Source organism: Schistocerca nitens, chromosome 3 (assembly GCF_023898315.1).
Source record: "Schistocerca nitens isolate TAMUIC-IGC-003100 chromosome 3, iqSchNite1.1, whole genome shotgun sequence".
In the NCBI taxonomy this organism is placed as follows: Eukaryota; Metazoa; Arthropoda; class Insecta; order Orthoptera; family Acrididae; genus Schistocerca; species Schistocerca nitens.
Genome location: NC_064616.1, coordinates 665,099,677 through 665,171,765, shown reverse-complemented (window position 1 = coordinate 665,171,765; position 72,089 = coordinate 665,099,677). Strand labels below are relative to the sequence as shown.

Genomic DNA, 72,089 nt, shown 5'->3' with positions numbered 1-72,089 from the left:
GGGGTTCGCCACACACTAGTTCCGCTGGAGATGCCTGTAGGTCTTCTTTTAGTGCACTGTTCAGTCCCAATAGCACTACCGGGAAGGCGTCAATCCACGAATCTGTCATGTGGCATATTATGGCAGCCTTCAAGAAACGGTGCAGATGCTCCACAATGCCATTTGAGGCTAAGGGCAGTGAAGTCCTTGTCAGGTGTATCCCATACAACTGGGCCATTACACAGAGATGTCCGCTTCCCACTGCCGACCCTGGTCAGATGTTACTTGTTGGGGACAGCCGAAACATGAAATCCAACCATCGGTTAAGGCGCGTGCCACGTTCTCAGCTGTCTGTGTTTCCAGTGGGAATATTTCTGGCCACCTGCTATACGTGTCGATTGCTATGAGGCAGTACCGGTAGTTACGGGCGACTGGGAGTGGTCCTACCAAGTCCAGGTGGACGTGTGAGAACCGAGCCTCTGGGATGTCAAATCTTCCTAGCGGAGCTCGTACGTGCCACGTTACTTTGCACTTTTGGCAGGGAACACAGGTCTGAGACCATGTACGGCAGTCCCTCTGTATACCAGGCCACACAAAACGCTGCGTTACTAGTGCCCTCGTTGCGGGTATTCCTGGGTGGCCGAGTCCATGTGGATAATCGAACACCCTTTGTCGTAGAGGGGCAGGTACGTATGGCTGCTGTCGGCCTGCTGACTCGTCACAATATAGCAGCTCCTCAGTAGCTGGCAGTGGTATGCGATGCAAGTGCAACAAAGCTGTCTTGCCTTTGAGCAAGTCCTTTAACTCTTCGTTGGCATTTTGTGCTGCAGCTAGTTCGGCGAAATTCACGGGTGCGGAAATGCTTTTCACTCTAGACAAGGCGTCAGCAGTAATGTTTTTTGAACCACTTATACGCTGGATATCTGTTGTGAACTGTGAAATAAAATTTAGATGGTTGATTTGCACTGGGGGATAGTTATTTCTTGGCTGTGAAAATGCGAAAGTCAATGGCCGGTGATCTGTGTATATAGTGAAAGCATGCCCTTCCACCATGAATCTGAAGTACCTGACTGCCTCACAGGCTGCTAACAGTTCAGTGTAAAATGGTGGCCAAGAGCGCTGTTTCTCTGTGATGATCTTGGAGAAGAAACCCAATGGTTGCCAGCACGCATGTATGTTCTGTTGTAAGACAGCGCCAACAGCACGGGATGAGGCATCTGAGAAAATGGCTAACGGGGCATCAGCGATTGGGTGCACAAAGAGAGTGGCCACTGGAGGGCACAGTCTTCTGGCATTGGCCGTTCGCAACGTTGCCGACTGTTTAGTGTGGAGCGACCAGCGAGCTGGGGTCGCTACAAATGTTTATTAACTTCCCAACTGTCCATAGGAAAGGGTTATTAATGACTTGTATTTTGTAAAATTATTACGTCACTAATGGTATCAGTCTCCTATAGAACTGATTCAACATGTTGAGCACCCGCATTCTGTGAACTCCCTATTCTTTATGGGTTATGGATTGTTTCCGCTGCCCACTGGCTTTGTTCACCATTTTGAAGTGTTATTTGTAGGGGAAATTCTGTGAAGTTGCTGTGACTGTCCATAATACTTTACAGCTACAGTTTGTTCCCACATGGCAATGTAACACCATTGGTTACCTATACAATTTAAAAGTGCTCTATTATATTTCTCAATCGAGTTGTCTTTATCGTAGATTTATTGCCAAATGCACCCATAAAGATTAATAAGTATCTACATTGCAAGTGGACATCTATTGTTTTCGTTATGTTGTTATATTAATAACTGTTGACAACTGTGCAGGGTATATAATTGACCAAATGGTGAGCAACAGTTTTTTACTAGACGTTTATTGCATAGTCACATTCCATCTGTAAGGATACCAAAGTAACTCTCACTCACTCACTCACTCACTCACTCTGGCTGTTCTGCAACTCTTACTGGGATCTCACTGTGGTAATTAGCCTTGTTTTATTATTAATTTCCCTCCATACCATTAACAGAGAGGTCATCGGTCTCATCTGATTAGGGAAGGACGGGGAAGGAAGTCTGCCGTGCTCTTTCAGATGAACCATCCTGGCATTTGCCTGGAGCAATTTAGGGAAATCGCGGAAAACCTAAATCAGGATGGCCGGACGCGGGATTGAACTGTCGTCCTCCCAAATGCCTAAGGGATTAAAGTTTTGCATAGTTGTAGTCAGGTTACAGCATGTCACACTTACGTGGCTGTTTAGTTAACTTCCCCAACAGTGGATGTGACCACATTTTTGTTTGATATGAAAGGGAGATTAATTACTACTGGTAGCAGGTATGACAAAAATTGATGAACCGATCAGTGGCAGTAATTTGTGCCATTATAGAAAACTGCTGCAGTGCAAATAACTTTTTTATTAGTATGAGAAAATTATTGTTTGTACAATTATACTCGTTTCCACCAGTGTAAAATACTTTGTGGTGCACTCAAATCATTCGCTTAGTGCTTATTCAAAACCACTGGCCACTATGAAAGTCTGTAAATGTCATTCAACAGGCAAACACACAAAATGGGGCCAATACATGAACGTCCAAACTTGAGTACACCTGGAGAGGGGATGTTTGCATCTCATTGGCAGCAGCATAATTGTTCATGGCAGTGCCCTCGTCCAACACCATCCTACCTCTTGCCTTGGTGGTGGCTGTATGAAGTGCAGCATTGTAACTGGCTGTGTGCGTATCTGAAAGTGCAGCCGACCAGATAGTGGCAGATACCTCAAGATCGATTATGCCCAGTGTATCCATTAGGGTTAATTTTATGCACTCAATGCAAAAACTACACAAATATTTGTGAAAATTGCAACACTAAAAAGGATGGATGTGACAAACTTTCTTGAAGTCAGTACAGCTGCACGAAGTGGATGAGCGACTCGTGCAAAAGGATGTTGTCTCAGATTGGCTGAGAAAGAAGTGTTTTCAAATATTTGATTTTTAACCCCTACCTGTAAGGTTTTTCTCAAGGGCCAAGCTTCTTTTATGTAGTGTTGTTTCTGTCTCTACTGTCCCATTCACAGAGAAAGCAAGGGAAATTTATATAGCCACTTTGTTGACCAAACAGCATTTAAATCACCACATACTGTCCACTTGTGGTCTGAATAGCAGAGTTTGCTGAAAACCAGTTCAAGGTTTTTGTAACATTCTTTTAAGTGAACTGAGTGTCCAGCTGGTATAGAAGCATACTTATTCTGATTGTGTAGAAGTACTGTTTTAAGGCTTCTTTTTGAAGTATCAATAAAAAGTCTCCAGTCATCAGGAGCATATTCTATTTTGAAATGTGCCGTAAGTCCGGGAACATCACTGCAAAACACCAGGTCACCTTAAGAGAAGAATGATACAAATTCCTTTTCCCCTCGATCGATACCAAGAAAAGGATGTACCCGGAGCCAACGTATGTTTATCTTTCAATCTAGATCCTAAAACCTCGGCCGATTCTTTAGAAGGGCCTAGGTATCTAACTAAATCATTCAGTTCAGATTGTGAGAATGGTATGGGATCGGTTGTGCCAGGATCGTAGCAATCTGTCTTCACTATCACCTTGCTGAGCCAATGGCTCATGATCATCTATATCATCCAAAGAATCTGGAGGAGAGGGTATTGATACTTCAGGTCCCTGAGGAAGAGGGCGAATGGCTGATTGAATGTTAGGGTAAGAAGTATCTTTTTGTTTTTCAAATTGAAACCTCGTACTTTGCAAGAACAAAAATAGCAGTCATCACTGACATTTGGGCTCCCTCCAAACCATTGGTATTCCAAAATGTAAGGACTGCTTTTTACGTTGAAACCATTTCCTCAGTTCTTCAACAAACACTGAACAAACTTTGTGTGGGGCTCAGGGCTTATGTTGATCACCTAACTTTATACCAAAATAGGCGAAGTATACTTTTACAACAAAAGCGGAAATGTTTCTTTGTTGCTTTTTAACAGTATAGTTACAACAAATATAGCAGAAGCAATCTGGTGAGTTTATACATCCTCTGGTAGCCATTGTCCATAAAACAACTTCACAACACAAGAAAACAGTCACTATTTTAAAGCACTAGTAACAACAGCACATGAACAGCACAGAGTGAAGAGGTACTGTGAACTGAAGGACAATAGCAGCAGCTCACTACTTTGTGATGGTGGGAGAAGGGGCAGCGTGACAGACAGGCACTGATATGAAAATATTGCTGGTTTCTCATAATTACTCTTTATTTACATATATCTAGTATGAAAACTGCTAAATAACAGTTTATGGAGAACCTAAAAACCAATATTCAAACACACTAGAGTGCTGAACTATCGAAAAAAAGCTGAAACTAGACAAGCAGTTTGTGAAATAACTGTACGTGATGGAATTTCTCTATTTTTCCTAAAATCAGCATTGAAAACAATAAGAATCACTTAATAAATTTGAAACAATTTTTATGTCACAGACCTGTGTAATTGAAGTGATGACCTTAGAGGTAAGAAAAGTTTCAGTTTCTTGAAGAATCAGACTTCACAATGCAGGCTGATGAATCAACAGCTATAGATAATGAAGCGTGCTGTTAGCTTACCTCTGGTTGGTTAATTGGAATGACGAGGCAATAGAGAACTGTTGCTTAGCAGAAATTTGGCCACTCACATGAAAAGTTCTTTTATAAAGAAATCAGAAGATTTTGTGTTAAAAAAAAAAAAAAAAACATTCCCTTAGCAAACATATTTGCGTATTTAACTGACGGATCTGCAGCCATGGTTGGTATCACAGATTTAGAGCCCATTTAAAATTTATACATAATAATATGGCACTCCACTTTATTATCCATAGGCAGCATCTCAGTGCTAAAAATTAAGTGAGAGATTGCATTAATCTCTTCACTATGTCAATGTTACTGACATGGTAACAGTTCATTCTTTGAACAACAATCTTTTCCATAAGTTTTGTTATCTTCCCCTAGAAACCAAGCTGAAGTGGCTAGCAGGAGAAAGTATTTGTAGTGTTTTTATGTACTTTTTGCAACAGTATTATAAATTTTTTTCAGCAGATTGATCCAAGCCCATGAGATACAACCTAGTTCATTTTGACATTGCCTGGCTTTCAAATATATGCAACAAATTCAGTGGTATCAGTACAAAGCTGCAGGGAGATAATTTCACTATCAAGCTGGATCTTCAGAACAATAAATTTAGTTGTCAGAGAGAAACTTTCAAGCACCTAATTAGAAGCTTTTTGCTCAAACCTCAAACAAGAAAAAGATGATATGCAAACTAAGTTTTGTGATCTATATACACTTGAAATACCAACATGGATACTCTATCCTTGTCTAGTAGATGCAGGAGAATTTCAGCATAGGTTGCAAGAACTGTTGATTGACTAAGGGTGACTGTGAAGACCACACTAACAGTTTAGCTATGAACATTTATGATTGATAGAGAAAAATGCCTGTCCTCTTCTGGAAGAAGTAAGTACCTCGTAACTTTTCCACCTTTCTAAGTGGAGAGGAGCTTCGGCATGGTGCAGCAGCTCCTGACAAAAGCAAGAATTTATCTGTGGCATAAGTAAGCACTAGTCTTTTGGGTGTGTTGTAAATACTGTAATTAATTTGGTGATAAAAAGGGAAGCAGTTCAATGGAAGGCTCTGTTGGCTATTATTTCTCTGTGTCAGTTCATGACAGGTGCCATTTGAGTGGATGATTGTTGATCGCAGACAAACTGCTCAACTCCCTTGAAAATATAACTGCCCAATGTTATTTAATGTGGCATAGTCTCTTTGTGTGCTTTCTCTTGGTGGGTATTACATCCCATTTTGCTACTGACCTTATCAAGCGTGATGAATGTCTTCTCAAAAATTGTCATCCGTGCTCTTGCAACTAAATGTTGCCACCGAGTATCTGCACTGATTTATAAGATATTATTTTCCAGCTTAGCAGGTTTGTATCCCTCATGACCTCCAAGGCAACATTACAAAAGGAGACGTGGCAGTGCACCTCCTTGCCGTACACACCATCCTATATTTCAAGTGGCTCAGAAACTATCCATCCCATTCGTAACTAATTTGCCTCTCATGTCAGTCTCCGAAACCTTAACAATTTTCCAGCAGTTCCCACTTCAGTCAAACCATTGTACAGTTGCTCTGTCTATGCTATCATATGCGAGTTTGTAGGTGCAGAAGTGATATGCACCAAATCCAAATTCAATTGTCCTTTCTAAAATTTGACTTAGGGGGAAGAGCTTATCTATTGTTGATTTCTCTGGGAGAAATCCATGTTGGTGTAAGCCAGTTTCTCTCTTTCTGAACAACTGAAAGAAGGTCAAATATAATGTTGGAAAATACTTTATTTCCAAAGTTTAGCAGTGCAATTCCTCATTAGTTGCCATGCTCCAATATTTATTATTTCTTGTATAGAGAGCAATAATTCCTTCCCTCAACAACATACTGAAATGACCAGCTTTAGAAGAATCTGTTCTGACTGTCACTTTGTTTCTGCTGAAATATATGTTCCTGGTGACCTATTGTTTTGTCCAGTGTCTTCAAAGCAGATGTCCTCTCTTCCATTTTTGATGGGCCAGGATTGTTGTCTAAGTTGTTTCATTCATGCACATCCATGGGATCTGTTAGTATTGTTTCAGAGTTGAGGAATTTATCATGCTGCCTTTTGCACTGAAGGATTCCTAGGCAGCATTTACCTTCTCATAAAATTTTCTCACTTCATTCCAGTTCCTCAGAAGCTCCAGTTCTCCAACATTTGCTTTCATGTTTCTTTGTTGATAGATCCTCTTTTCCAGTCCTTTTTCATTATAGACTTCCATCACTGCTCTTGTACAATTACACTGTAACATTCTTCTGCATTACTTTCCTCTGTTTGCTATGTCACACTCAATATCAAACCATGGACATCTTGTACAACTTGCTTCAGTTCCCATTGTTCCATTTGCAGACATTCATTGCATTCTTTATCAGTTCCCCTTTATCTTCAGTGTTTTTGCACAGTTAAGCCCTTTCAGGGATCTGCAGTATCTTTCCTGGTATTTTAGAACTCTTACATTTTCTTATGTTTGTAGGTTCATATTCCTTTTGATGCATTGAAGAGTCTATCCATCAATTGACACCATACCAAAGAGTTGTCTGGATCTACACTCCTGGAAATGGAAAAAAGAACACATTGACACCGGTGTGTCAGACCCACCATACTTGCTCCGGACACTGCGAGAGGGCTGTACAAGCAATGATCACACGCACGGCACAGCGGACACACCAGGAACCGCGGTGTTGGCCGTCGAATGGCGCTAGCTGTGCAGCATTTGTGCACCACCGCCGTCAGTGTCAGCCAGTTTGCCGTGGCATACGGAGCTCCATCGCAGTCTTTAACACTGGTAGCATGCCGCGACAGCGTGGACGTGAACCGTATGTGCAGTTGACGGACTTTGAGCGAGGGCGTATAGTGGGCATGCGGGAGGCCGGGTGGACGTACCGCCGAATTGCTCAACACGTGGGGCGTGAGGTCTCCACAGTACATCGATGTTGTCGCCAGTGGTCGGCGGAAGGTGCACGTGCCCGTCGACCTGGGACCGGACCGCAGCGACGCACGGATGCACGCCAAGACCGTAGGATCCTACGCAGTGCTGTAGGGGACCGCACCGCCACTTCCCAGCAAATTAGGGACACTGTTGCTCCTGGGGTATCGGCGAGGACCATTCGCAACCGTCTCCATGAAGCTGGGCTATGGTCCCGCACACCGTTAGGCCGTCTTCCGCTCACGCCCCAACATCGTGCAGCCCGCCTCCAGTGGTGTCGCGACAGGCGTGAATGGAGGGACGAATGGAGACGTGTCGTCTTCAGCGATGAGAGTCGCTTCTGCCTTGGTATGCGTGATGGTCGTATGCGTGTTTGGCGCCGTGCAGGTGAGCGCCACAATCAGGACTGCATACGACCAAAGCACACAGGGCCAATACCCGGCATCATGGTGTGGGGAGCGATCTCCTACACTGGCCGTACACCACTGGTGATCGTCGAGGGGACACTGAATAGCGCACGGTACATCCAAACCGTCATCGAACCCATCGTTCTACCATTCCTAGACCGGCAAGGGAACTTGCTGTTCCAACAGGACAATGCACGTCCGCATGTATCCCGTGCCACCCAACGTGCTCTAGAAAGTGTAAGTCAACTACCCTGGCCAGCAAGATCTCCGGATCTGTCCCCCATTGAGCATGTTTGGGACTGGATGAAGCGTCGTCTCACGCGGTCTGCACGTCCAGCACGAACGCTGGTCCAACTGAGGCGCCAGGTGGAAATGGCATGGCAAGCCATTCCACAGGACTACATCCAGCATCTCTACGATCGTCTCCATGGGAGAATAGCAGCCTGCATTGCTGCGAAAGGTGGATATACACTGTACTAGTGCCGACATTGTGCATGCTCTGTTGCCTGTGTCTATGTGCCTGTGGTTCTGTCAGTGTGATCATGTGATGTATCTGACCCCAGGAATGTGTCAATAAAGTTTCCCCTTCCTGGGACAATGAATTCACGGTGTTCTTATTTCAATTTCCAGGAGTGTATATTTGGGTCTCTCTGGCTCCTCACATGCAAGAGGTTTGACTTGTGTCTTGAATCAGTCAACACATCAGTCTGGTTAAAAAGTTTCCCATTTTGTGACTAACTGTACTTACAACATAAAGGAGGAAGGAAGGAAGGAAGGAAGGTTAGGGTTCAACATGCTGTCGACACTGGTCATTAGATATGTAGCACAAGTTCGGATTGTTTCAAGGATGGGGAAGGAAACTGGTTGTACTCTTTCAATGGGACCATTCTGGCATGCCTCAAGCAATTTAGGGAAATCATAGAAAACCTAAATTTGGATGGCGAGAAGTAGCTTTGAACTGTTATCCTCCGGAATGTGAATTCAGAGGGCTAACCACTGCACCTCCTCACTCAGTCTGTGTGGGTACAGCGAGGAACCCACAACCATGTTTTGTGATGCTACAAATAAGATGAGCCTTGTTCATTATCATTGCTTGTCGTGTCTTTGCTCTGGGGTCCAGTTATTGGTTTAAATGTGTGTTACCTTCCCATCTGAGCATTTAGATCACCAGCAATTATTTATTTTTGCATTGTGGCATGTACAGTCAGCAGTTTATAAAAGAGGTTTTTTTCCTTCCTCAAATTCCTCAGTTGGCATATAGCAATATTTACCATTTATCCAGAGCATAGATAATCTTTGACTAACAATCGAGAACAATCGCAGGGTGCTTAAGGTTGTGGTGGTGTACCATAAATCCTGTACTGAGCTCAAATTTCTCCTCACTATAACTATAGAACATGTCAGTTTCTTGCTTTTCTAGTGTTCTGCTCCAGGCCCCACCTAGCTTCTCGTAGAGAAGTTTTATTGTTTAATCCAGTAGCAACCTCATGCCGCCTTGGTGACACAGTGGCTTCACATTCCAAGTTTCAATATGTAAATCTGACTTGCACTTTATATTTCTCTTTCTTCCACAATTTATATGTCCATTATCATTATCCTTTCTCTACCATTTTCATTACCACTGATTGGTCAAGCTTCCTTTTAATGAAGTTTCACATCTTGGGTTCATTTTACTGAGTGGATTGTCAGCCCCACATCCTACCTCTTCTGCAGGATGAATAATTTTTGATCAGGGTTTTCTACCTATAGCCTTTGTGGGAGCCAACCTCATGTACACAGAGAGAGGGGGGGGGGAGGGGGGGATGGCAGTCTTAACACCAAGTAGGAGTTGTGTGACAAACAGAAGTTGGTAGTCGTGTTTCTACATCTGAAACATGTCTATTCAAATTTTTTCACCAGTTGCATAAGAGTTACCCTAGTAGAGCCAATACAAGGATTCAAATCAAGTTTGCTTTAAATACCTACTGTAATGGACATGAGCATTAGTCTACCTTTGAGACTGGACATAGTGAATTGATGTTAGTCAAGAATTTCTTGACTCAAATGTCAAGTGTGATGTTAAATGTACCAATGAAATAACTAAACCCCTTATCCATCTTGTCAACTGTAGTATTATTGAAAACATATATCCAAATGTCTTAAAAATAAGTGTAATTCAGCCAATCCATAAGAAGAAAAGTAAAGAAGTAGTTTCAAATTATAGACATATCACTAATCCCTACCTTCAGTAAAATATTTGAAACAGTTATCCTATTACAACAACATTTTTCTGATGACACAAAATGCTTACTGAATGGCAGCATGGGTTTAGGAAAGACCTAAGCACAACCACTGCTGTTACCAGTTTCTTCCACAAAGTATATAGCCATATAGAATAGGGTGCGCACACAGCCAGAATATATCTTGACCTGAGCAAAGCTTTTGATTGGTATACCGTGAGTTCCTATTAAAAAAAAACTGTGGGTGTACAATATCAGTGATGCATCATCAATGAAATTTCTGTCTACCTATCTGGTGAATCGGAAACAGTGCACCAAACTTACACATCAAATTGACAATAAGATCTTAACTTTTAAATCCACAAGTGAAACAATGACACAGGGAGACCCTCAAGGCTCAATTCTTTGCCCTTTCTTCTTTTCAGCACATATTAATTATGTCTTACACCTCCATTAACTCTCACATTGTAATTTATGCTGACGACACCTTTGTTTTATTTCATGGTAAAGACTGAGGAACTGAAATTTTCGGCAGGTAATGGGATACTAGAATCAAGTTCATACTTTCATGCACAAGTATTAACAGTCAATGTAAATAAATCCCAGTTGCTAGTATTTACAACTGGCAGCTCACACCACTTGTGTAAATTAAGTATGTGGCATAGTGGCAGAGGAAGCAAATTTGTGTCTATTCTAGGGGCCATCTGGACTCAAACGTCCAGTGGATTAGCCACATTAAAGCTGTATGTAAAAAAGTCAAATGAACTGTACCTTCTCAGCCAACTCTCGAAAATGTTTAAAACTGTATTATGTGACAATTTATTCTCATCTTTGCTACTGTATAGAAATATATCTAAATGTAGTGATATAAATGACCACCACGCCAGGTACAATGAAAATTACTACCGACAAAGAACAAGATTAAAAACAACGGCCCAGAGCCCATGTACTAATGGACCGATGGGGTATAATAAACTGCCAGAGTCCATGAAAAACAGTAATAAAAAGCAGTTAAAATCAAAACTAAAAGAATTCTTAATTGAAAAGTGTCTATTCATTCAATGAATTTTAAGTGGTTAAGTTTAAGAGCTGTAAAACGATTTATAAAAATAATTGTCTGTATTAATATGTGTAAGATGAAATGTATTTTGATAAGCATCAATTTACTGTTTAATTACTACCTGTAAGGCTATGATCTTAATGTATTTTATGTTTGTAACCATACTTGACATTTGCAAAAGCCATTATATTGACTCCACACAAAAATCTATATAAATAAGCTAGGAAGGAAAAAAGCTGAAACGTTCTACAATGCATCAAACTACGGGCTGGATGTGGTTGATTAAATGACCCGTAAATATACTACGAAGGTTGCATGTACAAGATGGCCAATGCAAGTCTTCAACATACTTAAAATTGCAGCAATAAATTCATGGGTCATCTATAACACAGTTACGGACAAGAAAATGGAAAGGATGAAGTTCATACTTCAACTGGCAAATGAACTCAAGGAACGAAAGAGCAAGAACATCAGAAAGAGGATATGGGACTGAATTCACGTAGAAAGTGGAGGAAGTGCCAAATCAGGCTCTGCAAAGGCAACAAGACCAGCGAAAACTGTGTAAAGTGCCACAAAGCCGTGTGTGGAAAATGTGCACGTAAAACAGAAATAACTTGTGGTAAGTGCATCTAGTAGCTTCAAATGACTTCAGTGAAAAGTAATACAGAGCTGTTTGTAAAAAAAACACGTGAGAGTAAAATGGACCAAATATACTAAATGTGTCCAGAAGGTTGTATGAATAGTTAATAAATTAAAATATATAACTAAGGAACTTGCTAGTAGTAGCAACAATAAATTTGTATGATACATTGTTCAAATAAATTATTAATTATTATTTGTAATTTTAAATAATTTTTGTGATTACTAGAAATAAAGTATGGATTAACACTAAAAAGGAAATTGTTTAAGTCAAATATGTAAATATTTTATGTGGGGTCAAAATGGCCCCCTTTCGCCGTTTTAGGAATGTCAAACTCCGCCATTCTAGTGTTAAAGCTGCATTCAAGACACAGCCGCGCGTCGTCTATATGTGGCCACTGATCCGGGCGCAGCTGACAAGGGAACCTCCCCATCGCACCCCCCTCAGATTGAGTTATAAGTTGGCACAGTGGATAGGCCGTGAAAAACTGAACACAGATGAATCGAGAAAACAGGAATAAGTTGTGTGGAACTATGAAAAAAATAAGCAAAATATACAAACTGAGTAGTTCATGAGCAACATAGGCAACATCAAGGACAGCGTGACCTCCGTAGCGCCGTGGTCCCGTGGTTAGCGTGAGAAACTGCGGAATGATAGGTCCTTGGTTCAAGTCTTTCCTCGAGTGAAAAGTTTACTTTATTTTCGCAAAGTTATGATCTGTCCGTTCGTTAATTGACATCTCTGTTCACTGTAATAAGTTTAATGTCTGTGTTTTGCGACCGCACCGCGACGGTCTACACACGGAAAAATTTGAAAACGTTAGAAACATGTTTTGACAGAGCAGAGGGAAAACTGTACGACTGTGAAACTGTTGCATTCATTTGTAGCAGTTTATGTGACAAACTCTTACGTTTTCATCACTTTTTGGGAGTGATTATCACATCCACAAGAAAACCTAAATCGGGCAAGGTAGAAGAATCTTTTTACCCATTCGCCAAGTCTACAAGTTAGGTTGGTCGACAACATGCCGTCACCAGTGTCGTATAGAATATATCAGACGTGTTTTCCTGTGGAGGAATCGGTTGACCTATGACCTTGCGATCAAATGTTTTCGGTTCCCATTGGAGAGGCACTTCCTTTCGTCTACTAATCGCACGGTTTTGCGGTGCGGTCGCAAAACACAGACACTAAACTTATTACAGTGAACACAGACGTCAATGAACGAACGGACAGATAATAACTTTGCGAAAATAAACTTTTCACTTGAGGGAAGACTTGAACCAAGGACCTCATGGTCCGCAGGTGCTCACGCTAACCACGGGACCACGGCACTCCTGAAATCATGCAATCCTTGATGTTGCCTATCTTTCGCATGGACTACTCAGTTCGTATATTTTGCTTATTTTTTTTTTCATAGTTCCAAACAACTTCTTCCTGTTTTTTCGATTGATCTGTGTTCAGTTTTTCAAGGCCTATCCACTGTGCCAACTTATAACTAAATATGAAGGGGGTGCGATTGGGAGGTTCCCTTGTGAGTCTGCACAGCACTCCCGCTTCAACCACCACTTCATTATTCTATGCAGGTGTGTGAGACCGCTATATGCGGAAGGCTGCACACGTTGTAAACTTAGACAACACAGTGCAACTACCGCTAAGAGGCGAATATTGCAACGTGCTTTTATAAGCAGAGTTTATCATGCGTATTTTCACCTTTTTATTTTCTGCCAAGGCATTAAGTTATTACCTGGTTAAGTATATTAGACAATGCTATTACAGTGAGCAGAACTACGAAAAGCTTTATGTGCAGTCATTTAACAGTAAGTTTTTATGTTTATAAATTTATACATGTCTTGATTTTAGAACATGTAATATCTGGAACTATGGTTCGTAGCACAGTCAAATATTTGGAGTTACCCATATTACAATCTGGTAGATCCCAACGCTGACTATGAGTTATCAACTGAAAAAAAAAAAGTTGAATTCATAAAGTGAACTAAACATTGAAATAACTAGAGGATATTGCTCTTGGGGTAACATTTCATACCCGTCTTGGAAATTCTATGAGTGGACAAACATGTTGAGCTGGACTCTATTCTACGTTTATCAAATGATGTTGGAAGTAATGAGGTACATTAGCAGCCGAAAGTAAGAACGGCCTGACAAGTCTAAATACGTCTTCAGTCGTGCAACTTCTTAGTATCTGAGAACTCATGATTAACTATTTCAATAACAAATTTAGTCATGAGTGGTCCACAAACTACCGTCTTGAGTAATGGGAAATGGGACACGTCTTGAACTTCAAACTGATTTTTCCCGTAAGGTTACAGGTACTTTGTTCGATAGCATCAGTTTTATCTGCGGTATCTGTTACCAAATGATTCTCGCCTTGCCTTAAGGCAATGAATTCAAATAATTGGTGATGTCGGCCACAAAAGATTTTGTCACCACTCTACTTACCTTTAATTCATCTTTTTCCCTAATGACGGTCTTCTGTTCAATCAGCATTCACTGTTCTTCAGGAAACAAGTGCATCGTATTGTCTTTGTGGCTGGTTGTGTAACGCCTTTCCAATAAGTGTTTTCCCGGTCCATATAGCGCACCGAGCGAGGTGGCGCAGTGGTTAGCACACTGGACTCGCATTCGGAAGAACGCCGGTTCAATCCCGCGTACGGCCAGCCTGATTTAGGTTTTCCTTGATTTCCCTTGAATGGGTACGGCCAACTTCGTTCCTCGCCCTTCCGCAATCCGATGAGACCGATGGCCTTGCTGTTCGGTCTCCCCTCCCCCCCCCCCCCCCCCCCCAAACAACCCCAACCTCATAATAGCGCAATGACAAACACTGTGTGGCCATTAAAAGATACGAGCATTAAGGCAGTTCCGATATGAGGTGGTTTCTCCACTTTTTTTTTTTTTTGGAGAAATGCGTAGACGCATTAAGAACATGAATCTAACTTAATGCAAACTGTATCGTCAGCAAACTGCTTGACGTCTGACAAGGTGGCTGGTTTACTCTCGAGGCGTCCGGCTTAGAGGTGGGTCAACTCTAATGATCAAACCGGGTTAACCCGAGTTGAGGGGATTTCGAGTCAACCCGAGTTAGGATGTTATGTGGCATTGTATTCAGGTGGTGCGCGACGGTTGCCGCTATCTATGAAAGTTTCGCCCGAGGTTGGAGTTTACCGCCGGCGCGCCGACCGAACCCCAGTTGAACGGAGTGCAGTGCGCCTGCAGAACGGACTGTCACTCACCTGGTTTATTTTGTTTGAACGGAATTCGTGAAGCGCCTTATACATGTTTTTACAAATTGATTTATACACAACATCAGCATCATGGAACCTCGGAAAGGTTTATTATGTTTAAATTTAGAGGACGAAGTTACTGAGGGAAACTGACGAAGTAGCTACTTTACATCATTCATATTCTGTATTTGGCTACCTTAAGATCGTCCGATCGTCGTCAAAATTCTTACAGCCAATTCTGGTTGTCTCTTTAGTGTATTTTCCAATTCCGGCCTGTAGCACGGCAACCATTCATTCACGGACATGACGAGGCATTAGGCTACCTTAAGATGGTCCAATCACCGTCTAAGGCTTACAGCAAATTCAAAGCGTCTCTTTAGTATTTTCAAATTTCAGCCCATAATGTGGCATCCATTAACGCCCGTGATGAGGTATTTGGTTACTTTACGACCGACCAATGGCTGTCAAAATCTATATACTGTGAGTTTGAAAGTCCACATTCAAAGAATTAAACGAAAAGTCCCAAAATTGCAGCCTGCGTGTAGTGTGCTGTAATAATCTTGACCACCCATCTGGCTACGTTTCGCTCGCCGCATACCTGACACTGAGTGGCCGAGCGGTTCTAGGCGCTACAGTCGAACCGCGCGACCGCTACGGTCGCAGGTTCGAATCCTGCCTCGGGCATGGATGTGTGTGATGTTAGGTTAGTTAGGTTTAAGTAGTTCTAAGTTCTAGGGGACTGATGACCGCAGCTGTTAAGTCCCACAGTGCTCCGAGCCATTTGAACGATACCTGACAAAATCTATACCGCATGTCTGGTTTTCCACAAGTCTACCGTCAAAATTTCAAGCCGGAAGACCAAAACTTGCGCCCTGTGTAGTATCCATCACGCTCGTCACTATACAGGGTGAGTCACCTAACGTTACCGCTGGATATATTTCGTAAATCACATCAAATACTGACGAACCGATTCCACAGACCGAACGTGAGGAGAGGGGCTAGTGTAATTGTTTAATACAAACCATACAAAAATGCACGGAAGTATGTTTTTTAACACAAACCTACGTTTTTTTAATGGAACCACGTTAGTTTTGTTAGAACATCTGAACATATAAATAAATACGTAATCAGTGCCGTGTGTTGCATTGTAAAATGTTAATTACATCCGGAGATATTGTAACCTAAAGTTGACGCTTGAAACCTCCGACGTTCAGTTGCGTGTTTTAACAAACACGGGCCATGGTCGGCGAGCAGCATCTGCAGGGACATGTTTACGATGACGACCGTGTTTACGAGTGTGGCTGTAGTGCACTGTTGTGGTTTTGTCTAGCTGTCGCAGTGTCCGCATGTAGCGCTTGCTGCTATTGTTATTCTGCATTCGTCTCCGCACGCAGACCAACTGTAGTACACCGTGTTACGAGACGTCTGTGATAGTGTAGTGTTGTAGGAACTGTGACCATGGTGTATTCGAACTCTGAAAAGGCGGAGATGGTACTCATCTATGGCGAGTGTCGACGAAATGCAGCTGTAGCCTGCAGGGTGTATGCAGAACGGTACCCGGACAGAGAGCATCCAACGTGCCGCACATTGCAAAACATCTACCGCCAACTGTATGCAACAGGTATGCTCGTAGCACGCGAACGGGTCCGTAACAGGCCCGTCACAGGAGAAGCTGGTGCAGTTGATGTGTTAGCTGCTGTTGCCATGAACCCACACATGAGTACACGGGACATTGCGAGAACCGGTGGACTGAGTCAAAGTAGTGTCATGCGCGTACTGCATCGTCACCTCTTTCACCCGTTTCATGTGTCGCTACATCAGCAATTACATGGCGATGACTTTAATCATCGAGTGCAATTCTGTCAATGGGCATTAACAGAGAATGCGTTGCAGTTCTACCTGTTTACCGATGAAGCGGGTTTCACAAACCACGGGGCAGTGAATCTACGGAACATGCATTACTGGTCCGTGGACAATCTTCGCTGGCTCAGACAGGTAGAGCGACAGCGACCGTGGACTGTAAATGTATGGTGCGGAATCATTGGCGACCACCTCATTGGTACTCACTTCATTGCAGGGGCCCAAACAGCTGCAACATACATCGCGTTTCTACAGAATGATCTGCCAACGTTGCTCGAAAATGTCCCACTGGAAACGCGTCGACGTATGTGGTATCAGCATGATGGTGCACCTGCACCTGCACATTCCGCAATTAACACTAGGATGTTCGACGGGCGTTTCATAGGACGTGGAGGACGCATAAATTGGCCAGCCCGTTCTCCTGATCTTACACCTCTGGACTTTCTGTGGGGTACGTTAAAGGAGAATGTGTACCGTGATGTGCCTACAACCCCAGAGGATATGAAACAACGTATTGTGGCAACCTGCAGCGACATTACACCAGATGTACTGCGGCGTGTACGACATTCATTACGCCAGAGATTGCAATTGTGTGCAGCAAATGATGGCCACCACATTCAACATCTATTGGCCTGACATGTCGGGACACACACTATTCCACTCCGTAATTGAAAACGGAAACCACGTGTGTAGGTGTACCTCACCCCTCATGGTAATGTACAGGGTGTTTCAAAAATGACCGGTATATTTGAAACGGCAATAAAAACTAAACGAGCAGCGATAGAAATACACCGTTTGTTGCAATATGCTTGGGACAACAGTACATTTTCAGGCAGACAAACTTTCGAAATTACAGTAGTTACAATTTTCAACAACAGATGGCACTGCGGTCTGGGAAACTCTATAGTACGATATTTTCCACATATCCACCATGCGTAGCAATAATATGGCGTAGTCTCTGAATGAAATTACCCGAAACCTTTGACAACGTGTCTGGCGGAATGGCTTCACATGCAGATGAGATGTACTGCTTCAGCTGTTCATTGTTTCTGGATTCTGGCGGTACACCTGGTCTTTCAAGTGTCCCCACAGAAAGAAGTCACAGTGGTTCATGTCTGGCGAATAGGGAGGCCAATCCACGCCGCCTCCTGTATGTTTCGGATAGCCCAAAGCAATCACACGATCATCGAAATATTCATTCAGGAAATTAAAGACGTCGGCCGTGCGATGTGGCCGGGCACCATCTTGCATAAACCACGAGGTGTTCGCAGTGTCGTCTAAGGCAGTTTGTACCGCCACAAATTCACGAAGAATGTCCAGATAGCGTGATGCAGTAATCGTTTCGGATCTGAAAAATGGGCCAATGATTCCTTTGGAAGAAATGGCGGCCCAGACCAGTACTTTTTGAGGATGCAGGGACGATGGGACTGCAACATGGGGCTTTTCGGTTCCCCATATGCGCCAGTTCTGTTTATTGACGAAGCCGTCCAGGTAAAAATAAGCTTCGTCAGTAAAACCAAATGCTGCCCACATGCATATCGCCGTCATCAATCCTGTGCACTATATCGTTAGCGAATGTCTCTCGTGCAGCAATGGTAGCGGCGCTGAGGGGTTGCCGCGTTTGAATTTTGTATGGATAGAGGTGTAAACTCTGGCGCATGAGACGATACGTGGACGTTGGCGTCATTTGGACCACAGCTGCAACACGGCGAACGGAAACCCGAGGCCGCTGTTGGATCACCTGCTGCACTAGCTGCGCGTTGCCCTCTGTGGTTGCCGTACGCGGTCGCCCTACCTTTCCAGCACGTTCATCCGTCACGTTCCCAGTCCGTTGAAATTTTTCAAACAGATCCTTTATTGTATCGCTTTTCGGTCCTTTAGTTACATTAAACCTCAGTTGAAAACTTAGTCTTGTTGCAACAACACTGTTCTAGGCGGTGGAATTCCAACACCAGAAAAATCCTCTGTTCTAAGGAATAAACCATGTTGTCTACAGCACACTTGCACGTTGTGAACAGCACACGCTTACAGCAGAAAGACGTACAGAATGGCGCACCCACAGACTGCGTTGTCTTCTATATCTTTCACATCACTTGCAGCGCCATCTGTTGTTGAAAATTGTAACTACTGTAATTTCGAAAGTTTGTCCGCCTGAAAATTTACTGTTGTCCCAAGCATATTGCAACAAACGATGTATTTCTATCGCTGCTCGTTTAGTTTTTATTGCCGTTTCAAATATACCGGTCATTTTTGAAACACCCTGTACATGTGCGTCAGTCAAAAAGACCAATAAAAAGGTGTTAGCATGTGGACGTAATGTGCTGTTCCAGTCTCTTGTGTACCTAAGGTCCATCACCGTTACCTTTGGATCCCTACGTAATTCGGTGCTCTCCGATACACACGATCGAACAGCGGAGGAGTGGCACTCAGTCGTCAACTTTAGGTTACAATATCTCCGGATGTAATTAACATTTTACAATGCAACAAACGGCACTGATTACGTATTTGTTATATGTTCAGATGGGCTAACAAAACTAACGGGGTTCCATTTAAAAAAAACGTAGGTTTGTGTTAAAAAACAAACATACTTCCGTGCATTTTTGTATGGTTTGTATTAACCAATTACACTAGCCCCTCTCCTAACGTTCGGTCTGTGGAATCGATTCGTCAGTATTTGATGTGGTTTACGAAATATATCCAGCGGTAATGTTAGGTGACTCACCCTGTGTGTGCAACCACTGATTGGGAAACAGCGACGCTAGGTTTGGGTAATTGAAGGTAATCTTTATCTGCGTGGAATGTTCTTATTTTTGTCCCAATTCTGAACACTGTTCACGCAAACTTTCAACTCTTAACTCTGGCGTAAGCTCGAGTTGGTCCATCGCTAGACCGGCTGCAGCCTTTTCTTCTTGATCCCTCAGCCGACTCGACGCTGTAGTCGGGGCGCTGTTTGGCCAGGTTTGCTCGTTGACATGCATACCTGATCGAGAAAATGTTACTTCTTGGGGGTGCTTTATGGGCTCATCAATTTTGCTATTTTTCTGGAGCCAATCGAGAGATTCCCATCCGTATATGGTAAGGTGTAACTCTTGACACATTCAGTTGTAACATGCCGAACGGACCGCTCAGGATTGGCATCACGTTTTCTTCACTGATTAGGGTCTCGTATGCCTTCAACCAGACAATAGTCAGAGACGTGTTTGGTGGCAACCCGGTCAGGCTGACCGCCTTATACACGCTGTCCAGCCTTCTACACGCTGTCCAGCAAGTGCAGCAAGGTGGAGGTTCCCTGTTGTTTTGGATTTGCATTATGTGGGGGCCAACGTACGTCACTGGTGGTCATGGAAGGCGCCGTAACGGCTGTACTACACGTGAATGCCATCCTCAGACCGATAGTGCAACCATATCGGCAGCATACTGGCGAGGTATTCTTCGCGCCCTCACCGTGCACATCTTGTGAATGACTTCCTTCAGGATTACAACATCACTCGACTAGAGTGGCCAGCATGTTGTCCAGACATGAACCCTATCGAACATGCCTGGCATAGATTGAAAAGGGTTGTTTAGTGACTGTGACCCACTAACCACTCTGAGGGATCTACGCCGAATTGCCGTTGAGGAGTGGGACAATCTGGATCAACAATGCCTTGATGAACTTGTGGATAGTATGCTACGACGAATACAGGCATGCATCAATGCAAGAGGACGTGCTACTCAGTATTAGAGGTCTGTGTGTACAGCAACCTAGACCACCACCAACACTGAAGGTCTCGCTGTATAGTGGTACAACATGCAGTGTGTTGTTTTCATGAGCAATAAAATGGGAGGAAATGATGCTCATGTTTATCTCTATTCCAGTTTTCTGTCAACGTTCCGGAACCGAGGTGATGCAAAACTTTTGATGTGTATTTCTTCCGTTTTTACTTATGCTGTGTCATATGCACGCTGGTAAAAAATCAAAGTAATACATTAAATATGAAACCAAAGGTTGTGAACACAGAAGCAAATACAGTATACGCCGTTATATTCTGTTGGTGAATTAGACTGAATAATTTTTTCAGCTCCCTTGCTCTCAATTTATATAATATTTGCTTTCCAGGCAGATGAAAGAAGATGGAAAGGAAAGTAATTTTAATTAGGGAGCGGTTAATCAGAAAGAAACGAATAAAATATGCTTCATTGGTTTATTTCGACTTTTTACATTTATGCTCTTAATGATAGCAGAAAAAATCTTGAGAAAGAAACGAGAAGTTACACAAAGCAAGCATCTGAAGGAATTGGACAGACACTAAGTCCATCTAAAACAATTTTATCTTTACGAACCCCAACTCCTCAACGTAACTACTAAATCGCACCACTGGACCATTAAGGAGACACGAATAGGAAGATTTTGATACGATAAGGGTAAGAAACCAGTGCATAGTAGCAGGCACGAAAAGGTTGCGCAACTGAAGCAGACAGCTCGAGTACAATGGTGTTAATAATCACGGTATAAAGACTTAAATCTAGTTTCTTCAGACAGTAAGATATATTAATGAACTTATCACCTAGCAAGGGAATGTGCGTCGAGAAATCTGATCACTAAAATGACGAACTGGAAACTACGTTGAGGATAAAAATACAGTAGCCACTTAGTGTACCGACAGAGAGTGGCTAGGAAGAAGTCGAGGGAAGCTGCCCCTTAGGCAATGGGCAGAGGCCGCAGGACGGCGCGGCGAAATCGGGCGGCAGGCGTGGTGGCGGGCACGGGCACCTGCTGGTGCTTGATGGCCTCCAGCACCTCCTTGTTGACGTACCAGAAGGGCTGGCGGTCCGGAGGCAGCTGCGACACGCGCGTCTCCAGGTCGTACTGCGACACCACCTCGCCCTGGCGGTTGTCGAGGCTGCTGCCGGACAGGTACTGCGGAAGCACGCCAGGGAAGCGGTGCCAGCCCACCGCGTACGGCGACACGTACTGCGCCGTCGCTGCAGCCGCCACAGCCAACACCAGAACCGCGCGCAGCTGCACAGTGCCGAAACCAAATTCGTAATGTACGCACACGCATCCAAATCTAGCAGTATGGACGAAGGTCGCTTAGAAAAATATGCATTTGTTTAAAGCTTTACTGGCACATGTAATAGCTGTATCTTCAAGAGTTATACTAGAAAAGAAGCTTCAACACTTTTCTCATATTTAGTTCTTTGTTGGATTACGGATCTTAAAATAATGAGAAATTGTTATGGTCATCAGTCCTGAGACTGGTTTGATGCAGCTCTCCATGATACTCTATCCTGTGCAAGCTGCTTCATCCCTCAGTACCTACTGCAGCCTACATCCTTCTGAATCTACTTACAAGGGAACCTACCCATCGCACCCCCTCAGATTTAGTTATAAGTTGGCACAGTGGATGGATAGGCCTTGAAAAACTGAACACAGATCAATTGAGAAAACAGGAAGAAGTTGTGTGGAACTGTGAAAAAATAAGCAAAATATACAAACTGAGTAGTTCATGGGAAGATAGGCAACATCAAGGACACTGGAAACGCAGGAGCGCCGTGGTCTCGTGGTAACGTGAGCAGCTGCGCAACGTAAGGTCCTTGGTTCAAATCTTCCATCGAGGAAAAGTTTAATTTTTTATTTTCAGTGACAAACTTATGTTTTCATCACTTTTTTGGGAGTGATTATCACGTTCACAAGAAAACCTAAATCGGGCAAGGGAGAAGAATCTTTTTACCCATTCGCCAAGTGTACAAGTTAGGTGGGTCGACAACATATTCCTGTCATGTGACGCACATGCCGTCACTAGTGTCGTATAGAATATATCAGATGTGTTTTCCTGTGGAGGAATCTGTTGACCTATGACCTTGCGATCAAATGTTTTCGGTTCCCATTAGAGAGAAACGTCCTTTCGTCTACTAATCGCACGGTTTTGTGATGCGGTCGCAAAACACAGACACTAAACTTATTACAGTGAACAGAGACGTCAATGAACGAACGGACAGATAATAACTATGCAAAAATAAAGTAAAATTTTCACTCGAGGGAAGACTTGAACCAAGGACCTCTCCTCCTGCAGCTGCTCACGCTACCACAGGACCACGGCGCTCCTGATCTCTGGGTCTCCATGACGTTGCCTATGTGGCCCATGGATACTCAGTTTGTATATTTTGCTTATTTTTCACAGTTCCATACAACTTCTTCCTGTTTTCTCAATTGATCTGTGTTCAGTTTATCAAGGCCCATCCACTGTGCCAACTTACAACTAAATCTAAGGGGGGTGCGATGGGGAGATTCCCTTGTTAGTGTATTCATCTCTTTGTCTCCCTCTACGATTTTTACCCTCCAATACTAGATTGGTGATCGCTTGATGCCTCAGAACGTGTCCTACCAACCGGTCCCTTCTTCTAGTCAAGTTGTGCCACAAACTCTTCTCCCTAATTGTATTCAATACCTCCTCATTGGTTATGTGATCTACCCATCTAATCTTCAGCATTCTTCTGTAGCACCACATTTCGAAAGCTTCTATTCTCTTCTTGTCTGAACTATTTATCGTCCACGTTTCACTTCCATACATGGCTACACTCCATACAAATATTTGTAGAAACGACTTCCTGACAAATCTATACTCTATGTTAAATTTTTCTTACTCAGAAACGCTTTCCTTGCCATTGCCAGTCTACATTTTATATCCTCTCTACTTCGACCATCATCAGTTATTTTGCTCCCCCAAATAGCAAAACTCCTTTGGTACTTTAAGCATCTCATTTCCTAATCTAATTTCGGCAGCATCACCCGATTTAATTCGACTACATTCCGTTATCCTCGTTTTGCTTTTGTTTATGTTCATCTTATATCCTCCTTTCAAGACACTGTCCATTCCGTTCAGCTGCTCTTCCAGGTCCCTTGGTGTCTGACAGAATTACAATGTCATTGCCAAACCTCAAAGTTTTTATTTCTTCTCCATGGATTTTAATACCTACTCCAAATTTTTCTTTTGTTTCCTTCACTGCTTGCTGAGTATAAAGATTGAATAGCATCGGCGTGAGGCTACAACCCTGTCTCACTCCCTTGCCAACCACTGCTTCCCTTTCATGACCCTCGACCCTTACAACTGCCATCTGGTTTCTGTACAAATTGTAAATAGCCTTTCGCTCCCTGCATTTGACCCCTGCCACCTTTAGAATTTGAAAGAGTATTCCAGTCAACATTGTCAAAAGCTTTCTCTAAGTCTACAAATGCTAGAAATGTAGGTTTGCCTTTCCTTAATCTATTTTCTAAGACAAGTCGTAGGGTCAGTATTGGCTCACGTGTTCCAGTATTTCTACGGAATCCAAACTGATCTTCCCCGAGGTCTGCTTCTACCAGTTTTTCCATTCGTCTGTAAAGAATTCGCGTTAGTGTTTTGCAGCTGTGACTTATTAAGCTGATAGTTCGGTAATTTTTACATCTGTCAACACCTGCTTTCTTTGGGATTGGAATTATTATGTTCTTCTTTAATATCCTTCCAAAAAAGGACGAGATGAGTTATTGAGCAATTTCTTCCTCTTGAGCTTCCAAAATTTTTGCTCATCCAGACAGACATTTAATATTTGTAGCAGAATTACAGCAAATTGCTAAACTTAACTAGTACACCCACGAAATTATGCCAGTGCTATCCTATTGACTCAGCCATTTGTGACAGCGGCTGTTACGTTCGCTAATGTTTCTTTCGAATTAATTCGAGAAATTAACAGAATACAACACCAGTCGAGGGATAGGTAGTGATACTTCCGTATATTGTTTTTTATACGCCACGAGTCTAGTTTGAGATATCGCAGGCGCGTCTAGAAAATTGCTGCCCGATCCGTACTTTAGCGCGGTCTTTGGAACACAAAGTTGTGGGCCGAGCCATGTTCGGGCTTTATCTACAAACCACGGGATTAAGTTCTAAATGGTACTCAATGCGTTTATATAATTTCTAGTTCTGAAGTATTTTAGTTCTTTTAGGTGCTAAATCAGTGTAACCGGCTACCTTTTTTTCAACGCGGATTACTGTAGTTTCATAATATCCAAATTCAGCGATTGTTGGAACCAGAGAATATCTTTAAACTTCCTGAAAGATTAAAAGTGTGTGCCGTATTTTGACGCGAACCCAGAACTTTGCCTTAAGAGGGCAATGCTCCAACAACTGAGCTCCCCACTTGCGACTCAGAGGGGAGGTGCTGGCAGAAGTGATGCTGCCAGTAGTCGGTAAGCTGTTTTTGTTCAGGTTAACAGTGATCAGGAGTTTGTCATTTCTGTTATACAGGGTGGTCAGAAAGATATACAACTGCATAGACTACGCTGTCACGCCTCCGCCCTTAGTTCAAATTCCCATTCACCCCTCGACTCACTTTGTATTTCCCATAAAGTAACAGAATTGCAGAGGCTCTCCAACTGTGTTGGGAAAGCACCTCAGTATTGAACGAAATTGCGGATCCTGTCTGAAACCCAGGCGTAGAGGCTTTACTCAAACTGAGCTGTATGAAATGAAGTGACAGACGTGAACGGGAATTTAGATTGAGGGAGGACTGAGGGGAAATCTATGCAGTTCTACAAAGTCACTGTGCCAGGGTTGCGTATAGGTTAGCGCATCTGCCTAGTGAGCAAGAGACACCAAGTTTGAATACTTGTCTTAGTACAAATTTTCATTCGTCGCTTCAATTTGCATATACATATCATAGATGTTTGACCAGGAAATGAAACTATATTGTTTCAGAAACCTTTCAAAATCTCAAAGTCTGTACAGCTTGTAAGGGTGTCGCTGGTTCGGTTGAACTAAGACATAACTGTTAAGAGAAAAATGTTAGATACGTTGTGCTGTTTCATAGTCAATTAGCATTGAAGTCAGCCAATCAGACTGTTGCGGGCGCAAATTCAAGCGGTCTGCCAGAAATGTTAGTGTCAGTTTTCATAGCGTAGATGATAGTGCACGAGACTGTAGAGACTTAGGTTCGGGTTCCATCCTTACTGCCGTACCATATACAACTTTATCTCTCTCTTGTTCGGTTGTAGGAAACCGAACGAAGAACACGTTTGGCGACATCGTCTCAGGCGGGCCACTTGCATTTGCGCACCCAACGGTCCAAATGGCGAACTTCAATCCTAATTCGGATACGGCGCAACTTATTTAATTTCGTTTAACAATTATTTCTCTGCACGAACTACCCTGCAACATCCTTACAAGCTTTTCAGAATATTTTCAGGATCCCGTACTCTATTACTAGCTAAGTTTTGGTTAGGACATGTCTCAAAATTTGACACAATGCATTTCCTTTTCAAAACTGCACGATGAAGTCTCAGATATAATGCAAGGAACAGGATAACTTTGTTACCCTTTGTGCTACTTTAGTTTTTCTTATTGCGTTCCTTGTAAGTTTAATATGTTTGAGTGTTGACAATATTGTTAAATACTTTCCTAATTATTAGTTATGTTACTATCTATATCTGTAATATCATTCTACGTATATGAACTTAATTCTCTAAAGTCAGTTTGAGTAATTTTTGGAAACATTTGCTTCTGGCCTCTTTTTCAAATGTCTTTCTTGATCCGTATTATACGAAAGCTTCAGGAGCTTCGCTGTTTGTATTCTTATAGATTCGTATGTAGCTTACCTTGTTCGCTTGCTTTTCCTGGAGACACGATTACTTAAAATCATTTCACGGGCTTTACTAGCTGCATTTTCTTCCAGTGCTACCTTGGGTTTTCCTGTTCATCCGAAACATTACAGCTTCAAGTTTCAGTATTGGAAGAATAGAATATTGTACACTCTCACTCATTGGTGTTCTCCATATATAAAACACGCCCTGTGTTACAAAACTAGAACCCTTTGTCACATGTTTCCATGAAGTACTCCATGTTGGGTGTGACGAGTATCGCCCAGGAGTTTGCTACTCCTCACAGCGTTGTTTTACGTGCATGGGAAGCATACCGAAACACAGGTGCTGTTGCGTGACAGAGGTAGTCGACCACGTCCAACTGCAGCAGCAGATGAGCAATACTTTGTGCAGCAGGCAAGAAGGACTCACTTCAAGCAGCAGGTGCAACTGGAACCACATTTAACAGCCGGCCGGTGTGGCCGTGCGGTTCTAGGCGCTTCAGTCTGGAACCGCGTGACCGCTACGGTCGCAGGTTCGAATCCTGCCTCGGGCATGGATGTGTGTGATGTCCTTAGGTTAGTTAGGTTTAATTAGTTCTAAGTTCTAGGCGACTGATGACCTCAGAAGTTAAGTCGCATAGTGCTCAGAACCATTTGAACCACATTTAACAGGACTGCAAGGCACACAATCTTACGCTCCACTGACACCCACACACATGCGGCACCATCTGCAGTGGCTTCAAGAGCATAAGAACTGCACCAACGAGGAGATTCAATCAGCAGTTCTCGGATGAGAGCAGATTCAGTCTGAGTAATAATTCTGGACGCACCCTTCATGGGGAGAGGTCTGAACACGTAGTGCACCCAGGAACAATAGTGAGTGATCGATTTGGTGGTCCATGTGTTACGGTGCGGTGAAGTATGTTGCATGTGCGTATTGACATCCAGATCTCTCAAGATCAATGTTATTGTGATAACTTCCACTGCTGCCTCTTTTCAGGTATGGATTCGGTTCGGACTTCGTTTTATGGACGACAATGCGCGACCGCATCGAACAGCCCAGGTGAAAGAGCTCTCGGAACGAGTGGATATTCGACGAATGGACTAGCTTGCCCGTTCCCCCGACCTAATCCCATGAAGTGCGTGTTGATTTGGAAAATTGCAGTCCGTCTATATGGACCGACTGTTTAGCAGATGTCAACCACGCTGGTGTAGGAATCAGACACCCTGCTCAAGACCTCTTTACCAGTCTTCTGGCCAACATGGGAGCACATTGCAGAGCATGAATTGTCGTCCGTTGTGATCGCACCCGCCCCCCGCCCCCCCTCCAATTAAGAGCCGTGTCCCGCCTTTTGTAATGATCAGGGGACCATCACAAATCGCGGTGACTTCAGTGTAATTTGTCTTATTCGAAGTGTCATGTCTTCGTCTCATTGCGTATTTCTTTGAGTTACCTTCTGTAGCATATTAGAGCAGTTCTTTTTTTATATGGTCCAAGTTTCATCGAGCTACGTTACTTGGCAGTGACACACCACGCGTAAGTTACTTTGCTCCTTAAGTTTTGCACTCCAGTGTAGTATCAACACCACGAATATTTTATAGATGTAGTTTCCAACTTAACTGTCCATTTTATGACCACGGTCATATGATTACAAGCGATGTTGCTTTTTCTACTGCACTTAGCAGGCCAAGTTGCCTACTGAACTCTATGCTATTAGCTCTTATATATTGTTATTTCAGATGTCACCGATAGCCTTTCTGAAAGGGCGCCACCTGTTTGCCTTTGACGTTATTCTATCATCACACCGATCTCACTATGACGATCAATAATGTACTTCCGCCTCAGAAAAAAAATTGAGGTCTTTAGTTTATACGAAAAATAACATGTCGCTGCATTACAGCTCCTCTGAGTGAATCGTGACAGCAGCTTTTCCTTTGCTCAACACCGGATTGCTTTGTCGTCGCACTGAGGTAGGGAAGATTTTGAAACGTGAAACTGCAAGTTTCACCTACCAGCAGTTTGTCCTAAATGAATGGAGTGCTTCGTCACCTTTCATTGGTTATGGTATTGAAACTGTTCACTGGACGGTAAATTTTGAATAGGAGCGATGGATATACTTATGACCTAACATCGTTGCACCTGATGTGGCTTTAGGTCACGAAACCTGTTGTTTAAACAAATAATGTTACCAGTTGTTAGCTGAATTCTTCCGAACATACCTTTCCACAGCTGCGGATACACAGAATATGAAATAGGTTGTGATTACAGTATCGATCTTGGCCAGAAAGTTAAGTATTAGCTAGGAAGTCTGAGCGGGTGCATTGTCGTGGTGCGAAATGAATAAACTGTTTCGCCTCGAATCAAGTCTATCTTTTTTCGGATGGTCCACGCAAATTGCGTTTAACTTTTAAGTAGTACTCATTTGTCGCTAGACCTTGTTGCAATAACTCTTGGCGCAGTGAAGGCGTTGCAATAACTCTTGGCGCAATGAAGGCGTTCCAATAGAAGAACAGTTAACGTAGCCATATTTAAGCGCACTTTTTCGGTTTTCGTGATCGATAATGCTTCCACTCTGATCTTAACACTACGCTGTGTGCTACCATAGCACACAGTACGTCTGACATCCATAAAAATTTTCTTCGCCTACCATGACATGTGCCCGTTAGTAATAAAATTGGACTTTTATAACCTAATGACAGTTCAAAAATGGTTCAAATGGCTCTGAGCGCTATGGGACTTAACATCTGAGGTCATCAGTCCCCTAGAACTTAGAACTACTTAAACCTAACTAACCTAAGAACATCACACATCCACGCCAGAGGCAGAATTAGAACCTGCGACCATAGCAGACGCGCGGTTCCGGACTGAAGCGCCTAGAACCGCTCGGCCACCGCTAATGACAGTTACGACATCATGGTCCATCACCTGTTATGACAGGTTTAAGTAGTTCTGCGGCGTCGTCAACTACATCAAGACTCTTGGGCAACTTGAATTCGCCTCTGGTTTCGTTCTGTATTAATTTTCAACAAATTATGTTAATTTCATACCCGAAAACAAAAAAATTGTTATGTGAGCCAACTTATATGCCAGCATTATCAGTGACTTCTCCCATTGTGATTCGGCGATCATCTATAACACTTTCACTTTTTCCGTCATCTCGTTCGTCAATGAATGCTGAGGCGTTCAGAACTCTTCATATTCAACGTCTTCACAGCCTTTTTCGTAACGTTTAGTACCATTCGTGTGCTTTACTCTTAGCAGACTTACCTAAACAATATTCAACACTGACATTTTTAAAACTCTTCTACACCTTATTCGGTTAGGAGAAAAAAATTTAATACAAACACTATCCCATTTTATACGAAATACATAATCGCAGATACTACCAAAACATGTAGCTTCAGACAGCTGACAACGGAAGGAATATACTGTAAGGTGTCAGGCAAATCCAACACCTTCCATGAAAACCCTGACATAAGCAAATCCAGTAGTATGTCACATAGCTCCGAATAAATCGTGACATTAAATTAACCAAAGTAATACGAGTAACGAATGAGCAAATGGAATACCACAGACTAACAAGAATGCCTAAATGCATGTCATACCTTCCCACCGTGGGACAGACGCAGTTCTGAGGGGAGAAACGAGAACAGAAGCCGAGAGCAGAACCGTGTTAAGCTGGAAGGCCCTACGATAAGGGACGGACGGACACCCACGTCGCCAGCTAACCGCTAGGACCACACCACCCGCAAGTTTTAGCATGAGACTTTTTCGTGTCTGTTACGCCAAGACCACCCCCCAGCCCATGTTAAAAACTAGAGCCCTCCAAAAGAACAGTATAGATGTTACGATAACACTAAAGGACCACACCAGCTGCAAGTTTTAGCATGAGACTTTTTCGCGTCTGTTACGTTGCAAACTTTAAAAACATTGCCCCACCACGAAAAGTATAACGTTTCTCATTGGATAGACAATTTTTGTAGGCGGAACTTAAGGTTAACATTGAGAACCTGATTGGTCAGATGAAAACACAGCCAGATAGTTTTTTTTTTTTTAAACCAACTTCGGTAAATTGTAGTAAGGAGAAGTTAGAGAAGAGTTCCTTCCGAGACGGCGAGGTGAGCGGAGCTGTGCTGTGCTGTGCTGTGCTGTGCTGTGCTGTCCGCCGCCCCCTGACGAACACCGACAAGGTAATGAACGCGCGCGATGCCGCATTTTTGAGCGCATAAGGCTTCACTCAGAACTGCGGAAGTCTCATCTGTTACATCCCTTTTTGCATAATACTAGTGTCGATCGTCAATTAAAGCTCATGGTGTTCACATTTGCCACTTTAAGTAAAAATCTGAAACGCGATGATTTTTCTGTTACATAGTTATTGAGAAGCCACATCAGCCACTGTAATTTACGACAAGTTAGATAAGTAATTAAAGACAATTGAGGGTCACTGTAGACCATTTTGATAGTTTTCTCTTTTGTGAAACCAATTTAAACCTAGATTATAGATGTGATATGGCATAGGTCATCCTTCGATCCATTGTAGAACTTGGAAACACACTCAGGGAATATTCGTTCACATTTTTGTTGAACGCAGTTGGTTTTTACCATCCTGTATTAAAACATTTCCTTTTATCAATAGTGCAATTTATAAACAATGTTTTGTGAGTAGAATAAAATTTCCAATGGTAAACTTAACTGCTTTTTCGACGTTATTTTACCAGCTAACTAAAAATAGGAAAGCCTTGAACCCCTTCCACTAAATTTAGTTAGTATTAAGATTCTTTTACAGGCATTGCAGTGGAGCTGACGCTGAAATCATTAAGTATTTGGTTATATCATCGCTAGTCTCACTGAACTCTTCTGAAGTCTACCTGTCATGTGTGGTCTGGCGTCTCCTTACCAGCAACAGGTCCCAGGTTCAAACTAGTAAATTCCCTAAAAAAAAAAAAAAAAAAAAAAAAAAAAAAACACGCTCAGAGCGTCGTTGCGCGAAGGTAGGGAGACACGATATAGAACAGACAGACACCACGCAGAATGTTTAGAATACGATACGGCTAACACTGTACAGATGATTTCAGACATGATTACGAACACGCTTCTGAACTAATACAACACGCGAAAATACAAAATTCCTGTTACTTTCTGAACACACATCGAGTTCTCCAAAACGAAAGGAAATTCATTGCAAACTTCAACTAAAGAGAATAGGAGTAGTTGTTCAAGACACGATCAATGGCCATTAGAGAAAAATACGTATCTGTTTTGCGAGCAGACTCTGGGCGAATTGACACAGGTTGAACGCTTTTTGTATTAACTCAAAATATGCAGCTTTAGGATCTGTTACATGAACAAGTATTATGTATTTATTATCTTACATGAAGCACCAACATCTCTCTTGATGCAAGTACCATCCACATGTAATGATGCAATCCTGACTTAATTTGGTCCTTTCTTCAGAGTTCAGATGACGCAGTTCTGTAATGCTCCATTGCCGATATTATACTGTTGACAGTTTGTGGATATTTTCTTGTGTATAGCGGGTACTTTGGAATATACATTAACAGGGATTGTTAAATGTTCATATACTGAGAGGAATAAATTCGAAATGAATATGCCCACTGTCATATCTGAATGATTAGGATTAAAGTTTTATTTTCTGCAAGCTGCATATTCTGAGATCTTAGGTAAACAATAATAGCTACAATAACCATAAATAGACGGGCGGTATAATTTGGGGAAATATTCCAAGAGTGCTGGATCAGAGTGTGTGGCGTTTCTTGTAACTGGATATTATGATCCTGTTTATGTAAACGGAAATTTACATGGTGTGGCCAAGGTGACGTTTCGCAGCATATCCCTGAACGACCGCTGTTGACGGGGTGGCCAATGCTATTTATGATGTTAGCGCCAACGAGAGTTTCGCCTCACGAATAGTGCGTTCAGTTTCTGAAGATAGGCATAGAATTTGCTGGCGGATGAACTCACATTCAGTGTATGGAGCTGAAATATTCTATCAGTTGGAAGGCTGAAAGAGTACAACGAACTGGTGACAATTAACAATTTGACATTCATCTGTTGCCATGCAGCCTCTTTCATAAACTTTGAATCTTCATTTGCAGGAAGATGTCGAGGGACAGTAGGGCAAATTGCGAAGGCCGACGCTACTAGCTCTTCTTTCTTATCTGGTATTTCTTGTATTCTTGTATTCTTCACCGATGCTGAAATTAACTGTAAGAGTAAATAGTGCGCGCATATCTTGTATGAGGTGTAATATTTATGTGAAACCCAGTTCTCAGCGACCGAGCAATCTGCCCAATTCCTGTCAAACTGTCACAGATTTACGACCTTTTATGTCTACGAGTCATAATGCCATTTCCTCTAAGTTTACACCTCTACTCTTTACTGTGTGAATTAGGCTTAACAATGAGCTTTCTGGTCACATAGCGCACTGCTGAGTTTGCGAATGCAAGTTTTCTCTAATCCTAGTTGCTTATTCCCAGCATTTTTCTATGCATCCCTGTGTTTGGATTACCACACATTCACGTTGTAATTTTCAAACACTGAAGGTATAATGCAAACTCCCTATCAGTAAAGTGAGCGAATAGCATGCATAATTTGAGGCCTGAACTTGACACCAATATAGAGGATAAATCGAACGACCGTTATCCAGAAAGGTAAGACCCTCATACGTCCTATCCTCCCCTATGCAAGTCTAGCCTTGATCTGCGCCCTCACAAAGTTTTATCGCTTTCTTCAAATCCTTGAGTTCGCATATTATACTAGTAATGAAGATGCCACATTGCCAAAACACCTTGTAGACCCGAACGTGTAAAAACTTAGCCCACTGGCGTACCTGTACCGCATATCCCGTGTCCACGTCTAGACACTCCACATATTTCCCAAGGCAGTTTTAATCGCTTTTCCCTCCCAGACCATGAATAATCACGTATCTGCCCATCCTATCAACCGTAACCTGTCTGAGCCCTTACTTTCCAGATTAAGGTTTAAAGCCATCTTCCTATTGCCTAACCAGAATCGTTTGACACACCCGCGTCCTACTTATCAGTTCTTTCCTCCACACCCATCTCAAATTTGATTTCGGTAAGACTCGCCATTTAAATAAACCTACAGTTACTAGAAACCCTCGACTTTTCCGCATCTATTACGAGAAATAACCACGCACTTCTTACAAGGGAACCTCCCCATCGCACCCCCCTCTGATTTAGTTATAAGTTGGCACAGTGGACAGGCCTTGAAAAAACTGAACACAGATCAATCGAGAAAACTGGAAGAATTTGTGTGGAACTATGAAAAAAATAAGCAAAATATATAAACTGAGTAGTTCATGCGCAAGATATGCAACATCGAGGATAAACTGAGCTCAGGAGCGCCGTGGTCCCGTAGTTAGCGTGAGCAGCTGCGGAACGAAAGGTCTTTGGTTCAAGTCTCCCTGGAGTGAAAATTTTAATTTTTTATTTTCAGACAATTATTTTCTGTCCGTCCGCCCGTCCGATGCGAGGTAACTGCGCCGTAGTATGGGGGCACCACACCTAAACAAACATCGAAACACACGACGTCAGTCGACTACAGCGCACGGAAGAGAGAGTATTCCTGCTAACGAGGCTCCCTGGCTGGCAGTTGACTGTTCGTTACTTTGGACGAGAGTGCATACGTGACACGTATTCCGTGGGCAATATGAATCCAGCAAATATAGCGGACGGACGGATAATGTTCTGAAAATAAAAAAAATTAAACGTTTCGCTCGAGGGAAGACTTGAACCAAGGTCCGCTTGCTTTTCAGTTGCTCACGCTAACCACGGGACCACGGCGCTCCTGAGTTCATATTATCCTTGATGTTGCCTATCCTGCGCATGGACTACTCAGTTTGTATATTTTGCTTATTTTTTTCATAATTCCACACAACTTCTTCCTGTTTTCTCGATTGATCCGTGTTCAGTTTTTCAAGGCCTATCCACTGTGCCAACTTATAACTAAATCTGAGAGGGGTGCGATGGGGAGGTTCCCTTGTTAGTGAGAAGCGTATCATCGCTATTGTATAAGTGCGTGCGTGTGGATGTAAACTGCTTTTTACCATGGCTGAAGATCGACAGCTAGGTATCTGCTAAACCATCACAACATGGCGACTGTAAATAGCTGATAAACTGTGTTGCCAATTATCTTACTGCTTACGATAATTGTTCATGCCTATGAGATCTTCCCTGGAATATTGCGAACAAGAGTATCGTACGGATCTAAGCATGTAAGCATGCTGTAGATTGCCACAAGCGTACAAAATTTGACATACATATTCCTGTCCTACAAACAGCGTAATATACATCGCACACTCTACGAAATTTGGGGACTCAAGTTCTGGTATTCATTATAAAACATTTTACTAACTTTTTCCGTCTCCATTGTTAGCTACGTTTACATAGAAACTTCAGGTAGGCACAAAACAAGAATCTCTGGTAGGTTTCAGAATTGACAAGGACTACCAATCCTTAAGTTTACTGTGCGAACCAGTTAGATACAGTAAACTATGGCGAGTGATTCCGTTGCGTATAACGCATGTTGTTCTAAAGGAAACATGTGCAACTGAGGCAGGGACATTCATTGACAGTTCTGTTGCCTGTACTGTTCTATTTTCATGATAGCGCTGAGACTTAGAAATCACTGCTCATAAGAATGTTTACGCGACTAAGTGGCGTTGCATTTTAAATGTAGTCAATTGTGTGGAGCACCGGAAGAACGTTGACTGTAGTGATTAATAATGGTAAATTGTGTAGCTTCAAATGTGCCTGGCGAATGCCCAACGAACAACCTGTTCTGACGACGGTAGAATCAGTAACTTAAACATTTATGGTCCAATAATAAAGTTTGAATAGCAAGTAAACACACATTGGGGTTATTAAAAGACATGTGAAACAAATATTAAACGTCAATAACAAGGCACTACACGATGTGCAAAACTAATTTCCGTGGATTTAGAGATCTGTGTCTAACACTAAATCAAAAGAAATTCAAAGGCCCAATTTCTGAACCATTTCAGATGCGAGAAGAGTTGGACAAGGACTTTCCCCTGCACTCTAATCGCGCTTTGGGAAGAATCGTTAGAAAATGGTGAAGTGTATGACAAAAAGCTTGAATAATTCAAAATCAAATGCCTGGCCTTTGGGTATATCCTTGCAATCTTTGTCAAAGATATAGAATCAGCTATCACCTAAATTAACTTCATCCGAAGAATATTAAAGAAAGCACATCTATAAATCTCGACATCCAAAACAGAATGCATGATACGGTATCAACTCAGTGACTACATAAAAACCTATAGCCATTAACGCGAAAATCAGACGCTATGAAACAGTTGTAAAACCACAAGTGCTCTATGCAGCAGATTGCATTGCCATACTTAAAGTTGGATAAATAGAAAAGGTGGAGAAAAACGAGTCTTTCGAAAAGGTCAGGGAACCACAATAGAAAAAAACGGCAATTAAAAATTATGAAGCAAGAAAGGAGTATGAAAAAATTCTGGAACTCTTAATCCGGAGAAGGCGGATAAATTTCTTTGGAAGTGTAGAAGGAATGAAGAAAAGTAGATGAACTAAAAGAATTATCCAATATTTCAATAGCGAACGGAACTCCAAGGATCAAATATCATGAGAAAGACTTAGGAGATGAAAATAACTTAATATATTCGAAAAAATTCAGAACCAAAAGTGAAAAACTTCAAGGCGGTTTCAAGAAAAATGTGGAAAAATGTTTACTCAGGAACAAAAACAGTGAGAAATTAAAAACGCTTAGAACGGAAGAAGAACCTCATTGGAAATATCTCCCCTCATTAACTGTTTTACGTTGTTTACAACTGGCCTTATTCCATGTTGGAAGGAAACAAATTCCGCCTCATTTAATCATCATAACATGCTGGTGAGCATATCCATAAGATTTAACTCTAATAGTAAAAATTTTCGCTTGTCTTTAGCCGGTTGGCATCTTTGAAAGCAACTAATTGGTTGCCTGAGAATTTGAGCATTTTACTATCCAGTAAAGCAGAACGCGCGGTCTTTACGTATTATATAATCTCCAGTACATTTTAAGTGGTGCATATTTATTTTGCTTTATTTTTGTAATCTAGGTTGGTGTACAATATCATTCAATGTGTAAATTTTAAGTAAAACACAATTTCACACAACGTTATCTCTTACTAAGTATTTCAGGTTTTCCAAGGAACTAAAATTTTTTCAGGAGTACTTATTTTTAGGCGTATTCCTAATTTAAGAATTCACAACCTTGGGAACTTGCGTTTACGTGTAAATAGAAGTGAAAGGGAAGCAGTTGCGTATATATTTACAGAATTTGTGTCACCAAGCCTGTTTCCAAGTGTGCCTTTTTTCATAATACACCAGGCGCTACTTCATGAGAAGGGAACTAAACTGCATGGCCCAGGCCTGTGTATCCCAACATAGAAATTTACACACAGGAAGTTCTGTGCTATGCTTTATATAATGTACTTTCAACAGGAGGAGGAGGAAGAGGAGGAAGAGGAGGAGATTAGTGTTTAACGTCCCGTCGACAACGAGGTCATTAGAGACGGAGCGTCCGCAGCTCGTGGTCGTACGGTAGCGTTCTCGCTTCCCACGCCCGGGTTCCCGGGTTCGATTCCCGGCGGGGTCAGGGATTTTCTCTGCCTCGTGATGACTGGGTGTTGTGTGATGTCCTTAGGTTAGTTAGGTTTAAGTAGTTCTAAGTTCTAGGGGACTGATGACCATAGATGTTTAGTCCCATAGTGCTCAGAGCCATTTGAACCATTTGAAGAGACGGAGCGCAAGCTCGGGTGAGGGAAGGATGGGGAAGGAAATCGGCCGTGCCCTTTCAAAGGAACCATCCCGGCATTTGCCTGAAGCGATTTAGGGAAATCACGGAAAACCTAAATCAGGATGGCCGGAGACGGGATTGAACGGTCGTCCTCTCGAATGCGAGTCCAGTGTGCTAACCACTGCGCCACCTCGCTCGGTCTACTTTTAACAAAGGGATTCCAATATTATTTCCATTTAAGATAACTGGAGCTGATGATTTGACAATGATTTTCCTCATACGTCTACATCTACTTGATTACTCTGCTATTCACAATAAAGTGCCTGGCAGAGGGTTCAATAAACCACCTTCAAGCTGTGTCTACCGTTTCATACTAACGGTGCACGGGAAAGACGAGCACTTCAGTTTTTCTGTGCGAGCCCTGATTTATTTTATCGTTATGATCATTTCTCCCTATGTAGGTGTGTACCAACAGAATGTTTGGAAAACACCTTTAAACACCTTTGTTTTAATGATTGCCACTCCAATTTACGTATCATGTCTGTGGCAAGAAAATGAGCTGCCCTGCTTTGAACTTTTTCCAATGTTATCCGTCAGTCCCACCTGATGCGGATCCCACACCGCCCAGCAGTGCTCCAGAATACGGCGGTTAAGCGTGGTGTAAGCAGTGTCTTTAGTAGACCTGTTGCACCTTTTAAGTGTTCTGTCAATGAATCGCAGTCTGATTTGCTCTACCCACAACACTACGTGATAGTTCCAATTTAGGTTATTTGTAATTGTAATCCTTAAGTATTTAGTTGAATTTACAGCCTTCAGATTTGTGACTTATCGCCTAATCGAAATTCAGCGTATTTCTTGTAGTACTCATGTGAATAACTTCACACTTTTCTTTATTCAAGGTCAATTGCCACTTTTCGAACCACACCGATATCGCATCTAAATCATTTTGCAGTTCGTTTTGGTCATCTGATGACTTTACATGACTGTAAATGACAGCATCATCTGCAAACAATCTAAGAGGGCTACTCAGATTGTCTCCTACGTCGTTGATATAGGTCAGGAACAACATAGGGTCTATAACACTTCCTTGGGGAACGCCGGATATTACTCCTGTTTTAATCGATGGCTTTCCGTCTATTACTACGAACTGTGACCTTTCTGACAGGAAATCACGAATCCAGTAGCACAACTGAGGCGGTATTCCATAGGCGAGCAGTTTGGTTAGAAGACTGCTAGTCAGGAACGGTGTCTAAAGCCTTTTGGAAATCTAAAAATATGGAATCAATTTTACATACCCTGTCGAAAGCACTCATTACTTCATGAGTATAAAGAACTAGTTGTGTTTCATAAGAACGATGTTTTCTGAATCCGTGCTGCCTGTGTCAATAAATGTTTTTCGAGGTAATTCATAATGTTCGAACATAGCTGGCACCACAGCTATTTTAATGCTTATAGCATATTTTTCTGTCGCGGAAAATCACTTCAAAATAGCCTAAAGGAAGAAATTACTGTTCTAACAGTAAAATACAACAGAAGCGGAAAAATGCCATCTTAACAGTTTTACAGTCGTTGAAGGCCGCGGTCACACCCCATGTAGTTTCTTTGTAGCCGTTAGTAGGAACTGAAGTACTCAACAAGAAAGATATTGCTTAATGTTATAATGGTGGACAGATTTCAACTGTAGACTTCTCATAAATTTTCAGTTTACCTACCAAAATCGCGCTGTGATTTGACACTTGGGTAGTGATTTAGGTTTTAACGCGAGCGTTAACTGATGGCTTTTAGTATTTTATTCAATGACCTCCATGAGCCAGATGGTAAATTCAGAACCACTACGCGGTATTAAATTTACAAGTGAATTTAAAGTTTTCACAAACTCTTCGTTGAGCATTGCATGAGATAGAAGTCTAGACGATATATGGCGCTCAGAACATTGACATCGCCGGTGTGGACAGCGATTTTTCCTCCCAATGTGTACCGTAATTTTCGTTTTAATTCCACTCGCGAATGTTCTATCATTTCGAAGCATTAAACGGAAGAGCGGCTACCACCATCTGCGTTGTATAGTTTTTATAGTCAACTGACAATCTTTCGTCCTTAACTGACTGCTGCGTGATGTTCAAGGCATAACGTACCAATGATGTTTTGCGTCTAATGGTCTATTCACTACGTCTCTCTGTGCTGCATCATTATGTCCATTACCTTATGTTAAAGAAATCCAATTTTATTACTAACAGGCACATTCCATGTGATGCTAAGAAAATTTTATGGAATTTTAGACGTGCTGTGTGGTATAGTAGCAAACACTATAGTGCTATTGTTTTACCGACGCAAGTAGTCTCCGGTTTCTTCATATCGCTGGTTTCATAAGAACCAATTTTGGAAATAATACAGTTCAAGTTGTGCAGAGTAAGGTATCTAAATGTATAGGTCGTCAAGTAAGTGGCAATATTTTGTATGTGTGTGTCGTTCCATGCCCCGTCATCGGTCTCTCGATGTACAATGTGTGAGCCTTAAAGCAGGCCTATAAATTCATCTTCAACAATGCAGCCTTTGTCCAATAGTTTTGACGCCGACATATTCCAATATAAATACTAGTACAACGCAACTGAACTCATGTTAATTTTGGCAATTTTCTGTAGATATTGCACGTTTCTGGTGGAACAGCAAAAGCGATTAGATGCCAGTTCCTGCATCTCTGGACACGAAAGGTAGTACTAGTTAAGAAGGTATGGCATAACTTCACGGAGAGCGAGCAGTTTCTGTATACTGCAGTTAATTTTTGATTTCAGTTAGTCACTGATTGGTAATCAGTTTTTTTGTCTCACTTAACTGTCTCAAAGGGATGATGTGCGAAAGCTTACGCCAAAATGAGGTCCTCCAGTTATTTTGGCCGCGAGGCTAAGTGTGTTCATCCACCGCTACGGAACTCCTGAGATATTAAGTTAGCTATTCAATCGCCACCGAAGACTTCTCTTACTCCCTATCCGCCCTTGCCGTGAAACTGTGCAACTGAGAAATTAATCACAACATTAAAAAGGAACCTCAACATGATTCCGAAGCGGCTACAAACACTACTGCGAAAATATGTAGTCTTTTCGAAAATTTTAACTATAGGTATTTTACACTACTGGCCAATAAAATTGCCACACCACTAATATTACGTGCTACAGACGCGAAATTTAACCGACAGGAAGATGATGCTGTGATATGCAAATTATCAGCTTTTCAGAGCATTCACTCAATGTTGGCGCTGGTGGCGACACCAACGTGCTGACATGAGGAAAGTTTCCAACCGATTTCTCATGCACAAACAGCAGTTGTCCGGCGTTGCCTGGTGAAACGTTGTTGTGATGCCTCGTGTAACGAGGAGAAATGCGTACTATCAAGTTTCCGACTTTGATAAAGGTCGGATTGTAGCCTATCGCGACTGCGGTTTCTCGTATCGCGATATTGATGCTAGAGTTGGTCGAGATCCAATGATTGTTAGCAGAATAAGGAATCGGTGGGTTCAGGAGGGTAATGCGGAACGCCGCGCTGGATCCCAACGGCCTCTTATCACTAGCAGTCGAGATGACAGGCATCTTATCCGCATGGCTGTAACGGATCGTGCAGCCACGTCTCGATCCGTGAGTCAACAGATGGGGACGTTTGCAAGACAACAACCATCCGCACCAACAGTTCGACGACGTTTGCAGCAGCATGGATTATCAGCTCGGAGACCATGGCTGCGGCTACCCTTGACGCTGCATCACAGACAGGAGCGCTTGCGATGGTGTACTCAACGACGAACCTGGGTGCACGAATGGCAAAACATTTTTTCGGATGAATCCGGGTTCTGTTTACAGCATCATGATGGTCGCATCCGTGTTTGGCGACATCGCGGTGAATGCACATTGGAAGCGTGTATTCGTCATCGCCATACTGGCGTATCACGCGGCGTGATGATATGGGGTGCCACTGGTTACACGTCTCAGTCACCGCTTGTTCACACTGACGGCACTTTGAACAGTGGACGTTACATTTCAGATGTGTGACGACCCGTGGCTCTACCCTTCATTCGATCCCTGCGAAACCCTACATTTCAGCAGGATAATGCACGACCGCACGTTGCAGGTCCTGTACGGGCCTTTCTGGGTACAGAAAGTGTTCTACTGCTGCCGTGGCCAGCACATTCTCCTGATCTCTCACCAATTGAAAACGTCTGGTCAATGGTGGCCGAGCAACTGGCTCGTCACAATACGCCAATCACTACTCTTGATGAACTGTGGTATCGTGTTGAAGCTGCATGGGGAGCTGTACCTGTACACGCCATCCAAGCTCTGTTTGACTCAATGCCCAGGCGTATCAAGGCCGTTATTACGGGCAGAGGTGGTTGTTCTGGGTACAGATTTCTCAGGATCTATGCACCCAAATTGCGTGAAAATGTAATCATATGTCAGTTCCAGTATAATATATTGGTCCAATGAATACCCGTTTATCTGCATTTCTTCTTGGTGTAGCAATTTTAATGGCCAGTAGTATATATATATATATATATATATATATATATATAGTAGCACTATGCGACTTAACTTTTGAGGTCCTCAGTCGCCTTGAACTTAGAACCAATTAAACCTAACTAACCTAAGGTCACACATCCATGCCCGAGGCAGGATTCGAACCTGCGACGTATCGGTCGCTCGGTTCCAGACTGTAGCGCCTAGAACCGCACGGTCACTCCGGCCGGCTATCTTGTAAGTCATATCACCAGTTAGTAATTGTGAACAAATCTTTTCTTTTAGTTTCAACCTTAAGGAATAACTATAAATTCAAACCAACGAATATTTGACGAATGCTGTAACTGACTTCGTACAGTCTGACGTAGTACGGCCTACTCAAATGCTTAGTTTTCTTCATGAATTACTCTATCATGGAATAATGGTTCAAAATATATACATGATGACCACGAGGAAAGATACTCCAGACTGAGCACTCATGCGACATCATTGCTCTATAAATCAGTAATGAAATATATGCTATGCCGAAGCTGTCTAAGAAAACGCCAGTTTTTGAAGTAGGCTTTTGCGACCAGTTGCTTTAAGACTATTTTCTTGAGATGCCGTAACACATAACTAGTTGAGCCGGAAATGTTTTGCTTCTGTCAGTCAAGTGATAGTGCTAATGATGTTTACGTACCTTGCCAGAGCAGCAGAAGCTATCTACATAATCACAGGAAAGTTTCGAGTTATCGTGAACGAGGCACAGGACAGACATTTAACTGAATTTTCACGTAGATAACTCAAGTTCTTGAGAAGGTCAAGTCGAAAAATATTAATAGCTCCTTGTAAGTAAAAGTAACGAGATTAGAAAGCGAAAGGTTACTTTGAACACATACTAACTTAATCGTCTTCCAACTTTATTACCAGCTCACTGAGCTATTACGGATGGGATGCAGATTTTGATGTGGAATGTGAACCACCGGCGACGTACAATTTGCCACATATACTACGTATAGTCGGGGAGGGAAGATTAAGCAGTTAACCTTACATTTCATTCGTAATTGGAGCGGAATGAGTTTTTAATATCTAGGTCAGTTTATATCATTGTGTCACACAGTTTTCCAAGTCATACATATAACATCGAATGTTTTTACAGTAGTATCATGGAAGAAATATAGAACAAAGACACTAAGTTTTATTCAGCTCATAAGAAAGAAGTTGTAGTAGAAACGAATGGAAGAAAATTAGAGAAACGATGTGAATTTGATACTAAGATTCATGTTAAGCTAAAACAAGGAAAGGTTATTCGAATGAATTTAAAGCATCGTACAGTGAAAATATCAGAGCCACAGAAAGAACACTGTAACTGAAGGGGTGTATAGTTGTTACAAGAACGGGGAAAAGAGGATTCTCTAGGACAGCCGGAGAACCGCAGACAAACGAATCTTGAAGGAAACCGATACTTGAGGAAAATCAGAATTATTAGCACCAGAAGTATAGGTAAATAGCTCAAGTCAATTGGCCCATCTTGGAACAGAGTTTAAAGTCGTTCGACAGCTATGCAATCGAAAAATTAAGCTTTTAAGCAACCTTAGTACCTGCTAACATCAGTTCGGATGTTACACTCAAAGCGAATGGGAAACATATACGTGTTATATAGCGACAATACCTATTAGGGGCTGGAAACTAAAGACTCCGCCGGGTAGCGAAAAAAAATCTTACTGGTTCAGCCGAAAGCGACATACTCTTAATGCAGCTAACATTAACTTTTGTAAGATTCTGTCTAATAATTTGCTACGTCCAAGTTCGTCTAAAAATTGCAATGTTCACACAATCTGTTTCAAAACACTATTGTTGCCTTCAGGTAAGATTAATTTGCTAACAAGTTCGTCAAGATATATAATTGCAGTTAAGCCTTCCGAACACCAAGAAATCTTGTAAAAGAGGTATTCATTGACATCATAGTCACATATTAAGAAAGGTCAGAATGCTTAACTGGAATTATGTATCTAAGCTTTTAGCGAATTAATCCGTCGATGGCAATCTAATGCCGAGAACGGTAAATTATCTACAAACATTTGAAAGGCTGTGTACTTCCGTTTGGCAACAAGTCTATTTTTAAATAAGATTTTGTCTTCTAAGGATTTCTCATTAGAACATTAAAACGAGATGGTAACGTGGGAAGCTCACTTCGTGTACAATGGAGTGTGAAATCTTTCAGACGAAGTTGAGATTTTTCTGGTTCAAACGCTTTTGTAGTCATTTAAAGAATCGCTTATCACAAGGGTTATACTGTACTGGGTATCCAAAAACTGTAACGTCAAAATATTACGGACTCTGAAGGACCCCTTACTGAATTTCGAGATAGTAAATTGTCAGAAATGGATGTTTCAGGCGGTACGAGGTCTTTAATAAGAAGGATGAGAGACGTTTCTTAACTGTGTGCGCTACCTTAAAAAACCCACAGAAGTTTAGCTCGTTACACGATTTATTGTTCGCAACTGATTAAGATTAACCATCACTGGTAAAGGAACTTTTAGACATGCTTTTTATGTATGACAGGAGTAAGCGCCTGGAGAACCGAACGAATACGCAGAAAATTTTACAACAGGTGTCAGTGTCACCCTAATCGGATGAAATTTACCAGCAGGGATAGAAAGATTGCGAAAACTAGCTTAGGTCCTCGAAAACCTCTTAGCACATTAGAATTTCAGGAGATATTTGCGTATCGTGTCACAGAGCATCTCTCCGTAAGCAACTGCCAATCTGCCCGTGAAAAATACGCTTCTAGGATCCAGCATCGAAGGCTCTTACACGAACGACGCTGCGTACTGTCACAGCGAAGAATCACAGCTTACATGGCCATAAGGATGGAAGATAATCTGTTTTTACACGGCGACTCAGATTCAACATATCTGAATGTATTTCTGGTATTTCTCATTGCATTTCTTGGTTCAGTAGCCTGCGATGATACACTCATAGGGAGACGAACAGTATAATGCTAGAGCTTTAATTCGAGAGCAAGACTGTTTAATATCCGATAGTGTGCCAGTGTGAAAATAAGCGGTTCTTATGTATCTGGTCAAAGTCCTGATGCAGGTGAATACATCAGTTTCTGTCTTCGATTATGGGACACTCCGGTCTTCCTTTAACAGTTTCGACACTTCCACTTTCTCCCTCCCGTGTCCGATGAAGGTCGACCTGAGTGACTTACATCAGGCTAGAAATCACACCTCTAACATAGTACACCACATACTTGCGATGCATGCTCATGTAGACCGTCTTCAAACATTGCTTGTCAGACATCTGAAAACTAACGAGCACCTGCTCGCCACTCCTGTTACTGTTCCATAGATCTGAAAGACTTTTTATAGAAACGACATGGAATGAATCAGTTCCAGGATAATTTTATCATTAGGAATACATTTTTCAGTCATACTCGTGCAACTACACTTAAAAACTTTTTTCCGGCTACCAGTTATAAAATAAATTTAGTCTGTGGAATACAAGGAATTGTCCGAGAGGTATTATTTTAAGTCTGAATTAGAACTTGACTGCTACCTGTCGCCGAACAGTGTGGGCGAGCGGTTCTAGGCGCTTCAATCGAACCGTGCGACCACTACGGTCGCAGGTTCGAATCCTGCCTCGGGCATGGATGTGCGTGATGTCCTTAGGTTAGTTAGGTTTAAGTAGTGCTAAGTTCTAGGGGACTGATGGACTCAGATGTTAAGTCCCATAGTGCTAAGAGCCATTTTTTGAGCTACCTGTCGGGCATTTTATCTTACTGGGCAAACGATCAAAATTTTGTTGATGCGAAGGTGCAGTTACAATACTTAACTCCTTGAAGAGGTACCTAAAAGATGATTACGAGTTAATGCCAAATATCCCAACTGCTTCCTTTTTTTGCGAGCAGCACTTGCTAAGTGAGGAATTAAATAATTCAGTAAAAATTATTGAATGGAAATATGCAATATATGTCGTCCACTCCAACGTCTCTGCTAAGGGAATAACTAACAACTACAGATGAACTGATAACATTTGTAGTTCGAACCCTTGGTACACACACACACACACACACACACACACACACACACACACACAATCTTCTTTCGTCAGAACACCTGGCAAAGTAGCCTTACTACCTCGACGAAACTGTTGATAAGTATGTGCACCGGAACAATTCACAGCCTTCATTATGGTTGGTTACCACGACAAATAGAATGTATCATTATGCTTGTATAATTACCCTGAATGAGATCCTCTACAACTGTTGGTATTAGAAGAGTAAATACGAGTCATGATACCTCCAGGATTAAATTAGTGTGAGTATGAGTATTTGTTAACGCATCGTTGTTTTAAGCAGAAAGGTAGCTGTGCTCTCATTTCTGTAGCAGACTGCTGGCAGAAATTTGTTTCTGAATTTTTACAGCTGCCTTCAGCGTAGGAACTTAGCACTCCGCGGTTAACAGAAATGAAACTGGCTTCTTCCAGACTAGGTACCTTGCGTGTGAAGCCTGCCATATCATTCGGTCAGCGGGAGCGTACAAATAAGAGAAAAAAATGTGGTCGGAGGGACGTCGGGTATGTGTCACTTGTTTGCTCCGGACACGATAGCAGCGCGTTCCGGGTCCACACGTAGAACTCTGCAGCCCTTACAGCAAACTCGGCTCATCTTTTACTCTCAACGCAGTACTATTCGCCGCTGATCTACGGTCGGTCCTAGTACTCTTCTGTCACTTCTTACAAAAATGGTTCAAATGGCTCTGAGCACTATGGGACTTCACTTCTGAGGTCATGAGTCCCCTAGAACTTAGAACTACTTAAACCTAACTAACGTAAGGACATCACACACACCCATGCCCGAGGCAGGATTCGAACCTGCGGCCGTAGCTGTCGCGCGGCTCCAGACTGTAGCGCCTAGAACCGCTCGCCCACCTCTTACACTTTTGGGAATGTTTGGTAATGCGAAAACAGTGGTTTGGAGTCCACGTTAATCTATAGGTTTCTCTGTAACTGGCTGAGTATGACACTTTGAAGGTCGGAGGAACCCATTTCCAGTAGAACCCAGTCTAGTAAAGCACTGTGTTCAGTCTTCAGGTTGATGACCGCTTTACCTCAACATCAGTATCTAAAAGAAATGGCAAATACCTGTGTGTTTCATTGCCTGTAATGAAATGTTACCATAGCTAGATAGGGATTTGATAACTATTTCAGAAATAAATGTGTATTGTTGATCAATTCTCGTACCGAAGGTGATCTTTCTGCATCGTGAACATTGAGTTTAGTTCAAATATGTCGTTTCCTGAAACTGAGTTTCAGTATTTTCTTCAAAGTACTCAGAGGCACATAGTTGCAGGCTATGGTTTGTTGTTTCAACTGGGAGAACTGAGCTCTTGATTGAGTTACAGCAGGAGCCGAGTTTACTTCAAAATAGTTCAAATGGCTCTGAGCACTATGGGATTTAACTTCTGAAGTCCTCAGTTCTCTAGAACTTAGAACTATTTAAACCTAACTAACCTAAGGGCATCACACACATCCATGCCAGAGGCAGGATTCGAACCTGCGACTGTAGCAGTCACGCGGTTCCGGACTGAAGTGCCTAGAACCGCACGGCCACCGCGGCAGGCTCGAGTTAACTTATTTAACAGTGAAAACACTAATATTTCGCAGGAGATAAAGTACATGAAGGAAAGCAGTCTAACTCGAAGGTTGGTTTAAACGACATTCCTTTACCAGGCATTAATTCTCTTGCCCTGCCTGTGAGTCAATTACTGTTTAACCGAGTTCGAACCGCAGCAGAACAAAAGTGGCTTTACATTGTGCATTTTTAGTGATATGGATTGTAAGCGAACCAACTTATTTCAGTTTGCAAGTTAAAAAACGGGCACTGCATATTAGAGACGAAGGTGGGCACATGCCCGCATTTAAATACTCTCAGTAATCGAGACTTCACATAATTACACATGTCCTTCCATTTACTTATCTGTCACTACGTTTACACTGGTCTCCCAAAACTGAATTTCGTTAATCCATTTCCCAACACCACTTTCGCTTGTCCGTGTAAACATTCCATTACTGATTATGGAAATGTGGTTCTAGCTGCCAGATTTCCTCTTCCGCACCATTTTTCGTTCTCATGTAAATGCACAAACGTTTCTGAAACGTGCTTGGATGTTATGTTACGTCTTGTTTTTAAAACTTTTCGGCTAGTCGGCATAGAGTGACTTTTCCTGCAGAGTAGTAGTACCAGACTGCATACGAAGGTGTCTACCTCCATATTTAATTTAAGAGAAATAGCCATTGTGCTGACTAAATTAGAAACTGGAACAGCTGATTTATAAGTACGGTTTGTGTAAAATAAAGATCATGAAATTGTGTTCAAACTGTCTAGCAAAACCGCTCTAAGTCTTAAAACAAATACGGGAGCGAAAATTGCTTCCGAAATTCTGTTTTCGTCTTTCTGAAGTTGTCTCATCTCAACATAACATGTGGGGTTAGCTGCCACTTATAATATTTTTTTAGTATTCAAAAAATTTAAAAACCTCTCTCACACCGGCCTGATTTAGCATCACTGATCAGGATAGTAAAAACATGCGTATGTTAAGGGAATTTTCATTCACAAAGCAGGCTTATCACATTCACACAGTTCAAAAAAATGGTTCAAATGGCTCTGAGCACTATGGGACTTAACATCTATGGTTATCAGTCCCCTAGAACTTAGAACTACTTAAACCTAACTAACCTAAGGACATCACACACATCCATGCCCGAGGCAGGATTCGAACCTGCGACCGTAGCAGTCGCGCGGTTCCGGACTGAGCGCCTAGAACCGCTAGACCACCGCGGCCGGCACACACAGTTCAATACTGTTCTATCCTGATTAAATTGAGCGTAACTTAAATTCCATAAGGCAGTGAAGCAATTTCGAAGTCTCGGTGCGACGAAAATTGTCAGTCGATCTCCTGAAAACATTTGTAATAATTATTAACTTCCGGTGATCACATGGGGAAGACCCGAGATCTGCTGGTAAGACCGTGTTAGCCTATTTATTTGAAGTAACTGGATATCTTTAGCATACAAAACGGCAGGTTCGTCTAGTGTAAATCAGACGTTCCCCACTGATCCCGTGCAACACAGCGTAGTAAGCAGACACTGTCAATAATAATCAGTTAAATAATACGCGAACACACTTTAGTTCAGTTCATTTATTAAATTCCTTCTCATACAGAATCTCATCAAGATGGCGACTAGCTCAACAATTACATACATATACATCCTCCTCCTTTCACGGCTAATCGGCAAGCATTGCCTCATTCTTTTCATAAGAGAAAAGAGAGAGAGAACCTATTCCATGGAGTAAATGGACGCTCCAAGGAATAATAGGGCTTGAAACTACTTTGCATTGATAATCATCGTATATTAAAGTTTAGGAATCGGTAAGATAAGAAGAGATATTTCGAGATATGTACTGAGTTATATGATTTATAAAATTTCTGAAAATATCGCGGAGAGACCGCTGCAAGAGACATTACACACTGATCTGTTTATATGACTTTCTGCACTTTATGTTCGCAGCGCCAGAGAGGAGGCGGTGTGCCAAGTCAGAAACAAGGCTCTGAATTCATTCATAATAAAGTAATGTTACACGCATTGTATGCTAGATAATGACACCCTGCGGATGATCGCCTATTTAGAAACGGTTGTTAAGAGCAATACATAGTGCATACTAGTTTACGAGAGCGTGGCTATTCTCAAAAACAGCGTATAATGTGCGAGCAAAGACGTCAAAATGAGTGATCGGCAAGTTGCATGAGACGCTTCTGAGCCAGAGAAGACTTACCATGACTGATGGTCAGGACGGCAACTGTGCGCGGAGGCAGTGCTCCACCGCTTATATTCTGCTCCCGCCTTCGACTGACGCACGCACTAACGCACGCATTCCGTCGCTCGGAGATGCACACACATGACGTGGCGCTGGACGCACGAGAGCCTTCCGGCTGCTGACCTATATTCTTGTTACTTCCATTGTGTGTATGCAACGATATCTGTCGTTCCAACATACCAGCGTCCGATTAGACAAGAAGTGTTCGGAGGAAGAGCTAGAGGGAACAGAACCTCAAACAAATATTGCTACAATTTCGGGATTTAGATCAGAAGGGGCAGTACGAACTACCCCTTACCGGTTTGAGTCATTGTCTGTAGGACACGACTGGAACTTCATTTGTAAACAGGAAAACAACTCTCAGCTATTTTCGAGAAAATCGAGTTTGAAAATCTGACGCCTACTTATGCAGACTACTTTGTATGGTCGCTAGAATATAAGGATTTTGCAGCCGACAGTAAGCGCCGAGTTTCATAATGGCGAGGTCTCCTGATAGAGTCTCGTTGGCAGTTTATTTTTATCGTTTGCCCTACTCATGAATCGTTGAGCAGAAGAATTTTTATTCTCTCGCGTATGGCTTCGAGACACTGGTTAGATTATTCTCGTGTACTGCTGTTGTGAGTGACAGACTTTGAAGATAGTACCGTAATGTTTTTGTACTTCCGTGCACACAACTGATTTCTTCACCCTTGGTCCAAATGAGCCAGTGGTGGCTTGGAAACAGACTAAGACCGTTGCTAGTAATTTTTCTGATAACATGACAGCATACTGTGCAGTGTAGGACTGTCACCTTGTGGATATCCTTTCGCTGCACAAGCACCACCTTTGTTCCTCGTTCGGTGCGTGTTCAGTCGTTAAGTTGACTGATAATGGCACCCCGGAACAAATGTAGCTCACATATTAGTATCTTGTGGTCTAAAAATTTTATTTCAATTGATATGAAAGAATGGGTTCTTTTCTCAATAATACCTGTTTGACCAGTGTTAAGAACAAAATCCTTGTCACATTTTGGATAGAGGACTAGTCTGGATTCGGAATTTTTAGGTTGCTCCAAGGATATTCTGCAGTGAAGCGCGTTCACACGCCGATACAAGTCTTTTGATTCTTCTCTGACGTATCCGATGTTTTCGCTAGTAGAGCACAAGAGTTAAGAGCTTGAAATATCAAATCGGGAACCGACTAACAGTAAGAGTACACTGCTTCAAGTTTCTGTTTCTCGCCTGCTGATTACACACACTCGTTTCCATACTACAATCATAGGTTCACTGACCAATTGTTTTAATTTGTTTAATCTTCGTTCACCTTGTTTTGTGAGTTCTTCCGATCTTTCCAAATCTATCACGATTCCGAGGCGTACCTATCCCTTCTATGAAGAGTGGTCAGACTATCCTGGATACTCTGTGTGAGATCGACATTCCTAATTTTACAATCAGGCAGAACACCATAGCTGTCCACTTTCGCCTGCTTCTCTTTGGGTTCGTAATCGTTTGATGGAGAAAAATACTTCAGCAAGATACTATCCATAGGCCTCGCACCTAAGAAACTGCAGTGATTCGCTCGGCTGCGAATTACTTTTATTCTAGCGAGCATACAAAGAAGGCTACATAAGCAGGCCTAAAATTTTCAATCTATGTTATCTTGAAAATGGTTTAGAGTTTCGTCGCGAGTTGTCTCTGTTTAGATGTCTAAGTCTTAGGCTTAGGCTTGCCCTACACACAGTCCATATGAATCAATTCTCTGAGGGTACTTCGTACAGTCACCTTGTCAGTGGTTGGACTTAACGTTCAGAAGAAAATTTGTAAGCTTCATTATGTCACTATCTTACAATACGTGTCTTCATGAAAAGACAGAGGTCAACACGTAAGTAACAATTCCTTTTTAATAAACTTTATGCAAAACGTTCCAGCACTTGTGTAAGCAGTGGCTAATGTTGTTCAGGTCTTATTTTCTAGTGCTGAAAGAGCATATTTTCATCATTTTACAACTTGCCATAGAATGAAAATACCGTCTTACAGTATTTAACATTCTGAAGAGTAAGCTCCACTGAGAATGGCACAAAAGGAGCAGGAATAAGTTTGGGTATTAAATACTAAATTTAAAATTGCATTCATGTGTGAATATTACTGTACTTCCATTTGACCGACACACACTGGTGTCTGCTTATTTGAGTCAACACTCCAGTGTAGGAAAACGAAGACTATGCAAAGTTAACAAGACACAAAGATAGAATGCGAAACACTGCAGAGATACGCCACCATTCCTAGACCAAATTTAATGAGAATATTTCGCGAAGCGGATGGCCCCACGTGAACTGGGAAGTGCACGGGTCAGTCGTGATTATGAGAAGGGTACGTAGGTAGTCTGCTCAAAAATTCCGAAACTTTGTCCACAAAATTTTTGTACGCTTACCTATTACTTATTGTGCATGGTCTCCTTAGAAATACTCTCCTCCACAATTTATACATCGCTCCCAACGCCGTTTCCACTTCCGGAAGCAGTCTTGGTGCGCCTGTTTCTAGATCGCGCGAAGTACCGTCTACGAATTTTCTCATATCTCTTCTATCGTTGCATATCTTCGTACTTCCAGCTGGGTTTTCAACTTTTGAAATGAAAGTTCGCAGGGGGCAAATCAGGAGAGCACGGAGGATGAGACAGCCCAGTGATTTCGTTTTTGTGTAACAGTCAGTCACCGCCAGAGATGAATGTGCGAGTGCCTTATCGTGATGCAAGAAGCATGAATTGTCTCGCCACAGTGCAGGCCTTTTCCTTCTCACATTCTCACAGACGTCGCAAAACGTTCCGATAGTACCAGCGATTAACAGTTTGTCGCTGTGGCACGAATTCATGATGCACTAATCCTCCGAAGTCAAAGAAATCTATCAGCATGGTTTTGACATTTGACCTGACCTGACGAGCTTTTTTTGGTTTCTGAGAACCTTTCCCAGTTTATTGTGAAGATTGAACCTTGGTATCAACATCATAACCTTAGACTCACGTCTCATCACCAGTTACGATTCTCTTAAGGAACATTTCGTTCTCATTTGCACCATCCAAAAGCTCTTCACAGACTGCAATGTGAAAGTCTTTCTGGTCTTGACTCATCAGCCGTGGGACCAACTTGGAGGCAACACAATGCATTCCAAAATGCTGTGTCAGGATTTCACGACATGATCCAACTGAAACGTTACATTATTCTGCAAGCTCCCTGACAGTCTTCGATTGGCACGCACCATTACGTTTACGTTCCTGACATGAGCGTCGTCGATAGACGTCAAAAGGCATGCTGAACGAAGGTCATCTTTAACTACCGTCCGGCCATTTTTAAACAGTGTGAACCGTTCGTAACACGAAGTACAGCTTAAGCACTCGTCGCCGTAGGCGAGGTGTTGGGTGTCTCTCTGCACAGGTTTTCTCGAGTTTCACGCGAAATTTAATGCAGACGCGTTGCTGCTCTAACTCTGCCATCTCGGAATTCGCAAACTGTGCGACACAACGTTCTACTCAATACAGCACTGAACAATAACGGACATACGAGACCCATCAGTCACACATTGAACACAGGTGTATGCAGGGATGCCAACCGCATTTCGCTCAACAAACCATTGGCGCGAAGTTACGAATGTTCCGGAATTTTTTTGAACATACCTCGTATGTACGTAATTTCAGATCAATGCCGCTAACGACTGTTTGTTGCAGATACCTGAAGCAGAGTAAGAGATTGCACCGTTTTGTTGCTGCAGAAAAAGCAGCTGCTCTCAAAGAATCAGCACGAGTCCAGGAAAAAAACACTTATGACATACGCGCCGTATCTTACAAGTACACTGATGGAAAAAATCGCAACACCAAGGAGGAGTTTTGCGGCATAAAGAAGTTGGTAGGCGCGATTCTACGTCTGAAAAATAACGTCTATTCAAATTTTGCGCCAGTCGCATGAGTGTGGAGCACTGTGAGGATGCAAATCAGCTTTGCTTTAAATACTAGCTGCAACGATCGCGAGCGTTACTTTTGAGATGGTTAATGTTAGTGAAGAATACCTTTAAGACAACGAAAGCGCCATTATCAGCAACTCTCTAAGTTTGAACAAGGTCGTGTAATAGGGCTATGAGAAGCTTGATGTTCCTTCTATGGTATTGCAGAAAGACTTTGTAGGACTGTAGCCACTGTACACGAATGCGGCTGAGGTGATCACGAGAATGTACGGTCGCAGACGACTAGGCACCCGATGGCCAGGTGACAGTTCAGAGAGGGAAGACCGTCGTGTTCGGCGTATGGTTCTGGCCCATCTTACTCCATCTGCAGCAGCAATTTTAGCAGCAGTTGGCACCGGTGACAACTGTTAAATTGGTTACTTCAAGGACAACTCCATGCCACACCCACTGGAGCGTGCATTCTCTGACCCCAAACCACCGCCATTTGCCACTTCAGTCGCGTCAAGAGAGCTCATTGGAGCATGACAACTGGTTCTGCCTCTTTGCCAGCTATGGCAGTGTGTTTGTTACATGGAGGGCAGTTGGGGGCCTGCAACCAATCTGCGTTCTAGCCACACTGGACCTACACATGGAACTATTATGGTCGAGGGTGCTGTTTCGTATGGCAACAGGAACGTTCTCGTGGTTATCCCACACACCCTTACTGCAAATCTGTACGTCAGTCTGGTGACTGCACAGAATTCCAGGGGGTCTTTTCTAACAAGACTATGCTCGTCCGCTTACCGCTGTTGCAACCCAACATGTTGTACAGAGTGTCGAGACGTGGCCTTGGCCTGCTCGATCACCATATGTCTCCAATAGAACACGTACGACATCGTTGGACTACCGCTACAGCGTCATCCACAACCAGTATTAACCGCACTTGTATTGACCGACCAAGTGCAACTAGCATGGAACCCCACCCCACAAACTAATCATGCACAACACAATGCATGCACGTTTGCCTGCACGCATTCAACATACTGGCGGTTACACCTGTTATTTGTGTACCAGAGTTTCACATTTGCAATAGCTTATCTCGCGCTTACATTAAATTCCGATTTAACAATGTTAATCAAATGTGAACCTAGAGAACTGTATTCCCGAACTTTCTTCACCGTAAATTTTGGTGTTGTAATTTTTTCCTTAACTGTATTAGCTATAGGTGAACAGTTCGTCTTTCGAAAAGCTTCCGAGATTGTCTCCCCATGATTTAAAAGTAAGACCCCTTTCAAATGGAATACCTTCACAAAAAGTGATGGGTCTAAGGATTTATATTTACCAATGGAGCTTAGTACGCCACACTGCATGGTGATGTGCTGTATATCAGAACAACTCTGGTATGCCCTAAGGAAGTTTAATAGCACTACTAATGTCCTCGGTACATAAATGTTAGTGTTAGGATCGCACTCAGACTGCTACCGCTTTTTGTAAGAAAGTGTACTTTCTGTAAACCCAGAGCGACTCTTACAATATTTTTACGCTGTGCACTGAATGGAAGCTCTCTAAACGTTGATAAATGCATGGCTATTTCCATAGCAAAGGGAAAAAAAAAACCTGGTAGTATCCGATTACAAGATCGGTTCTTAAATTACTCAAGCTCATCACATCTTTTAGACATCTAGAGGTAATGGTACAAAGTTATACAAGAAGGAACGAACGTTTGAAATAAGTAAGAGAGAAAGTAAATACTTTTGTTGAAAGATTTTTGGGAAACTTTGCATTTTTATGAATACTGTATACTACACGCTAATGTGATCTTCTGAAGATTGCTGTTATATATTCAGTCTTCAAGTAAATATGACAGGCTTGGAAGGTATTATGGAGATAACGTTTGGAAGTATTAACATTTAGCATAGCCGCAAGTGTAGCAGATTCTCATGGGACGTGGTGGCGTGCTGAGTTGCAAAACATATTTGGAAGAGTAAAACTTGGACGCTCCTACAGTCATCGCAACGTGTGTTAGATGCTAGCGCGATGAAAAATGATTGTGACCGACTGGGTGGCGCCACTGAGTCAACACGCTCTCTAGCACTACAAATTTAGTGTTACAGCAGGAGTACTGCCATTTTCTCAGGATTACGATAGCAGTGGGGGGGGGGGGGGCGAACCAGGGTAGCTGGGTGTTACCAGGACCGCTTTCATCTTTGGCTGCTGCTTTTCCTCTTTCTCCTCGGATATGTATTCGGTAGGAGTAGTATCCATCTACTAGTATGTTGCAGATGAGGACTGGGTTGTTCTGCTGTTCGGTGTTCGCGCCTCTCGCAATTGCTGGCTGTTATTAGGGCTCAGGGTTCAAATGGCTCTGAGCACTATGGGACTTAACATCTGAGGTCATCAGTCCCCTAGACTTAGCACTACTCGAACCTAACTAACCTAAGGACATCACACACATCCATGCCCGAGGCAGGAGTCGAACCTGCGACTATAGCAGCAGCGCGGTTCCGGACTGAAGCGCCTAGAACCGCTCGGCTACAGCGGCCGGCGAGGGCTCAGGGCTGTGGTTGTTTGGGTAGTAGGGCCAGGACGGAGAAACCCTCCACTACGGTGCGTGGTCGTGCAGATAAGTGTGCAGGGTAAGGTTTTTGTTTCTTTTTTTTGAATTATGGTTTTAGGGCGCGAAACTTATGTCCATAAGTGCCCATTCAGTGGCTTAGTGAAGGGTAAAAAACCGAAATTTAAATCAGAGTGAGGGGGAGGTGGGGGGGGGGGGAACTCGACGGAGGGGAGGGGGGAACTCTACGGAGGGGAGGGGGGAACTCTACGGAGGGGAGGGGGGTCTATGCTTCTTCAAAGCATAGATCTGGCAAAAAAATACGAAGAGACTTATACGTTAAGTGAACATTTTAGAGACTGACACGTTAAGGCACAATATTCGGAAGTGGCAGCAGTCTAACAATGAGGCCGATGACCAGCTGAGTTTAGTCAGCAGCAGTCAGCCCTTCGACAGATCAACGACCGTGCAGATGGACAATGCCTCCAAGGAGAAAAACGACCAGCGCAGTTCACAGATCAGCGGTCGATGCTACAGGAACTGTCAGCATACTGAACTCACGTCCGTGGTGTGGTTAGCACACTGGACTCTCATTCGGGAGGACGACGGTTCAATCCCGTCTCCGGCCATCCTGATTTAGGTTTTCCGTGATTTCCCTAAATCGCTTCAGGCAAATGCCGAGATGGTTCCTTTGAAAGGGCACGGCCGATTTCCTTCCCCATCCTTCCCTCACCCGAGCTTGTGCTCCGTCTCTAATGACCTAGTTGTCGACGGGACGTTAAACACTAATCTTATCCTCCTCCTCCTCTACCCCCCCCCCCCCCCCATCTCCTCCTCCGTCCGTGATGTATCTGGCGATGCGGAGGACGGCAGGGCAATGCCTGACCTTGCAAGCATAGAGGTAAGACAATGAAAACCGACATGTGTTGACATCGATCACTTTTCTTCGCAAACGTGAGAAGCATAGTTCAACAACTGAAGAGTCAGTCACCGCCCTAGAAACTTCGCGACATTGGCGAAAACACCGGATAAATACCTCTGACAAACTGACAGGAGTTGGTCTTTTGAGGGGAGAAGGGAGAGAGGAAGAAACGTCGCCTGGACGAACGGACTGATGGATAGTCAGAGGACGTCATACTTTGCTGCAACGATTGAGTCGCTACGCTGCTCAACAGAAGATGTCGTTACCGCGCCAATAGGCCGACGCAGAAGATGCCATCCCAGACTATACCAAAAAGAAGTTCGTGTGGTACTTACCGAGGTGGCTGGTGAGAATGAAGGGACTGTGGCTTCACCAGATGAGTCACCTGCGAACGTAGAGGTTGATTAACTCAGTCAGAAGACGCCGAATCTTAGGGTCGCTGGTTCGATCCCGGGACAGAGCACTGCGCCACGCCGTAGCCGCTTGTTAACGTAACGAGAGAATTCACAAGAAAACCGCACCGCCGCCGCAGTGAGTCACGGCTACGGTACTGTATGGAAGAATACGCCGCCTGGCGCACTGCAACAGGAACCGTCGCCGTATCAGCGGTCACTGGAATCTGCACGCCGCTGCCGCGAGGAAGTGAGCGAGTTAAAACAGTACTACCCTGTTTAAGGGGTCTTACATGCGAATAAATGACCTAGTGGAACTACTAATGTTCCACTCACACCTCACCCACTGAGCCAAGGAAAGAACGCATTCCACTGCCCACAAAGTGTCGCTTTCCCTCCCACCATCCCTGACAAAATATGGACCTATGCTTCCCTCTGTCAATGACGCTCAATATCTAGTGTCACAAAACCCTGACCCGCTGAAGCTGGTATTATTAAGTCATCTGATGGGGCCCATATCTTCTGCCTAACACACTGAGGAAATTACTGTGTCTTACTCTGTGAAGTACTACTTGAAATGTTGGAGAATGTACCGCTAACAGTCAGGCAACGATTATGGTTTCAGCATGGTGGTGCTTCACCACACTTTGCCATTTAGACGATGTTTTCCTCAGTGATTGGATTGGGAGGGGGTGGACTCTTACTAGACACTCCCAACCTCGCTCTTGTTGGGTTCTTTTTGTGGGGGGAGATGAAGCCTTTGGCAGGTAAGACATGGATACTCTAGAAGAGCTGGCTGTCCATTTGGCTGAAACTGCAGCCATTATTCGTTAAACAGTTGTTTTGAGCGTGTTTGACAACTATTAGCACGAATGTAGCAGTTGTGCATTAATACACAAGCATGAGACGACATAAGAATGCGCCAGGCGGAGCGGGAGGCATTGAGTAATTTTGACACGTTGTGCCTGGCATCTAGCTGGGCGAGGAAGGCCAGTGTGGAATGCAGGTGGCCTGAGCGACCAGATACGGGTTTTTAGGAGGCTGTGTAGTGTCTTGCTGAAAAGGGTGGAGACGGCGATGGCAGCTAAAATGGGCCAAATACAAGGAAACATGTTTCCAACTAAATTACATTACAGACATCCAGAAAAATCGTGGCGAAGAGGTAGTCATTGCCACCTAAACCATTTCTAGGGTGATTATTGTAAACGTTACTATTATTTTTAAGTGTGGTAGATTACAAAATTCATAACAAACCACTGGAGCAATCTGATAATACGATGGCACACGAAAACTGACGTTTGTTAACATCACAGCAAACAATTTCAAATCGGGAAGGTTTATAGATAACAAGGGGAAATATTTCTGCGGCATAAATTTACGGAGTCTTCTTCTTCTTCTTCTTCTTCTGCTTTTACGGCCTCATTGGACCACTTCAGTCAATCATTTCTGGTCCTCTTCTTTGGTATTTTCCCCTTCCGAGTGGCCCAGTATCTCTTCATTCGTTCCGATGCTTTTCGTCGTTCCTCATCTGTAAATACCCTTTTCATTGTATGTCGTTTGTCAATTTTTGGTTTAAATCTTATTTCTGTGTCCCTCAACTTCTTTACATTTGGCGTTTTGTTCTGCAAATCATCCAGGGTTATTTCCAGTTCTTCCATATCCTCTCTTATTTCCTTAAGCCATCCTCCTTGTTGTTTCAACTTCCAGAGTTTCTCAATAATTTTCCTTGATAATCTGGTTTCTGGTGTCCTCAGAATGTGACCACAAAAAGAGATCCTTTTCTTTCGTATAGTATCAGTGATGGGCTCCAGTTCTCTGTATACCACTTCATTTGGAACTATCCGCCATTGCCCAGCTTTTTGATATTTCTTATTTATGCATGTTCTAGCAATTCTTCTCTCTACTTTTAAAATTTTGTCAATTCTGTTTTTCTGGGTGACTTTAAAAAGAGTTTCACTTCCGTATGTAACCTCTGGTTGAACCACCGTCTTGTAATGTTTTAATTTTGTTTTAATCGATAGACATTTTTTATTGTACGTAGACCACGTTAGTTTTTGAGCTTTTATCATTTTATTAGTTCTTGCTCGCCATGCAGGTTTCTCGTCCAATTTATGTGTTATAATTTCACCCAGGTATTTAAATTGTTTCACTATTTTAATTTCCCTATTATTCACTGTGATGTGATCTATTACAAGTGGATCCGTTACCATTATTTCAGTCTTTTCAAATGATATTTGGAGTCCTAATTTTTGTGCTATATTTTGTAAGCTTGTTATTTGTTTCGTGGCTTCCTGAATATTATTAGCTAGTAATGCTAGGTCATCAGCAAATCCCAAGCAATTTAGGTTTATTTTATCTTTCTTAGTCCCAATTTTAATATTCATAGGATTTTCCTTGTACCATTCTCTCATTACATATTCAAGAGCACAATTGAATAGCAATGGTGATAAACAATCTCCCTGTCTCAACCCTGTTTTAATCGTAAATGGTTCAGATATTTCTCCTCTAAATTTTACTTTGGATTTGGTGTTTGTTAAGGTTAACTGTATCATTTTTATTAATTTAGGATGAAGTCCAAAATTCCTTAATATTTTCATCATTGAAGATCTATGGATGCAATCATACGCCTTTTTGAAATCTACAAAGGTTATGACTAGTTGTTTTTGCCTTCTTTTGTAGACATCCATAACTAACTTTAGGGTGATTATCTGTTCTGGGCAGCTTCTCCAGGATCTAAATCCTCCTTGATATTCTCCCAGTTCCAGTTCTAGTTGATCTTTACAGCGGTTGTATAGTATTCTTGACATGATCTTATACGTGCAGTCCGAAAGGGAAATTCCTCTATAGTTGTCTGGATTTGATTTTTCTCCTTTCTTATGTAATGGATGTATTATAGCAGTAGTCCAATTTTCTGGTAATTTCTCTTCATTCCAGATTTTTACTATGCATTTGTGTAATGCTATCTTTACTGGTTCTGCTGCATATTTCCAAAGTTCAGCAAACGTTTGATCTTCTCCACTTGCTTTGTAGTTTTTGAGTTCTTTCAAAGCTCTGTAGACCTCATTAATTGTAGGTGGATTTATATTTTCTGCTGGTGTTTTAATTGGGGTTTCTGTGTTTATCTGAAGAAGTTCTGGGGGATCTTCACAATTTAGTAACTTGTTAAATGTTTCTGCTAGAATTTCTGTATTTTTACTATTGCTATGGGCTAGGCTATTATCTTTATCTTTTAACATTAATGTTGGAGGATCATATCTTTGTAATTGTCTGCCAAATATTTTGTAATAGTCTCTTGAGTTTGTTTTTTCACTATTTGTTTCTATCATTAGAAGTATATCTTTTTGGTACTGACGTTTAACTCTCATTATTTTTTGTGTTGTCTTCCTTTGTTTTGTGAGTTCCAAATATGATTTTTCTGTTTTTTCATTTTGATGCCTTAACCAGGCTTGGTGTCGATCCAACACTGCTTCATCACATTCATCGTTCCACCACTGGTGTTTTTTCCTTGGATTTATAGGGGCAACTTGTTCAGCTATTTGTTTCAATTTGGGAATTATTTCTTCCAGATCATCTGTTATTTTTATATCCCTGGTTTGTGCTTCATAATCCTCATTTTGTATCAGTTTATGAGGGTCATAGGTTCTCTTCTTCTGGTGGGATTTTTTCTTTGCTAATGGGGTTAATTTAATTTTAATTTTTATCATGTAATGATCTGATCCGGTATCTGTCCCTCTCAGTACTTTCACATTGTAAATTTCCTTGTGGTAATTCTTATCCATGCAGACATGGTCCAGTTGCCATTTTCCTTTTTTCCAGTCTGGATGTTTCCAAGTTTTAAGTTTACTTGGTCTTCTCTTAAAATACGTCGACTTTGAGATCATGTCATGGTTTCTGCAAAATTCCACTAGTCTTATGCCATTTTTGTTTGTTCTTCTTTGTGCTGTCCATTTCCCTATTATGTCTCTATATCTCTTTTCCCTTCCTATCTGGGCATTGAAGTCTCCAATTAAAATTTTGATGTGATTTTTATTAATGTTATTCGTCGTTTGATCTAAGAGCTCCCAAAATTTTTCTACCTCTTCTCTGTGTTCTTTTTTATTATTTTTATCATTTGTCGGGGCATGGGCATTTATTATTGTGTACATATTATTTGCAGCTTTTAGAGTTAATGTTGAGAGCCTGGGAGATTGTGCTTTAAATTCTATTATGGACTCTATTATTTTCAGACTCACCACGAATCCTGTTCCAAATTGTGGACACTGTTTCATGACTCTTTTTCCTGGTATTCCCTTATAAATCCTATATCCTTGTGATTCTATCGGCTCCTGATCAGTATTTCTCATTTCTTGAAGTCCGGTTATGAGAATCCCCTTGCGATCCATTTCATCCGTCAGAATTTTGAGTTTGCCTGGTTGTATGAGGGAATTTATATTGTGTGTCGCAATGTAGTTTATTTGTCTTGTCTTGAGTTTTGGTCGTCTGTCCGTTTTGGGTATTTTCAGATGCTCCGACTCATCCAAGTTATCTTTCAGGTGACTGCCCACCGTATCCGAGTGCAGTCTTCCTTGGTTATTGCCAAGCGGTGGATTATTCCTTGAAAGATTTCCTTCCATGTTTGACTTTCAAAGGTAGTCAACCTTGTATGGAGCAAGCTCCGAGTTACAACTGCGGTTGTTAGCCGTAGAGGTTGTTTAGTGTTTGGTCCGCGAGAGCTATTTTATTTCGCTCAAGTCCGCCGGTAAACCGGTGAGGACCCCCCTATCCGCCACCTGGGACGCGCCACGTCGGAGTATCACCTCTCCGCCTGCTATGACACCGTAGTAGGTTCGTGGAGTCTATTTAGATACTTATGATTATTAGTTACTTAACCTATAAATTATTTTGTTTGAATAAACTGGTTCAAGATAAACCGTTCTATAAAAAGAGACTAATTTACCCTCATTAACTTGCTTTTTTCGACGAAGGTAACTACACAATATGGAATAGTGCCTTTTTCTTGGTAACTGACAGGAATCCGACAGACGGCACCTCATGCCCATTTGGAAAACTGCTTTAACTATTTCTGTTTCTCACAGAGCGCCGCAACATTTCGTAGGTGAGCTATTGTTTGCCATTCAGTCATTTTGTGCAGGTAAGCTTCTTGCTTTACTCATTCGTTACAATTTTTCCTACAAACGTGGTACTGTGTCATTTACTTCATGGAACTTTCCTGTTTGGGCTTTTTTTTTTGCAAAAGTGAGTTCTTCACGTAAGTCTTGTTAATAACCCCGACCATTTCTGCTACTTATGTGGTAAATATCGTCAAGAAGATCAACGACAGGGTACGATTCAGAAATAGACAAAAATGGTCCAGAATTTCCAAAAACTAGGAGCTGATATGAGTGTCAAATTGCGTTTTTTTTGCAGTCATTTAGATAAATTACCTGACAACTTGGGCGATTACAGCGAAGAGCAAGGGGAACAGTTCCACTAGAAGATTAAGATTATGGAGGAAAGGTATTGAGGCCGTTGGGATAGTCATATGATGGCACACTATTGTTTGAACTTGCAGAGCGACTGTCCGGACGAAGAACATCGGATAAAATCCCATACGAATGGTTTTTCTTAATTCTTATTGATACTTTTTGTTACCAAGAATAATAAAAATCATATCATTTATAGCACTGAAGTCATAACTTCAGAACAAACGCTTTAAAAATATTTTGTTTATTTAATTTCCAGTATAAATAGATTGCCCTTATCTCAAAAAGCAGAGTGAATGGAATAAAAATATTTTCGTATTGAGCAGACCATAATTACTTTAAACTGATTAATAAATCCCATGCCGCAGAATTAGTGTTACCTGTGTAATTAAGATGATATGCAAATATGTCAACATAAAATGGCTCTAAGCACTATGGGACTTAACATCTGAGGTTATCAGTCCCCTAGACTTAGAGCTACTTAAACCTAACCAACCGAAGGACAGCACACACATCCACGCCCGAGGCAGGATTCGAATCTGCGACGGTAGCAGTAGCGCGGTTCCGGACTGAAGCGCCTAAAACCGCTCGGCCACAGCGGCCGGCTATGTCAATATCAAATGCACAGTTACGCATTATATGAAGGTAGCACGCTTTCCCAGATCTTAATATTCTTAGTGGATGAATAACAGCAATTTATTATTTCGTAAATATTTACAGTTTTTAGCAAGTTTTATCATCACAATATTGCCTGAAGGCATGCTACACGAACATTGTTAATAACTTTTACATCATACTCCGCAAGACTACTAACGGTGTGTGGCGAAGGGTACTTCTGGTACCACTGATTCCTCTAACCTGTTCCACTCGCGGACGGCGCGTGGAAAGTGATTGTTGGTAAGCGTCTGTATTGGCTCTAATTCCTCGAATTTTCTCGTCATGGTCAATACACGAAATCTATGTGGGAGGAAGTAATATGTTGTGCAACTCTTCCCGGAATGTGCTGTCTCGAAATTTCAGTAGTAAATCTCTCCGTGATGAACACCACCTCGTTTAACGTCTGCCAGTGGTGTCCAGAACACGTCGGTAACGTTCTAGCGCCGACTAAACGATCCCATGATGAAACGCGCCGCTCTTCGTTGGATCTTCATCGCTATCAGTCTAACCTGGTAAGGGTCCCAGCTTGATCAACAATCAAGAATGTGTCGGACAAGCACCTTATAAGCCACTTCCTTCGTGGATGAGTTACGTTTCATTATGATTCTTCCACAAAAAATGAAGCCCAGTCTGGCATTTTTCTACTATTTGTTTTGTGTGGTTGGTTGGTTGGTTGGTTTGGGGAAGGAGACCAGACAGCGTGGTCATCGGTCTCATCGGATTAGGGAAGGATGGGGAAGGAAGTCGGCCGTGCCCTTTCAGAGGAACCATCCCGGCATTTGCCTGGAGTGATTTAGGGAAATCACGGAAAACCTAAATCAGGATGGCTGGACGCGGGATTGAACCGTCGTCCTCCCGAATGCGAGTCCAGTGTCTTACCACTGCGTTTTGTGTGGTCATTCCTCTTTAGGTCGCTCTTGATAGTTACTCCTAGACATTTTACGGTAGATATGTTTCCAGCAGCTTCTCAGCAACAGTGTAGTTTTACAGTAGTGGCTTTATCATGCATACGCGATATGTTACATTTATTTACGTTCAGGGATTCTGCCAGAGCCTGCACCATTCACCAATGCTCTGCAGGTCGTTCTGCAAATCAGTACTATCTTCTAGCGTTGCTACTTTGTTCGCAGGAGATGCGCTTGTCTATAATGGTGTTATTAAAGAGCATCAGACGCTTTCTGCTAGATCATATTGTACAAGTACATTGTAAAAATTAACGGTCCTATCTTACTTCCTTGGGAGTCTCCGGAAATGACCTATATATCTGCCGATTCCCTTCAGTTAAGAGCGAAGTGTTTACTTATCTGCAGGGAAATCTTTAATTCCCCTGCAAATCTGGTCAGATACTTTATAAGCTCGTATCTTTTCCACGAAGCGGCAGCCCGAGGCTATGTCAAACGCATTCCTGAAGTCAAGGACCTTGTTTAATACTGTTTTGATATTTTTCTGTAATCCAGTGTACTAACTGGTGTGCTCTGCTCTCAGGGAGTTTATGAGGTAGTGTGTTAGTTGGAATAAAAGGATAATCTTTAAACAATTTACAATACTTGTTCACAAACAGTCATTTTGGTGTCCGTGGTATATATGTACAAATCTAAGTTCCTACTGGAGAACAAGCTACTGTAAATATAGTTGACCGTGAGAGAAGTAGTAGTCTTGAGGTTGATGTCGCAATATTTTGAAGTTTGTCCTTGCGCTTTGTTAATTGTAAAATCGTAGGCTAATTTGATTGGAAATCGCTGTTTGTTAAATTAGAACGGCAGTTTAGTAGACCTCAGTGGTATTCTGGGGAAAAATAGTGTGCGTCCTTTGTTCTTTCCAGACGATCATCCTTGTTCCATTACATAGTTTTTATGAGTTAATTTCTGAGTAGTATGACAGGAAATCCCATTTTAAGTCTAAGGCAGTGTAACGGCCTTCCTGGTACTTGCGAAGAGTTCAGAAATTCTGTAGGGAAGTTCACACCTTCAACGTTTACCATCGTGTCTATCGATTAGTATATTCTCTCTTCACCGGGAATTTTCTTTCGAATATTCAGTTTGATATCGTCGACAATATTTTTGGTTGCCAAAACTGCATTCCGAAATAACCACTTCGGACTGGTATAGTTGTGAACCATGTTTGCATACATTTGGTCGATGAGTTCGTTTTCAGCAGTGGCTATGTTGCAGAAATCTGTTCAGTTCAATGAGGTAATGATATTTCTCTTCGCCTATTCGTGAAAGTTGAGCAAAATGTGCTGTTTAGTCGTTCGATAGTCAACTCTAGTTAATCACTGTAATTGAATGTGTGGCCAGAGATGTGATTTTTTTAAGCACGCATTGATCTCGTCTGCTGGAGTTGACTGTGATAGGTGGAAGTGTGTCGAAAATCTGAGTATGCGTAGACATGGTCGCATCACTTCAGAGTTTCCACGGAAGTCGTGTAATGTTCTGTCCATGGCTTCGAGTGATTTTTTGAGCCATTGTGCATTTGATCCAAAAAAAAATTTTGCTTACGATAGAAGTTCATCCCGTCCAGATGTTTGAGATTTTATATACCGGGAATTGTTCTTCGGCTACATTCAACGGTAGTTGTAGGGCGGAATGGGCTGTTCGTCCTCTTTCCGTAAGTGTGGCTGCAATGCCGGATGAGGTCAGTGCAAGTGCGATGTGTTGTTTAGCACTTAATTCCGCCAGCAACAGATCGGAAACGTATTCTCGGTGGCGCCTCGTGCGTCCATATAAATAATTCCGTCAGTGTTATTGTTGATCCGGTCCTTCATAACAGATTTCCTTTGGGTTGTGATTGAGGAGTGGTTTGTTGTGAGCGATGTATTTAAGTGCTTCGTTGATTTTTTAAATTTTTTCCCTTTGTAATTTCTAAGTTTAGCAAACTGATAGTATCTTTTCGTGGTGCTCGCACCCAAAGTTTTACTAAGGTTTGGCTGTTTAGCCATAAACAGCTATCTTCTATGCGAATGAGTTTCACTGAAGGTTTCGCCGTTTAATTCGATGGTCAATTCAGTATGAGCTTGTCGGGTTTGGTACCGTATGTCCTCACTCTTACTTTCTTTGAAAGAGTCCCATAGGTATTGTGTGCTTTTATATTTTTGACGAACGTGTTTTGAGTCTGTAGTTTCCCCAGTCATGTAATGTGAAAGTTCCTGCGGAGATGTTTCGAGTGGTGGTAATGACTTTTTCCGTTCATGCAACAGAATCCTCGTGTTTCTCGACTGAATTTTTTCGTGTTGCAAAATTGGCAGATGTTATTTTTTCCGATTACGACGTCTGATATTCTTTCATCGGGTCGTAGTAGAACGCTTGATTTTTTTAGCTTTTACTGTTTACTTGTCCTCGTCCGTGCTTCTCGTAGGGTGATATTTTCATCGCTGGCTCGAGTTCGCAGTCTTAAGATTGTGTCGCAATTTATTCTCCAATCTGTTCTTTTCGTTGTTCGGTTTCTCTGCTTCTCACTATACTCATTTGTTAAGAACTTAAACTTACTTCGCGCTCTTCGTCCGTTTCGTTTTTTCACCATTCTTTTTGTTTTCGTCATTTTGCTTTAGAAATAGCAAGATCTCTTACGTTTGGGCATTGTCTAATATAAATCAAATCAGCTTATTAACAAATACACTAAGTACACTTTACACACTTTTCACACTATTTCCAATTTATATTCGGTCACTGAATCGCTGATTACTCACGCTTCGCTGTTTTTATTCACTCACTGCAGTATTTCGGTTTCTCTCATCGTTACTGATAAACTGATGTGCGAACCAACGACGGGTCTCTCTATACACTCCTACCAACGGGTAGCCCCACCAGTGACTAATTCCAGATCATACCAAAAAGGCTTCAAATGGTTCACGATGTTCCAGAACATACAACATTCGAGGGTATTCTGAGAAGTCCCAGAACATCCCGTAATGCTCTCTAATGCTCCAGAGGGCGAAACTTCCCAGTCCTTGTATCTTCGAAAGCACGCCCTTCAGGGGAAACACACACACACACACACGATTACGTGTACCGAGTATGTGTATGTTTAGAGTGATGGTCATTATTTAAATGTCTAACTTGGATTCAGTAGTGTGCGAAGTCACAGGGCATTTAAGGTCAAGCAGTAGGGCGCGCGAGATCTTTTGCTGATCGGGAGTCATCTGTCCGTGATCTGTGAGATGGTGGGGAGATAGTCTCTGAGGCTGTGCTGCCGAACAGCCTGGGAACTGCTATCCTTGACCAGAGGTATACAGATCGTCGCAACTTTTTTTATAATTGATTGCATTAGATGTAATAATTAACGGAAATTAGTTCCTCTGTTTCGCATAATTTATCGTTTTTTCGGTAGAAAATCAGCACGAAAAATCTACACGTGCCGCCTGCAGTGCATGAAGTACATGTGCATAAAAACTGACGAAATTTACCTCTGAGTACGCTTACGAATTGCTCTTCCACAGAAATTACATTAGTAATGTTGAGTCAAACATTCATCTCCAACAGTTCTGGTTCAATAATACTTAAAATAACGTGCAAAATTTGCTCTACGTTTGTAACTGTTTAAAACCGTGCCCTGGATAATTTTTAAGGGGGCTCCGGAACGCCCTATACTTGCAATGTTAAAATAACGCTTATAAATTACATCTTTCCTCACAAAGTATTTGAGGTAGGAAGTTGAACTTTTTACAGATTCTTTATTGGAATATGGGCTACAACTTAACACAGGGATTTTACAAAATTTTAGTTCAGTTATTAAAGATGATTTTTTTCAATTGTAATGAAAATTCACATTTTTTTGCAATTTTTTATTTATATATTCAAAAATATAGTTTTTTTGGAAAAAGGCTGTGTTAAATTATGCAGAAGGTACTGTGTAACATTTACTGAAAGTTTGAAACAAATATGTTTGGAAGATCCTTAGAAAACATGTAATTAGTATGAGAAAATAAAAGTTTTGGGAATCGAGCGACAAAGATTGGATTAACTTTTTAGTGCATTCCAGGTCCATAGGATGGATTATCTTCATCCTCTGCAAACTACTCCTCCAGCTTCCTCTTGTTCCTCCGCCTGTTTACTCTTGCTTGTATTTATGACTCTTTACAGCCCTGTCTGCAGCCCGAAGGCGTTCCTTGTCTAAAGCAAGCATCCCTCGTACCATGTTAGAACCTATCTTCATTCCCATATTTCTAAATACCTTGCACCTTACAATGTTGCCATCATTGAAAGTCGCAACAGCATCATACACACCAAAGTGAAGTGTTTCTATTCCAACAAATACAGTCTTGGGGATTCTCGACCATATAACACTATTTACACTTTCATTGGGGTTTTGAGTTTTTCCGTGAATACACTTTTTCAACAGTTCAGGTGCTGCTAAGTCTCTGAAAATAGGTTTTATCACCTCCATTATTGCATGAGGCAGACTATGCTTATGAGTGTACACTTCACCAGTTAGCAATCCTTTGTTATATTTACACCAACTGTCTTCTTTGGGACACAAGCTATGTTGGGGATTTTCATCGTCTTTATTGTTTACAGTAATGACACATACCTTTGGCTTTCCAACATTTCTCCTTTTCTTAAAAGCCTTCAGAGGATTTCTAATAACTTTACGTTTACTCATTATTATACTTCAACAAAACAGAGACTCAAGAAACAATTAATTACGAATATTTTCGAGATAACGACAGAGTAAATAAACATGAAACAATCGACAATCACACCAGCGATATATATTGAACCATCGCAGGTTAGCCACAACACATACTTTATCTCACATCACTAAAATGTACCTGATGAACACGGACGTTAATAATAACACCATTTGACAGCAGTTTAACAGCGCCACTGTAGGTCACGCCCATGTAGAACACATTTCAAAAATAATTTAAAAATAGTTGAAGTCTTCGGAATTGAATAAATTATATATCTATTAAAAGGTAATAGTCTGCAGATTCAGAAAACGCAAAAAAGTAAAAATTGAACTTTTCATGATTTTGAGCCTTTCCGGAGCCCCTTAAGTGCTGTTAGAAGCAGCAAAGTTATCCGCAGTGTCGACAGACTACATTCAAAGGAAGCAGCCATACCACCACCTCTACCATACTACAATTTTGGTCTGGCCGGGCATCAGATGGTGCCGAAAATATCTGTTTCACAGACTACAAATAATTCTCTCAACTAGCGATTTGAACAGCCACAGGTTAAACGCTCCCTACGAGAAGCCTGTGCAGCCAACTTCGTGCGAGCAGCGAGGCTGCAACGTAAACGTGCCCTTTAAGAAGACCAGGCGAAGTTCCGTCCTCTTTCTACTAGGGAGTTTTTGCTTTGATTCCAGTGACTACCAGTCAGGATCTGGTCAACACGAAGATCACGTTAGTCATCAGGCGAACTAGTCATCGTGTTTATTACCGATCAGCAAGTTGGGGAAAACCTGACGTAGTCAGTGTGGATGGCCACTTATGGATTAACGCTGACTGACAGCAAGTGACCATAAATGGCACCTCAGCTGCTGTCACTTTTCTGTGACAAGCAAAAAAGCTTTTCTCACTTTATGTTTCTGATCTCACTGGTTGCATCGTTGATATGAAGTTGTTTGTCCAAAGTATCAGTTTTCCTACGCTGGTGACATTGCTATCACCATTGAAAGTGAAGAATGAACCGTCTAATGAGAACAATACAGATTGAGAGTAAATAGAAGGTAGACTGAAGTAATGAGGAACAGAAATGAAATTATGGAGAAACTTATCAAAATTTGGGACCACCAAGTAGGCGAGGAGACAATTCTGTTAGCTTTGAAAAAAGTAAGGGAAGGACGAAGGAAAGAAATCGTAAAGGCGAACGTAACACACGCGAAGAAGGCATTCCTGATCAAGGTACGTCTGCTAGTATCGAACATCAGCCTTAATCTGATTAAGACGTTTCCGAGGATGTACGTTTGGAACAATTGCATTGTAGTGGATCATGGTTCAAATGTCTCTGAGCACTATGGGACTCAACATCTTCGGTCATAAGTCCCCTAGAACTTAGAACTAGTTAAACCTAACTAACCTAAGGACATCACACACACCCATGCCCGAGGCAGGATTCGAACCTGCGACCGTAGCAACACCGCGGTTCCGGACTGCAGCGCCAGAACCGCTCGGCCACCACGGCCGGCAGTGGATCATGGACTGTGGTAAAACGAGGAAAGAGAATCGAAGCGTTTGAGATTGGGTGCTACAGAAATATGTTTAAAATTAGGTAGGCTGTTAAGGAATGAAGATCTGCTTCGCCACATTGGTGAATAAAGGAACATATGGGAAACAATGCCAAGAAGGGACAGGTGACAAAACGTTAAAACATCAGCGAGGAACTTCCATGGTACTAGGAGTGTGCCGTGGAGTTTGAGAATTGTAGGGGAAGAGAGACAAACACATACAACATAATTGTGGTTGTGGGGTGCAAGAGCTTCCCTGAGATGATGATGGCAGCAAAGAGGCAGACATGACGTGCTGTAAGGAACCAGTCAGAAGACCGATTCGGAGGGGGGGGGGGGGGACGACGACGAGGGGAAGTTATGTTCAATAGGAGTTAGAGTATTTACGTCGCTCAGGGTTCATGACTATCAAATACGGTCACACCCAGTAATGCTAATTCCAATGAATGCACAGTTATAATTAGAGGGAAAGTGGAAGGACTCCAGTACTATACTAACCTACTGTCACCTTTCACAACTTGCATATTCCATTACGAAACATAGCTGCAACATACGAGGTCACTGAGGAGCCACGCTTAAAGAAATTCACAATATTTAAGTAGACTAACATATGTTGTCTGTGAATATAGCCTATAAGGAGAGCAATGCTAACTAAGCTAAAAGAAACCCGTTCCTTTGAAGAAGAGTAAAAAATCTAGGGAGAGTCGTTTCCTTACGTCCGTTCACGAGTGGAACATGAGGTGACGTGTAATGCGTGCGTAGTGTCCTCCGGCATGCGGTGACGAGGGAAGTGAAACATTCCCTTACAGACGGATAACCGCGAGGCTGACAGGGGTTTTGCAATGTGTACAGATATGTATTGTTAAAACAGTGCTGCTGTTGTAAATGTATTGTGAAAGAAAGAAAGAAAGAAAGAAAGAAAGGACCGGGACAAAGTTTCTCCAGATTCAGAGCTTGGGAGGGAATGAACCTCTTACTTCCACTGTCCACGAAGTGAAAATTTGGAAGTGTCAGAAAACAAGTCGCCTGCTATGCAGGTTATAAAGAAACGCTGTAAGACAGACATGTTGGCGAAGCTATGAAATTATAGTATTCTGTCAGTCTGGATACTTACTTTCCTTACGTGTTTTACACTGAAGATTACAGAGGCGGCTCTACCATACTTTTCTTTTTACAGTTTCCTTTACACCACTATGAACCGACAATTCACAGAATGACAGTAAACAATTAAGCCTGAAGAATGGACTTTCAAGAATTACACATTAATGCATGGATGCCCAGGTCTACAAGTTCAGCACATTGCCAATGTACTGTGATACTGAGAT

At 42.2% G+C, this 72,089-nt stretch overlaps 1 protein-coding gene across 1 annotated transcript; it reads right to left on the bottom strand.

Moving 5' to 3' along the window:
- Positions 1-21,099: 21,099 nt before the first annotated feature.
- On the bottom strand, positions 21,100-49,726 carry LOC126249702 (uncharacterized). The gene is made up of 2 exons (XM_049951381.1): positions 49,658-49,726; positions 21,100-21,931 (listed from the first exon to the last, which is right to left on the bottom strand). Exons 1-2 carry the CDS (start codon positions 49,658-49,660, stop codon positions 21,611-21,613), a joined length of 324 nt encoding a protein of 107 aa, XP_049807338.1. The 5' UTR covers positions 49,661-49,726; the 3' UTR covers positions 21,100-21,610.
- Between the last annotated feature and the right edge of the window lie 22,363 nt (positions 49,727-72,089).